We start from the raw sequence: 70,239 nt of genomic DNA, 5'->3' as shown, positions 1-70,239 counted from the left end.
CTGCCCTCATGAATGGATTAATGTCATTATCATAGGAGCGGGTTTGTTATCCTGGGAGTGGGTTCCTTATAAAAGGACAAGTTTGGCCCCCTTTTATGCTCTACCCACCTCCCCATGTGCACATGTCTTCTCTGCTTCCACCATGGGATGACACAGCAAGAAGGCCCTTATTAGATGCTGACACCTTCATCTTGGACTCCCCAGCCTCCAGAACCATGATCCACTAAATACCTTTACATTTTAAGTTACCCAGTCTCAAGAATTCTGTTACAGCAGCACAGAATGAACTAAGACAGGTGCATCCCCTTGTTCTCATTTACAGGTAAGCAACTCAAGGTTTGCAGGATCAGGATATTGCTCCAGGTGAGTTGGCAAGTGGTAAGCCAGGATTCAAACTCAGCCTGTTTTGCCTTACCTTGCTCTTAGCAGGCAGTCCCTGAGCCTGTAATCTTGCTCTAAAGGAAAGTCAAGACCCGGAAAAGATTAGTTTCTGACAGCAGCTCCAGGCTGAACTCTGATCGCATTCATAGACTGAGCCATGACTCTGTCTATGCAGTGGCTCCTGACCCTGGTCACACACTGAGCCCCAAACCTGGGCAAACACTGAGCCCTGACTCTGGTCATAGACCAAGCCCCAACCCTGGTCGTACACTGAGCCCTGACCCTGGCCACACACTGAGCCCCGATGGAAGTCTACATTGAGAATAAAGGCCAGCACCACTATTTGTTGAATAGACCGTTGCTGTTGGACTCCTGAGAGATATGCACAGATCGCAACTTCCTCAGTAAGGATTTGGGAAGTTTATGCCACATGAGATGCTGATGAGGGAACATCTGAAGTTTGTTGGAGGCTCAGGGTCCAGATGTGTCTTTTCCAGTGGTCACTCTCTAAGTCTTGGAAGATAGGCCTTGAGAGACACACCAGGCAGGCATCCAGCAGCTAGGACAGCCAGGGTGAAGCAGCTCTGCCTGGAGTCTGAGGCTTCTGGGAAGGCCATGGCTGGCACTACTTGGGCCTAGGCAGGGACAGCCATGTCTGCCCAACCAGCTCACCAGTCCTGCTACCTGAAGCCTAGGCCACTTGATCAGGGGAGAGGAGCTGTCACAGGGGCCCTTCCTCAGGATCTCTGGGCAAGACTAGCAGGAGAGGTACCCTCCTGCGTGACCCCCACCCCCACCCCGCACTGAGGAAGACACCTATTCCCCTCTAGGCAAAGTCAGGTGCATTTTCCAGGCTTTGTGCTAGCATCCCACAGCAGAATCTAAAGAGGGAAAGCAGCCCATCCGCAGTCCTTCCATACCTGTCTAGGAAGCTTGCTTAGCACCTCCAGTCCTCTTAGAGCTCTCCATCCTCCTCCTACCTTGTATCAAGGGCCCAAGGCTTCTCCTTTTACAAGGTCATATTCTGTTTTCACAACCATGCAGGCCCACATGCTGAAGTAAGTGATGGAATGAATGAATGAATCAATGCATTCGTTAGGGGGTAGCTGACTTGTTGTGTAGATAGAGTCTCTGTCAACATCACAGATCCTCCAGAATGGCATCTCCAGCCCTCCCCAGTAGCTTGGCCTCAATTCCTCTCTCCCTTCACTGCAGAGATCTTGCTCATCCAGCTGTGGTGCATGGGGTTGTTAAATGGCTGGGGGGTCCTGAGCAAGTCACTTCCCTCCCTGTGTAGTTCCCTCATGGCAACTTAGGATAGCAATAGTGCCAACCTTCAAGGTCTGCTGCAAAGGTTACATGTGGTGGTGCATGTAAGGCAGCTTATAAGTGAGTGGCGTCCAGCAAAGCACCTACTACCATGCCTAGCCCCCAGCAGGTGTCAGTGCAGCAGAGTCCTGGTTTCTGCCCTCTGCCTGCCACCTTCTCTACACTCCACTTGGCAAGAGGTGGGTGGGGCTGTCCTTGACTGACCAAGGAATCCCTAACCCCCAACCTCTTATCCCAAATGAGTCTACAGACACGCCCTCCCCTGCCAGCTCATTCTAGCCATTTTTCTGCTCTGCCTGCACCCCCACCCCTTTGCTCTGGTAGCTGTTGTTTTAATGTGCACAATACAATTAAGGCAAAATGGGTTTCCCATCAAACCCCCAACAACTTCTCTCTCCCCTCCCCATCCCAGCGTCACCAGGCCCTATTCCCTCCCTCCCTTGGGGACAGTGGAGTTTAATTTCAGGACATAATTCCCTGAATAACTCTCTTCTACTGGAGCTTCCCACATACCCTCAGAGAACCCTTGGAAGCCAAGATGTGGTTTTGTTGGACTGGAAGCCTCAGGAATCAGGGTCAGAGCCCAGTGAGAATAAGACTCCACAGTCACAAAATTTCCACTGCATAGCTCACTGTCCTGAGGGAGCAGGAGAGCAAGCCAGGAAAGACGGACAGCCAACCTAAGGGAACAGCCTTAAGGGCCCCTCAGTGGAGGGTGGGGCCTCTGTCTCCAGAACTCCCCACCTGGAAGGTGGGAGCCTGGAGCAGCTACACACTGGCTCCCATCCCTGCTGGTTGAGGGCAGTCCTGGAGGTGTTAGCTCCCCTGCACTTCCAGCCTGCCTTGATCCACCGGTCAAGCCGCCTTTCCCAGCGTTAGTGCACTTGAGGGGAACAGGGCCAGCATAGGGTGAGCCCAAGTCCATCCAGAACCATCCATACAGCTATGGTGGAAATGAGAGAAGAGCAGGGGAGATGTGGTTCTGGGCACAGAGAAATCCGGGATACTAAGCAGCACCCTCCTGCTTAGGTTTCAGTGGCTTCCTTTTGTTGGAGACTCTGCAAGAGTGAAGATCACAGCCTCCTTCAGTTGTAGAGTCACTCATTTATTCCGCAAACATTTCCCAAGCCATGCTGTGTGCCAGGTCCCATGCTGGGCACTAGAGTCATGGAGATGAATCAGGCAAGGCCTCTTCCCTCAGGACTTCCCAGCCTAGGGCAGGAGACAGAGCCGCACCTGAATGATGCCACACAGAGGCTGGGGAAGACAGGAGTATGGAGGTAGGTGTTAGCTTGGGAGAGTCAGGGAAGCCTCCACCAGTGAGCTGGGGTTTGAATTGGGCCTTGAAGGAGGAGTAGGTGTTCTCCTCTGTAGGGAGAGATCGTAGGGAAAGATTGTCCAGGTCCAGGGCCTGCCCCCAGCATACCCCATAAGCCATCAGCAGATCACCTTTCCAAATTCCAGGTCAACTCAAGAGCGCCTACCCATCTCCATCTGTTCCTCTACCCCAGCCTGGCCTGGGGGCTGAGAACTCAGACTCAGCACCTGCGGAGACTGTCTGCTGGACCTGAGCCACCAACTAAGTCCTTTTCTGACATGCGGGTCCTGCCTATGCCTGTACTACCTCCAGCCTAGACTGTATGTGCCAAACCCCATGTCCCTCACCTCCCAGGCCCCCCTGATGCCACCTTGTGGCTCATCAGGCCTCCGAAACCACCAGCCCCATGAGTCCAGGGGAGTGCACACACCTGCACTTGGATCCTGGCACCACAGTTGCAAGGTCTGGGGCAAATTGCCACTCTCTTTGAGCTTCGTTTCCATGGGCCGCACAGTGAGGGTTACAGGAGATAACTAAGATGCATGGAGCACCTCCCCAAAGCCTGGCACAGGAGGGCTGCAGTAAACAGCTGCTATTATTGTCAAGCAAATTATTATTTGCATGGGGAGAACTGGAAGGGGCAATTGTCCAGCAAATAGACCCTGAGTTGTAGAATCTACCCAGCCCACCAGGGGACGTGCCAGGACTGCTGGGGCATGGGGCTGGAACTCAGCACTGAGTACTGGGAAGCTACACTGGAAAGGACCCTAGAGGCTCTAGCCCTGTCCCCAGGGCCCCAGGCTTGGGCCGGGTTTCCTACAGTTGGCAATTTCCCCTTCAAGCATCTCCCAAACTCTCTCTGTATTAGCATGAGAATAGGGCGCCGGCTGAGACCGGAGGGTGCAAAGGTATTTGTATTCCAAAGCGCTTCCTCTGTTCCCTCAAAGTCCTTGTTGCCAGAGCTGGGAGGCTGGGCTGGGATCCAGAGGCCACTGTGGGCCAGCGAGGGAGGAGGGACACCCACCAGAGCCCACCCTGTGCTCCTGGCCCTCCACCCTGAAGCCTCTCAGAGGGGGGCTGCCAGTCCTCCCAGCTCCCACCCCTGTAGTGAGCCTCAATTGGGTGTGTGTGGTCGGGGGTTGCGCTGTCTTCTGAAAAAGCATATTCCATATAATAAGTGCTTTGATTTGTTTTTTGCCTCAACCTTTTATTTCTTTGACGTTTTAAATCCTATGCTATTAATGGGAGGAGTATGAAGTTTGTATGCTTATCAATCAAAAGTGAGCCTGGAATTTAAAAGGTGGAGAAACGTTGCCCAGTGGGATTAATAATAATAACTGTAATAACAGCTAACAGCAGGGAGCATTTGCCCCATGCCAGGCATTACGCTGAGCATTTTACATACACTATGTTTTTTTAGTCCTCACTACAACCTTGAGATACTGTTACAATCCCCATTTTACAGATGGGGCAACTAGGTCTTAGAAGAGTAAAGTAACTGGCCCAGGACCCTAAAATCAGTCAATGACAGCATGTACCACAGTGCCCCCCAGCACCTACCTGCCCCTCTGAGGCCTCTTTGGGAAGAACTAGCACTAATGGGGAGTTTGGGGGACCATGACCGGGGCAGGTGCTAGTCCAGACAGAAGTACTTTCCTCAGGCCCCTCTCCACCAGTCCTGCTCTAGAGGTGCCCACACCAGGGAGGACAGACTGGCATTCAAGCTAAGCACCCTGCAAGCCTCGTATGCAGCTGTGGGGCCAGAGCCCTCAGGGTTTCCCTGTTGGGCTGAGCACAGTGGCATTTCCAAGGGATGGCCCAGGAGTTAGGGAACAGGAAGACAAAACACCCTAGTTCGCCCCACAGCACCCCGTGCCCCCCACAAGAAAGAACCCAGGATCCTGGGCCTGCCCTGCAAGAATGATCTTTACTTGTCTGCCCAACTACTGTCCCTCATCCTTTGTCACTGTTGCCCAGACACACTTGACACCTCCTCGTCCCCTCCTCCCGGCCCGCTGAGAGCCAAGAACACACCAAGCCCTTCAGCTGCTCTGCAATGGAGGGGAGAAAGTCTCCAAGCCCAGCCATGTGGTCCCAAGCACAAATTCCCAGCCAAGCCCCATGAGGAGGCAGGCCTATGACCCCTTCCACTGGCTTCCTTCTGTGAAATTTGTCCTTTGCTTCCCATTCCATCACAAATTTCAGGTTTCATACAAACCAGAAGCCTTAACGTCTGGCTTCCTTATCCAAACTGTCCCAGGATTCCAGTGTGGTGTGAAAAATTCTAACCACTATTTCTATATCGGGTAGGAGTGCTTGGTGTGACCCCAGTAGGAAGTGCTAATGAGATTTCAGGCACTGTGGTAGAGAGGATCCAAGGTAATCCCTGTGATCTGTGAATCACACAAGGGCCATGGGTGCTGGGGCCCTCTGCAGACCAGGGTGTAAGGCCGTAACCTGAGGCCAAAGAGGCTGAAGGTGGGGCCAGGGGCAGCCTGGGTGCTAAGAGGTGGGGGACTCTTGAAGGAGCAGCCTCCCCAGGCTTTTCATCTGCTCCTCATTATCCTCTCCCTCTGTCTGAGGGGGTAATTAAGCCTTCCTTCCATCAAAGACTGAGGGCTGGCTTCACCACAAGGCCTAGCTGGCATGGAAGCAAGGTAATGAGAGCTCTCACCAGGCCCAGGGCGGGTCCCCACCCAATCAGGCTCACACATCCAGGAGACCAGGTTTGAAAGACACCATTAGTGCTCTCCAGGGCTGAGGAAGAAAGCCTAGCAACTCAGGCTGTCCTGAGATTCAAAAGTGTGAGCACTGTTGTCCTGGGCCCTGGAGTTCCGGGGTTCAGGACCCAGCCATGGAGGAGTCTGAGGGAAGGGGCGCATGCCCACACATTGCTCCTCTAATTAAACAGAGCACAGGACAGGGACCAAGGGGGCTCTGACAGCTCAGAAGAGGGAACCACAGAGTCCCTCTTATTATCCCCTTATTATTCCACAGAAAGGAGGAGGAAGAGTGGTTGAAGATGGTGATTGTATTAGTCCATTCTTGCACTGCTAATAAAGGCATACCTGAGACTGAGTAATTTATAAAGGAAAGAGGTTTAATTTACTTACAGTTCAGCATGGCTGGGGAGGCTTCAGGAAACTTACAATCATGGCAGAAGGGGAAGCAAACACGACCTTCTTTACATGGCATCAGGAGAGAGAAGAATCAGTGCCCAATGAAGGAGGAAGCCTCTTATAAAACCATCCGATCTTATGAGAACTAACTCACTATCACAAGAACAGGATAGGGGAAACTGCACCCCATGGTTCAATTATCTCCACCTGGTCCCTTCCAAGACACATGAGGATTATGGGACCTACAATTCAAGATGAGATTTGGGTGGGGACATAGCCAAAACACATCAATGATGATGATGAAATCGACCCAACTCCCTTTGTTGGAATCCTCATTGTACAAGAGGCACTGTGATGTGCCCTGGGCATGCAATATTTCATTGGTGACAGCCTCACCGCAACCCTTTGGAGGCAGCATCTTGCTATTCCCTCATTTTTTCCGAGACAGGAAGGCTTCCTGGAGAAATGGCTTTTGAGGGATGGGAGGATGGCAGGAAGGCCATGGTGGAGATGGAGGAGAGGGCAGAAGGCAGGTGGGTGCTGAGAGTGGCAGGCAGTCCAGACAGAGTGAGGCTGGTGATGTGGGGAGAGGGCCAGCAGGGAATGTTGCAGCAGACCCTGGAGGTGATAGGGAGCCACTGAACGTTTCAGAGCACAAACGTAATGGAAACATGCCTTAGGGACAGTGTTGTAGGGTGGGGAGAAGAAGCCGGAATATAGCAGTGCCAGTAGGGTGTTCTGAACCCTGGCTCCAAAAGCCTGTACTCCTGGCTCTGATCCAACAGGAGAGGAGGTTCCTGGAGCCCAGCAGGAAGGATTCTGGCCCAGAGCCACCTTTGGCCATACCACCCAACCTCAGGCAGCAAGCTGCCATGACACTTAACCTGGTACAGTGGGAGTCAGCTACTCCTCTCTGAGCCTCAGTTTCCCCATCTGCTCTGGGTTGCTACTGGTTTCCTCCAGCCATAGGAGGGCCTGGTTGGGCTCCCTGCCTTTTGAAGAGAGTTCTTGAATCCCAGGGACAAGCACATTTAATGGGAGGGTTTCAGGCCAACCTCCAACTTTTAAGCAGCAGCTGCCTCATCCAGAGCAGCTGCTCAATTACCTCTTAATCTTCTTGATGGAGTGGAGCCAGCCGACCACTGCAGGTCCACGCCAAGTCTCCACGCCACATCCACAGATCATACCCTACCCCAGAATTCCCAGATGGCTGGGTGGAGGTGTGGAAAGCTCAGGACAGCTTTTCCCTCCTGCCCAAAACTGCTTCCTCGTGCCACTGGGTCAGACCAGTAGTCTGGAAGAGAAAATGTTTTAGCCACAGAGACCTGGTTTGAAATTCCACCAATAGTACTTGGCGCTAGGCCTGGAAGGCCCTTCCCAACCTATCCATCCACTCTAGGCACCCCTATTAGCCATGAACAGCTGCCTCTAGGAGTGGTTTTATTAAATCCATTTTAACCTCTGGTTTGGAGCAGGTTTGGATGGTGGGATTGCAAGATGGAGGGTGTAGATGGGGCAGGAAAGGAAGCCAAGAAAACCGAGCAGTGATAACTAACTAGGTTGGGGCATTCATCTCAAAAGCCAAAACCGAGGGGCCCTGTCCCAGCTAGAGCTTCGGTTGAAACCATCCCATTGCAGGAGCCTGGCAAGAAGTTCCCCAGGTCCATGACAAAACACACACACAGGTGTATGTGTACACAGATGTGAACGCACATGTGCACAGACACACACACACAAACATATGACCAAGCAGTAATCTAGGAGAGGCTGTGGACTTTTCCCTTCTGAAGATTTTCTTTCCTTTTTTTTTTTTTTTTTTTTTTGATACGGGGTCTCGCTCTTCACTCAGGCTGAAGTGCAGTGCCGTGTTCACAGCTTACTGCAGACTCGACCTCTGGGGCTCAGGCGATCCTCCCAAGTAACTAGGACCACAGGCATGTGCCACCATGCCTAGCTAATTTTTAAATTTTTTGTAGAGACAAGGTCTCATCTCACCATGTTGTTCAGGCTGGTCTTGAACTCCTGGCCTCAAGCACTCCTCCCACCTTGGCCTCCCAAAGCTTACAGGCGTGAAACACCAATGCTTGGCCTCTGGAGATTTTCTGACGTCATGTGATAAGCACGTGTCCATCATGTCGTCGTCTTGGAGCTGATGAAAGTACTAGTGCTGTGCAGGACTGAGTTCTGCAACTGGAGACTGGAGGACTGAGCCGCTACTGCTTCCCTGGGAAATCTTTTCACTGATTCTTCCAGGACGGTGGCTGGAGAGGTGGGATGGGGAGGTGTGTTGGAAGGCTACCCTTCTGTGGTGATGTGACTCAGACCAGGGCATAGTGGCAGGGGAGTAGTGGAAGGGAAAAATACAGGTTTTTATTTTCACCCAAGCACTTTGGTGTTGGGCAGAAGCTGCCACAAGGTGTCAGTAAAGGCTCAGAGAGGTTGGCTGACTTGCCCAAGGTCACACAGGCCTTCTGATGCCCAGCCCTGGGCATTTCCTACTAGACCCAGAGTGATCTGCTCTGAAATTGGTTGGCAGAATCATAGGGCAAGTTCAAGAAGGCCTGAACGACCTTGCTGGGTGGTAACATCAGAAGGTAACTTCTTGGGCTCAGGCCTCCAAGGGGAAGGCTATGTCAGGTTACATCAGTGAAACGGGAGGAGTAGAGGACGGGCCTGGGCTCTGCAATACTGTATGAGGCTGACACTGATGGCACAGCAGTGACCTCTCCCCACTCCCACACCACCCCAATTCTTCCTGAATGATCGTGGCATAACTGCACTACTCACACTCATCTGCACGCCTTCCTTCAACCCCTAGAGGAAACCACTTCATCAGTCAGTCAGATAAAGAGGCCAGGTCCTTTCTGCTGGGGTTTTGAGGCTGGTCCTATTTAATCTTCTTTTCTTCAAAGGCAAGAAAAGGCCTTGGCAGGCTCGGGACCCTCTGATGCTCCCATCCAAGGAGGGACTCTATGCTTTGGTGTTTTGCTCTCCTTTCTGCCTGGCCTTGTGTTGAAAGCTCACTTCCTCCACTGGGCTCCAGGACCCACGTTGCTGGGCACAGTGGGGGCAATGGTTAGCATTTGTTGAATGACTGTTGAAGGGAGGCCTTTCTGGAGTGGCCAGCTTCCCCCCTGCCTCTGCTATAGGGTGACCACTATAGCAGATGCTGCTGGCTGGTTGACCACTATAGCAGATGCTGCTGGCTGGTTGACCCAAGCCTCTCCCCTCACGCCCTTTTTTCCCCAGCCACCTTCCAGTGACTGATCTAGAGACGGCCATGGGACCCACTTCTGGTCAATGAGATAGGAGTGAAGTCATTGGCTAGGGCTTCAGGACATTCTTTCTAAAAGGTACAGAACTGGCATTCCCCTCAGCCTTTCCATCTTCTTTCTGCCTGGAAGTTGGACCTAGGTATGGAGTTGCTGCAGCCATCTTGCAATTATGAGGCAACAAGCATGAAGACAAAAGCTTTCACACTAAGGTTGGTGGAAGGGACAATGAGAGGAGCCTGGAGTCTTGACGGCCTGGTGGCCCCAGACTGCCCATCCCCGAATTTCTTGTACGGAATAAATACTTTCCTCACCCCACCACACCCTAATAAACAGTTAGGATACTGTTTATTAGGTTCTCTCTTACTCACTGCCAAATGCATCCTTAATTGTTTTACCATCCTCCTCCAGATAGAAGTGCGGAGCTCAGGTGGAAAGCGATCTCTTTCCCCGGACCTTGGTGTTGGCAGGAAAGGTCAGAACACTGCCCTTCCATGCACTGTGAGTCCAGGATCCTTCGGAGCAAGAAATGACCTGGAAATGAGGCTGACTTTTGAGTGACCAGTAGCTTCTCTAACAGACCGAGCTCAGGGACCAGGCAGTGTCTTCCCCTTCTGTGGAAGTGCCCTGCTTTTCTTACCCCATGCTCTCTCCCAGCTCCACCAGCCTCCTGACTAGCTCCTAGGTGTCTTTCAAGACTCAGCCTGTGTCCCCTCTTCCAAAAAGCCCCTGCCACCCCATCACCCACCCCCAGGATGGGTTAGACATTTTCCCTTGTACCCCTACAATACCCCATGCCACCTGTAGCACTGCATTTGTCACCAAAGATGTCATGGACCATGTGTCCCTGTGTCTGCCTTGCACCAGATGAAGTGTCTTTTTACCTTTCTAAGCTGGGCACCTACAGCAGGTGTTTCAGTTATTCGGTGAGTCATTGTTCACTTGCTCATTCATTCATTCTAGGTTTACTGAGCTTCTCCTAGAGATCCCAGTGCCAGGTGGAGCAGCTCTGCTGTGCCAAGTTGTCACAGGGCCTAGTGCACCTTGCATAGTGGATCGTCAGGAACAGTTCCAGAAGGCTGGCCTCAGGGATGGGTCCTCCAGCCATAAGCCTTGTTCTTACAGCTTACCAGAGCAGGGAGAGATGCAAGCTTGGAGCCAAGATAGCAAAGTCAGATCTCATTCTTGGCATTTTGCCTTCTCCCCAACCCCACTCTGCCCTGCCATTCAATGAGGAGGAGGGTCAAGGCCAGAAGGAGAGTCATTGTCCACATGGGTACAATAAAGCTGGGGGTACCTTGCAGGGCCTGTGATTATAATCACCTCCTCCAGGACTCAGATTTGGGAGCTGAGGATTAAGGAGGAGGCAGGGGCAGAGGAACAGGATTGCTTCTAGAACTCCTAAAGAAATTGAATTTATAGTCAAACTCTTTTCACAGAGAAAACTCCAGGCCTCGATGATTTTCCTGGTGAATTCTTGCGAATATTTAAGATTAAATAAACAAATCTTATTATACAAACTCCTCCAGATAACAGAAAAAGAGGAAATTCTTTCTAAGTCATTTTACGAGGCCAGGGTGATGTTGATATCTCAATTCCCACATCTGTAAAGCGGGAATAATAATAGGTGGTGCCCACCTCTGAGGTAGGCAGCAAGATTTGGATTAAGGGAGTTGTGTGTATGGCCTTTAGCATGATTCCCGACATCTAATATGTCCTCAGTGTTGGATGCCAAGAACTGACGCGGCCAAGGCCCGATTCACACCAAGGCCTATGTCTCATCTGCACCATGCTGAGTCTAGAATGGCATTCCTTAGACAAAGAAAGGGAAGATAAAAGAGAGTTGGGAAATGATGTTGAAAAGAACCTCTGTCCTGTGATGGTCACTTAGCAAACTTGACCTCGCTGAACCGTCATAAACACTCTTCAAAGGAGGTATATCAATCCCATTTTACAGATAGGAAAACTGAGGTTCAAAGACTCTGTAACTAACTGTATAAAGTCAAAGCCAGGTCTGTCTTCAAGATAAAGCAAGTTACTAAGCAACCAATCCATGGCAATGAAGCTCTCTGACCTTGGGCTGAGGCTATCTAGATTTAAGCGTTCCTCACGTTTTTTCTTTTTCTTTTCCTTTTTTTTTTTTTTCTTTTTTTTCTTTTTTTTTTTTTTGAGACAGAATCTTGCTCTGTTCCCCAGGTTAGAGTGCAGTGGTGAGATCTCGGCTCACTGCAACCTCCACCTCCTGGGTTCACGCGATTCTCTTGCCTCAGCCTCCTGAGCAACTGGTATTACAGGCATGTGCCACCATGCCCAGCTAATTTTTGTATTTTTAGGAGAGGCAGAGTTTCACCATGCTGGCCACACTGGTCTCGAACTCCTGACCTCAAATGATCCACCCACCTCAGCCTCCCAAAATGCTGGGATTACAGGCTCGTGAGCCACCGCGCCTGGCCAAGGGTTCCTCACTATAAAATGACTGAAGGAGTTTCTCTCCAGGCTGTTAAAAGACAAGAAAAGCACGCAGAGAGTTCTGACATAAACCTGCCATTCTGTCTCCAAAGTTCCCATGAGCCTACATTCCCCTGCAGGTCACCACCTGCCCCAGCCCTTACATGGCTCATGTCATAAGGAGATGGGTCACTCCATCTCCTGCCTCATGGGAGAGGGAGGTTGTTATTGCAAAAGTAGTACATAAATACATTCTCATTGTAATAAAATCTTAACCACTTCTGAAATATATTGAACTCCTCTACCCAGGGGGAATACCGTTCAACCCAGGATAGACCTCCCTCCGACCTGCTTCTGTGCATTTATCTCATTATATAGATGCATCATTTCAAGTAGTTCTTTTACATGACTGCAGTAATCCTGTAGGTATTGTTCTGCAACTTGCTTTTTTCACTTCACAATCCCACGTGCTATTTATATCTCCTTTACTTCCCTGATGGATTCAGGAGGTCTACCAGAGTTCCAGAGGGTGGGTGCAGAACCCCAGAAAGAACATGGGGCTGGAGACACGCTGACCTGGATTGAAATCCTGGTCCTGCCATTGCATCTTGGTGACTTTAGGCCAGTCCCTAAACTCTCTGAGCCCCAGTTTCCTCACCTGCAAAATGGAGAGGGCAATAGTGGTTACCTCAGAGGCTCCGTGTGAGATTTCACTACAATATGACAAAGCGGTGTTAATAAATTCAGATCTTCAGCCTCCCTAGGGTTTTGAGTACAAGGATTTAAGGGTCTGAAGGTCCCTGGTGGGCAAGATGGTCCTTAGAACTCAGATCCCAGGGCCTTGAGCAAGTCCTTTCTTACCCAAGACACACAAGACACAGGAAGGGAGAGAGCAGCAGAGCAGCGACACGAGACATCCAGAGCCGCTGTTCCATGGCTGCAGACCTCACTGGGCCTCTCCAGCCACATTGGGAGTGCTGGGTGTCCTGCTCCCCCACATCCCATAGAGGTAGCAGTGGTGACATCTGTCTGGCTTGTGCTTTCCCTAAGCTGGGGAAAAGCAAGCTGCTTTTTTCTTTTTCTTTTTCTTTTTTTAATATTTCTTTTTTTTTTTTAACATACAGGGTCTCGCTCTGTCACCCAGGCTGGAGTGCAGTAGTGCAATCATGGCTCACTGGGCTCACTGCACCCTTGACCTCCCCGGCTCAAGCACCCTCCCACCTCAGCCTCCCAAGTAGCTAGGATTACAGGCACATGCCACCATACCTGGCGTTTTGATTTTTTGATTACTCTTGCCCAGGCTGGTCTCGAACTCCAGGGCTCAAGCGATCCTCCCACCTCGGCCTCCCAAAGTGCTTGGACTACAGGCATGAGTCACTGTGCCCTGTCCCAAGCTGCTCTTAGTAAATATCTGTTGATTCCACCATCCCTTCTGGAGCCTGTTGGAAGATTCTTCTCCCTATTTCAAAACTGGGGAAACTGAGGACAGGGAATGTCAGAGGCTCTAGACATCATCTGGCCCAGCTCCCTCATTTGACAGATGAAGAGACAGAGACCCTGCAGGGAGGAAAGCAAAAGGCATGGGACAGTCCCGGCATAGAATGAATACAATAAATGCTGAATGAGGGCCCAGATGTTTTATTTAATCCTCATCTAGGCCCGTGAGGTAGGTATTGCCATTTCCCATTTTACACGCCAGAGACCTTAGGTGGCTTTCCACAGGGAGCACTGCCAACAGGAGCCAGAGTTAGAACTCCAGTGCATGAGTCTCTCACCCACCGGCTCCCGGCGCTGCCCTCTCTCACCTCCTGCCAGTCCCCATCCCTGCCTCATCTTCCTGGCCTGCCCCATGGGCTACAGCTCCCTAGGAGGCCTCTCTGACCACCCTCCTATGCCCCACTGCTCCCATACAGACATCCGTCCTGACCTTCAGGACCCCTGAGCTCTCTGACTTGAAGAATTTGTCTTCTCTCCCAAGACCGTGGGTCATCTAGGAGAAAGAGTCTAATTCTGAAACATCTCTGGGTCTTCACACCCAGCATAGAGCCTGGTCCAGAAGAAGCAAATGTGAATGTTTGTGGAAGAAAAGGAGGGACAGAGGGAGGGACTCCAAAGCCATGCTCTTTCCTCTATCCCATAGCTTATTTGAGTAAGTTTTTTTGTTTGTTTGTTTTGTTTTGTTTTTTTTGAGACAGAGTTTCGCCCTTGTTACCCAGGCTGGAGTGCAATGGCGCGATCTCGGCTCACCGCAACCTCTGCCTCCCAGGTTCAAGTGATTCTCCTGCCTCAGCCTCCTGAGTAGCTGGGATTACAGGTATGTGCCACCACGCCTGGCTAATTTTTTTTGTATTTTTAGTAGAGACAGGGTTTCTCAATGGTCCAGCTGGTCTTGAACTCCTGACCTCAGGTGATCCGCCCACCGCGGCCTCCCAAAGTGCTGGGATTACAGGCGTGAGTCACGGCGTCCGGCCAAGGCTCCAAGATTTAATCCCACGTTGCACATCCCCTTCCCTCACCTCACTGCCACTGGCCCTCTCCCTACTCCCCAGCCTCCCTCTCTCAAGTGCTAGTGCTCCCCACTGGTGAGGGCAGCAACCCCTCCCCGCCTCCCCTGCCACACTGCCAACAGCCCTCAGGGACTGCCCTGCCAACTTAATCCCACCAGGGCCCAGGGCCTCAGTGAGGGCTCTCTCATCAGGCCGCTTCCCTTAAGCAGGTGACAAGGCCTTGACCACAGACCCACGGAGGAAGGTCTTGGAGGCCTGGCCTTGCCTGGCCCTTCGAAGCAACTGAGAAAGTGGCCACCTCCTCCACAGTGCCGCCCTCCTGCTGGCTGGAGCCTGTGTGGTCCACGCTCCCTCTCCGAGGTGGGTAGGGGGCTGGGGAGACTCCCAGGGTTTGTCAGCAGAGAACCATAGTTGGGGAGGACTGCGTTTCCATGGATACAAGCCATGGAGCTGCTGAGAGATGGGGCCATGGTGTACACAGACACAGATCCACACGGACCTGCAAGAAAAATAGCAACAGATTTGCTGAGTCATTGGCCCCACATATTTATAGTCTCTGGCAAAGGCAGACCTGCCTATCAGAGGCTAATAATACTGCAGCAGTGTGTTAATTGCAAAGACGGAGCCTTCAAGCATCCATTCAGACACCCGAGACCGCTCCTTGAATAAAGAGTGGGGCCCTCACAATGAGAGCCGGGATGCGTGGAGGCAGCGTGTGTGCTTAGGAGTGTATGTGCATGCAGGTATGTAGAACCCGGCTCTGGCACGTTCGGAAAGCCAGACGGAAACCACCCCACAGCAGAGTGTTAGAAAGCGCTCTTCAATCACTTAAGGATATCTAGGATTCAGTCCACTCTACAGATGGGCAGGGTGTGAGGAGGTTGACAAGAGGAGAGCAGGCTGGTTGACTATGTCCCAGGGGTGAGAGGAGGTGGACAGGATGCTGGTCTGCAGCCGTGAGAGACCTTTGTGGGGACAGCCACTGTCCTCTAGCTCTGCACAGTTGGGTATTAGGAGAAAGAGAGAAACAGGGCTCTATCTTCTGGAAGGTCAGCCCCAGTGGGCCACCTGACACACCTGAGATCCCAGAGGGCCCCAACACAGAAGGCAGAGTCAAGGACGTTGGTGCCAGGAGCGTGGGTGACGTGTTGAATAAACGCCCAAAGGCTAAAGTCAACCCTAGAAGACCATCTGTATTCCTTGCCTCAGGGAGCCAGGAGGCCCATCTAGCTCTGAATCAGGCAAGCCAAGTCCTCACCTCCTATGACTTCCACCGGACATGGTGGTCCTGCCCTTGGAGCACTGCCTTACAGTGGCATTAGTTATATCTCACTGCCTCTGCCCCTCTGGGAGCTTCACATGTTCCCAGCACCTGGAAGAGCAGGCCCTCGGTGAGGGCTTGTGGATAAAGAACCAAATCCCTCTGGTTCTTTGAAAGCAGTTCTCGGTCCCCCAACTCTTCTGAACTCTAAGCCAAATCCTCCCATAACTTGGGTTCAAGTCTCATTCCTGGCTCTAGTCCTTTCTGGACGTGCTTCTTCTTACACTGAGTCCTTCACTGGATGCAGAGGACAGAAGATGGGTCTCTGAAGGGATCCCTGCCTTCTTATTTCAGCACACACACTACTGCCTTTGGGACAAGTAGGGCAAGGATTGCTGAGTGCAGCCTTCCCTTTGCTGCAGCTGAAGCAGCCTCCTGGCCTCTAGCCTCCAGCCCAGCCTAGGAGGACAGGGTCATACTCACCCCGAGGGATCTGACAGCAGATGGGTCGTGGCCTCCAGGGACCCCTGAGGAGCAGCAGAGCAAGGCTCTGCAGGGAGGAGGAGTAACCAGGCTCACTGCATGAGCTGGGCCTCCATGTCTCCCACTCCTACCCCCAAAACAGCTCAATCATTCGTGACTGAGTTCACAGCATTCTGAAGTAAGGAGGCAGAAAAGGAGGGAGGAGGGGAGAAAAGAGAGGGACATCCTTTCAGTTCTCACTTCTCTTCAGGAGAAGGTTGACTCAAGAGCTATTATTAATAGTAAATTAAATAGTGCAGTTATTCTGAATAATAAAAAGCTCTTCTGTTCCAAGTTTTCACTGTCCTCTCTCGAGGGAAATACCTGCTGTGGCCTGAGATGTGGCATCTAGTGAATGGCATTAATAGGACAAAGCAGATGCTCCCACTGTGCCCAGTCAAAGCCACCAAGTCCCCTCCAAAATGCCTCCTCCACCCGAGCATCAAGGTGCAGGGAGAAGACAGGCTTCAGGTGCTCCAGACACCCCAGATCACCCTGCGGTGATCACACCGCAGAGCCCAGGCTGTGTCCACCTCAGGGTGGAAACCTTGTCAGTGGCATCCCTGCTGGTGAAGAGTGGCCCTCCCACCTGCTAGCCGTGTGACCTTAAGCAAGCAAGCCCTCGAACTGTTCCATTCCCTCATCTGTAAAATGGGGATACTGATAGTATCTCTCTCACAGGTTTGCTAGAAGGATTAAGGTTAATATGCATAATATTGTTATTATACATATAAAGGGCTTATAACTGTGCCTGGCATTTAGTGCAATGTAAAGGTTTGTTAAATAAGAGGCTGCCAGGTTGTGCAGAAGGCAAGCCCAAGATCCAAGACTCCATGCGTCAGGCTCGTTGTGATTTAAACCATTACAGCAGAGAGCTCCTCAGTACGTGTCAGCCCAGGCCGATGAAGGGGACGCAGCAATGTGATGTCCTGCTCCTTTCTGGGCCTCAGTTTCTCCGCCCATGCATGCCCATGCATGAAGCAACAGCTATGGCCCAGCCTGAGCTGACCTGTAACTTATAAAACAGCTAATGTCCATTGAACTCCTACTACATTCCAGGCACTGTGTTAAGTGCTTCATAGTCAGTCAGTCATTTTGTGTAATCCTCACAACACCTCCATAGGTAGGTACTCTGTTTCACAGACGAAGAAACTGGGGCTCAGAGAGGCTAAGTAACTTGCCCCAAATCACACAGTTAGCAAGAGGTGGAGCTAGAATTTGAACCTGGGTCTGCCAGACTCCACAACCCAACTCCGATGCCCTTGAAGTCATGTCACCTAACCTCTTATTATATTGTAGCCAGGAATGTGTTGTGTAACTCAGGATTGCTTGGATGAAGGAGAGAGCAAAAAAGAAGAGGCAGGTCTGGGCTGCTCTTGTCCCACCCCAGGCTTAGCAGCCAAGCAGGCCTCCATTTGATACAGGTTGAACATCCCTTATCCAAAATGCTTAGGATCATAACTATTTCCGATTGGGGATTTTTTTTTCAGATTTTGGAATATTTACAAATAGTTACTGGTTAAGCATCCCAAATCTGCAAATCTCAAATCTGAAATGCTCTGATGAGCATTTCCTTTGAGCATCATGTCCACGCTCAAAAAGTTTCAAATTTTGGAGTATTGCAGGTTTCAGATTTTCAGACTTGGGATGCTTCATCAGTATCGGCTTATCTGAAGAGGTGAGGACTCTAGCTGGCTGCCTAGTAGTTGGGGGGAACACAGAGAGTTGAAAATGGATCCCATGGAGAGTGAGGTGAGAAGACTCTGGGGGAATCAGGGGATGAACCTGAGGCCCGGTGGAGAGCCAGACACAGAGTTATTGCCAGGCCCAGGCCCAGGCCCAGAGCAGGTGCCAGCATCTGGGATGTGCAGGAAACCCCAAGGGATGCAGCCTATCACAGCCTCTCCGGCTCCCTCCCTCCCATCTATCCCGAGTCATCTGGTCCCTCCTGGGCCCACTTGGCTTCCTCTACTGCGTCTCCAACAGCAGCAGCTTTTGAGGGGGTAACACTCTCCCCTGGGGCCCGGACGCTGTGCTAAGTCATTGTTTCTGAGGAGGAAACAAGGCCGACTGCATTTTCTAAAGAGGCTCCAGGGGGCTGCAGCCACCTGTGAGGCCTGCGCCTGGGGCCTCTCAGAGCCCACCAGTGGGACAGCGAACCCTGTGGGTTACAGGAGGTGGGTCAAGCAGGTGGTCCATGAGTGTGAACAAAATGTTTAACCTAGGGCTGACTGAGAAACATTTGCGGTGGGGCAGACACTGGGCTGGGAGATGAGATGGGGTGGATCAGGCTGTTCCTCAACCTCCTGGGGCTTCTAGAGATAGAGGTGAACATAGAAGCTACCCTCCCCCTGGTAAGTAGCAAAGAGGCAGGTAACTGAGCTTTGCGAGGTCAGAGGAGCAGGGACTGATAAGTCCTGCCTGGGAAGGAAGGTGGAAAGGACATTCCAGGCAGGGGAGCAGCCAAGTGAGAGGGCTGGAGGCATAGGAGACGTTGGGGAGCCGCCTTCCAGGAGTTCTGGTCCTGTATGGTTCTAGGGGAGATATTAGGGGTTAAAAGCGGGGGTGGGGGCCGGGCGCGGTGGCTCAAGCCTGTAATCCCAGCACTTTGGGAGGCCGAGACGGGTGGATCACAAGGTCAGGAGATCGAGACCATCCTGGCTAACCCGGTGAAACCCCGTCTCTACTAAAAAATACAAAAAACTAGCCGGGTGAGGTGGTGGGCGCCTGTAGTCCCAGCTACTCGGGAGGCTGAGGCAGGAGAATGGCGTGAACCCGGGAGGCGGAGCTTGCAGTGAGCTGAGATCCGGCCACTGCACTCCAGCCTGGGTGACAGAGCGAGACCACGTCTCAAAAAAAAAAAAAAGCGGGGGTGGGGTGTGGACAGAGGCCAGTTGTAAGAGGCCTGGAAAATGCACACAGAAGCTCGAGTTTCCTGCTGAAGGCAATGAGGAGCCACTAAAGGGAGTCACGTGATCAGACTGGCCTTTAGAAAGATCACCCTGGGACAAGCTGACACCCCATCCAGCTCTCCAGAGCCCCAGCTCAAGCCCTTAAGCATCACAGTGCTCCGCCCGACAGGCCATCCTGGAGTAGGGGGTGACGAGGGAAAAGTTACGAGTTCACATCCATGGGACTCAGCACACTACAGATACAGCCAACCCAGATTCTCCCCGGCAATGGATCTCTTCCCCAATTCACAGATGTCTACGTTAGAAGTGATGACATTTACATATCAGAAAATCAGTCCCTATGATTAATCATGTCAATTACCAGAAAGGAAATAGTTTTGTGATAATCTTAACTGACATCAAAAACTCATTTGATAGAACTGAATATCCACTCTGCTGAAAACCCTTAGTAAAATAAAAATAAAAGAACATTTCCTTGGCATAATAATAATTAAAAAAACCTATGTGCAACCAACCATCAACATCATTCTTAGCAATAACACACCTAGCCAGGGTCATTCATATTTTAGTGAGGGTGGGATGAGAAAGCCTGCTATTATCACAATTATTTCACATTGTTTTGGAAGTTTTAGCCAAGGCAAGAGTACATTAAAAGACAAAGGGAAACACAACATTTGGAAAGGAGGAGAAATTGCCATCATTATTTGTACATGATATTATTGTTTATCCAGAAAACTCAAGAGAATCAACTGGAAAACTAATAAGAGACTATGAGCGAGGTCAGTAAGATGACAAGTTTTGAAATAAATACACTGGCAAAATCCAATTAGAAACCTTAAGAAGAAGAAAAGTGAGGAATAGAGTGAGGCAGTAGCTCAAAGGTACTCAAGGTCAGAGAATAAGCTCAGGCACCTCAAAGGTCTCCTGTTGGGGCCCAGCCTAGCAGGGAGGGGGAGAGGAAGATGGGGTGCACCAGCTGGAGCTGCAGAGGGCAGGGAAGCTGGGAGGAAAGGGGTATCCTGAAACATCTTTCTGGGCTGGTAACAATTGGGCTTGGACTGGGAGCTGCCCTGTTGGGGGAATATCCAGCCCTGTGGGCCTGATTAACAGCAGCCCTGGCAGACAGCAGCTCAGGGCAATGGGACGCAGGCAGTTCTGAGAGCCAGTACCTGACTGCTGGGGGCTCCAGGATGCAGCAGGTCCAGGGTAGAGAACTGCAGACCATGATGGAGAACTGTCATCCACTGGGGGGCACAGAGTCCAGCAATGAGATTCCAGCTAACTGTCGCTGAACATTTGATGGGCTGATTACAAATTGCTCCTCTGGATTCATTAAAGTAGATTTCCCAAGAGAACCTGTTCACAGCAAAGAGTCACACCCAGCCAACCTTTAAGCTCCATTCTGATGTCAGGGGCTGGCTCCTCAGTTCTCTGCCTCCAGGCTCCTGGCAACTGGGCCCTTTCTTGCTTGGGGTGGCATGATTCACCTGGAGGCATTCGGCAGGGCTGCAGATGCACAGGCACTAGCTGCAGTGCCCCCAGGGCCATTCTCAGAAAGTGAACCTTGATTTTTTCTCCATCCATGGTGTGAGTATGGCATGAAATGCATGCATGGCTCCTCTCACATGATGAACAATCTCTGGGATTTCCAACCAAACTTCTCCTTTCTGTTTTGTCCTCCTCACTCACAGGCCCCATCTGCCTGAGAAGAAAAGAAAAGAAAAGAGAAGAGAGGAGAGGAGAGGAGAGGAGAGGAGAGGAGAGGAGAGGAGAGGAGAGGAGAGGAGAGGAGAGGAGAGGAGAGAAAGAAAAAGAAAAAACAAAAGTCAAACAAGACATCACTCATTGCCCCCCGTCTGCCCTCCCACCCCGCCCCACCCTACCCCACCCCACCCCATTTGCTCCCCATCCACTCAAACAATTGCCCTTGTCCAGGAAACAAGACAATTACTTCCAGACAAGATGTTGCCATTTACAAGGAGGTTTGGTGCAAAGCAATGGTTGGAGCTTCCATGGTAGACTTTTAGGACAATATGTAGGAATATAATATTTTAGACATTGAATTATGTGAGGATCAAATAATTGAAAACTGGAATTTTTTTTTTCTTTTTGAGATGGAGTCCCACACTGTCACCCTGGCTGGAGGGCAGTGGCAGGATCTCCACTCACTGCAACGTCCACCTCCCAAGTTCAAGTGATTCTCATGCCTCAGCCTCCCAAGAAGCTGGGATTACAGGTGCCCACCACCATGTCCAGTTAATTTTTGTATTTTTAGTAGAGACAAGGCTTTATCATGTTGGTCAGGCTGGTCACGAACTCCTGATCTCAGGTGATCCACTCGCCTTGGCCTCCCAAAGTGCTGGAATTACAGGCATGAGCCACCACGCCCGGCCAGAAGCTGGAAATTAATGAGTTCAATGCAGACTCCAAACTTCTTGAGGAGGCTGTGGCTATTGAGTGGTGGGGAGGAAAAGAAGGGAAGGAGAAAGGAAACAAACACATATTGAGCACCTACTCGGTGCTTTCCCTGTGATGTCCCATGTAGGCCACAACCAAAGAACGCAGGCATTATTTACACCTAGTTTCAAACCCTGGTCACTTGGATCCCATGATCTTGTGTTCCCGAGTTCCAGAACCCAGTTGCTCCTGAGAAAGCCAAGCTTCGGAGAGCAGGGCTCTCACTCCCAACCAGACTCTCATGGCTTTCTCCGTTCACTCCCAGGCCTCTACTCTGCTGCTCACCCACCTTAGTCTTCTCATCTGCCTTGGTGCCTAGAATTACCCGATCACTGTTTCCTACCTTGGGGTCAGAATTGCCCTCCCACGGGTGCTCTGTGACCACACAGACATCTCTGTGAGGGCCACACTCAGCACCAAGCCCTCACGGAAAGGAACTTTTCAGGCAGGACGAGGTGGGGCACAGAAAGGAAAGGTGGGGCAGCGGTTTCTGTTGCAGGTCCTGGCCTGGCATGTCCCCAGCCCCCAGCCTTCCCTCTTCAGCAAGCTCACTGATTACCTGGAGTCCTCCTCCTCAAGTTCAGCGTCTGGGAGAAGACTCTTGGAGGTGGGTTTGTTTGGCCTAATTCACCAAGTACCCCTGGCTCCCTTGGTCTTGTCACCATGGAAACCCTGTGAGGTCACCAGCACCATTCAAATAAGAGAAAAAATGTTTCTCCCTCCCACAAAGTGAGCTCCTAGTTGACTCCAGTGGCTTCTATGGAGGAACAGGAGGGCAGGGCTCAGTCCAGGGAAAGACCTGGCCCAGCCCTCAGGGATGGGTTAACCCCTTGATGCCCAGATCATGGCTGCTCAGACACACGCCTTCCGCCTCCCTGAAGTTTCTCAGGCATCTGTGCCCAGGAAGAGTGAATCCTGCAGCTTTGTGTACACACCAAATAGCTTCATGCTGTACCTGGAAAGGTGGGGAAGGGGCTCCAGGCAATGCTACTGAACAAAAACTGCCTACTGGAGATTCAGGGAGCTGTTGGGAGGCAGGAAACTGGGGGAGAGAAGGGAGTTGGAGCTCTGGGTCCCTGCTCCAGACCCTTCTCCCTCTCAAGCAAAGGTGAGAGCAGGAGCTGCCAGGTACAGCCAGTACAAGAGCACAGGGTATTGATTGGGCTCTCCCCATGCCCATGCATTCTAAGGTTGGCTCAGCTACTGAAGGCCCTTCACACACTCTTCCTCCATGCTGCCAGCATGCCTGGGACGCTTGCCCACAATGGAGAGGACCCAGCCCACCTTCTGCCTCCATTTGAGGCCAGCATGAGGGCCAACAGCCAGCTCCTCATCCACTTCTCTTCTCTAGCAGGCCACCCGGCTCTGGCCTATCCCTCCCAGGACCCAGAATGCCTCCCTGTGCTGCCCTCCTGGAGTCCACATTCCTCTCACTACCTCCAGGACTTTTCCCAGCACCCACTCCCACTGCACGTCTCCCCAACCATCCCCTCTGGCCAGCGGGTCTCCTCGCTATTCTAGGTCTAGAACATGCTGCTTCCTTTATTCACATTCCTAAGACAACCTCTCCCTCCCTTTGTATCTATTTTAATCCTGTATTACATTCCTTCACCATCATCTATGCACTTTCACCTTTCTATTTACACAACACCCAGCACTACCATCAGCACCAGGCTTCCCATCAGCACCAACTCCACTCACCACTATGATGAACAACCACCATCCCCCTTCTATCACACTGCTCCTCTCCACAGTCACATCTTCTCACCATTGTCACCACCACCCCACAGTCAATTCCACACCACCATTTCTACCATCACCACCACTGTCATCAACACCATTCTCACCACCTTCATAATCACCATCACAACATGGCTGTCACCACAACCACCATTCCTACCACCCTCCTGTCAGTACCACCACCACCATCTCCCTCATCAGTGCTGAACTCACTTTTACCACCACAGTTACCATCACCATTCTTACCATCATCATAAGTCATCACCACCAACATTGTCACCACTACCACCACCATAACTGCCATCCTATTGTCAACACCAGCACCACCACCATCTCCATCATTGGCACAGCACTCACCATCAGAACCACTGTTAACCTGTTACCACCATTGTCCATACCCTCATCAATATCACACTGTCATGATCACACATTGCTATCATCATGACCATGCACTCATCACCACTACCATCATTTGGAGGGAAATAATGTGTTCCTTCATAAAATCAATCAAGCAATCAATTTCAAATTCTTCAAGACAGGCCATAAAAGAACCTACATAGAGTGGAGCAGCTGGACCTCACAGCCCCCATTCTTGCTCCCTAGGATTCTGCATCCTTTGGATAATCTCACACTAATTGGCTATTGTTGCCACCAAACTGGCCCTAGGAGCTCTTTCTTTAACACCTCAAGACACAGCTGAGATAGAGATAGAGCATTCATAGTAAGTGGGACAATAACATTGAACAACAGATGAGAGTATAAACTGGCACGAACTTCCTGAAGAGTAGCTGGACAATACAAGAAAAATATTTGAAAAGTGCATTCTCGGACATCTTATGTCTAAGAAGTTATCATAAGGCAATAATTAGATAAATTTGCAAAGATGATGTGTGGATGTTATAATAGCAATCATTGGAAGCAGCCTAAATGTATAGCAAAAAAAAAAAAAAAAAAAAAGAGAGAGAGATTGTTTGAAGAAACTATATGGATTAATATGCAGCCATTAAAACAGGAAATATAGATTTACCTATTGACATAAAAATATGCTGACTCTATATTGTTAATGAGCAAAAGCAGGTTTCATATCAGCATTTATAAAATTATCCTCTAGTTCTAAAAGTGTAAATGTCTTCATGAAACAAGGTGAAAATATTTTCACACCTGGCATCAAAATTCTTCTTAGATGGAAAACTGTCTTTGGGGAAAAAAAAAAAAAACTTTGGTCATCTGGATATACGGTGATTGCAAACCACTAAGCACGAGACAAGGAGAGGAATTCCTTTTGCTCCTGAGGAAGATGGAAGAGAAAGGTGAGATGATCAGAGGAGAAGGGAAAGCCAAAGAAGTTAGCATAGAGGAGATGGGGCAGATGCCAAGAAAAATGCCTGGTGAGGCCGAGGAGGGAGGATTGCTTTAGACCAAGAGTTCGAGACCAGCCTGGGAAACATAATGAGACCCCCTACAAAAAATTGTATTTCTACAAAAAATATAAATAAATAATTAAAGTTGTTCATGTCACTACAGTATGAACCATTTCTTCTTCTCCCCCACACCAAAATTTCAGTCCAGTCTACTGGATGCTCAGAGTTTCTGAATGAAGGATTTTTCTGTGAGAATTGGAAAAGGGGCCAAGTTTCAGGTCTGATCCACCCCAAAGTGGTTCTTTCTGGTGGAAAAAAAAAATTAGGGATGACTTATATATTTGTTAGTTTTCTTTGTATCTTCTAATTTTCTAAAAGAAACAGAAAATAAAAATAGTAAATATCAGGGACCACAAATGGGGAATACATCATCAGGTCAGAGGGAAGTGAAGAATTTGGGCTACAAAATGTGGCCTATGTCCTCTCCCACAGACCCCAGGCTGTTTGCACACTGTGGGCACTGTCTTGATACCCAGCACCCAGAAGCATCTATCTAGATGTCTCAGCACTCTGAAGCATGATCCCAAGAGAGGAAAGTTCTGGGGAGACACAGGGAATCCCCGCTCCAATGCCTAAATGTAGCCCCACCTTGTCACTCTGATGAGAAGTTCAGAGGACCCACATCTTCCTGCATGGTGAACGACAGGAGGTGATCCCCCTTTTCAGGGGTGTCCTGCCACTCACAGGGACTTAGGCATGTAAGCCTTCACAAGATAGTGTCTTAAGATGACACCACAGCAATCCTAATAATCATATAAGAGGCACACACATAATCGCAGTGTGGTCGTTGGTTTTGGTACACCACCAGCACCATCATCATCACCATCGCCACCATCGCCATCATAACTGTAAGTGACCGTTTCATTCAAGCAGTGTACATCTGTCCAGTTCTGCCCACCTTCTGGGTCAGCTTGAGGGGGCCTGAAAGGACAAAAAGGAGAGGCCAGTAGAGGGGGAGTGCTCTTTCGTTCCCATCTCCCAACATGTCCCTGATATGCACAAAACCCTGTGAAGTTCATTCACTTGGTATTCAATGGAATAATGTAACTGGTAATGAATTTGTTTTGCATTCAGTTGGATAACACTGTTAGTTATGAATTTATAATTTGCAGAGGGATAAGGCTTTTTTTCTTCAAGGCGTCAGAGAAGCTGTTGCTTACAAACTTGTAATTCGCCGCTGCAAATCCGTCTGTAAATGACACTATTGCAAGCTGAAAATCTCCCAGGCACAAGGAATACAGCCTCAGAATTAAATTGTGTGTTTGACAAGAACCTGCTGTTCTTGTCCAGCCCTGGCCCCCTTGTCCTGCCCTTCCTCCTGAGTTCAGCCTCAGTCTTGCCAGCTTCCTTCCCAGTCAGTTCAGCCGCCACCACCCTCACTCCCCAGCAGTACGGCCTTGAGCCCTCTGTTCCTTTCCTTCCATATCCAGAGGGGTGTAAATAGCCCAGCCAAGGTCACATAGCTCTCTGGGGGAAAGTGCAGACGGGCTCAGCCAGCACCAGCATAACCCATATCTGTGGGATAAACACAGAACTCCATTGTCCATTTCTAACTCTCACTGGGCCTTTGTTTCCCCATCATTGATGGGACCGTGCTATGGTTTACATGTGTCCCCTAGAAAGCATGTCTTGGAAATTTAGTCCCCAATGCAACAGGGTTGGGAAATGGGGCCTAATGGGAGGTGTTTAGGTCATGAGGGCTCTGCCCGCATAAATGGATTCATGCTTATTATATAAGGGCTTGAGGCTTCAAGTTCAATCTCTCTTGGCCTTTCAACCTCTTGCTTTCCCCCATGGGATGATGCAGCAACAAGGCCTCAACAGATACTGGCACCTTGGTATTGGACTTCCCAGCCTCCAGAACTGTGAAAAATAAGTTTCTTTTTAAAATACATTATCTAGTCTGTGGTATTCTGTTATAGCAACACAAAACAGACTAAGACAGACCCCAAGCCTTTTAGAAGTATTTTCCCAGATTTGCCAACTAGGGCATGAATAGGAAGTGAGTTTGCCCAAGGAAGCCTTGCAAAGAGTGAGAAGTATCCCCTAACCAGGACTGAGCCCAGAGAATGGGGTAGGAGCGTTGGGAGTCGGGGGAGGGAGATTGGTTCAAGAACCAAAAGGGCAGAATTGGGTGGGGGGGGAGGGGGACAGTGACTTGTGGACAACTTGGCACAGATTCTTACTTGGCACAGATTCTTTTTTTTTTTTTTTTTAAGATGGAGTCTCGCTCTTGTCACCCAGGCTGGAGTGCAGTGGTGTGGTGCAATCTCGGCTCACTGCAACCTCCCGCTCCCAGGTTCAAGGGTTCTCCTGCCTCAGCCTCCTGAGTAGCTGGGATTACAGGGGCCCACCACCACATTTGGATAATTTTTGTATTTTTAGTAGAGATGAGTTTCACCATCTTGGCCAGGCTGGTCTTAAACTCCTGACCTCAGATGATCCATCCGCCTTGGCCTCCCAGAGTGCTGAGATTACAGGCATGAGCCACTGCACCCAGCCTTGGCACAGATTCTATATGGAGCTGAACTTCGGTGCCTCAGTCTTTTCTAGCATCCTGTATTTTATGCTTTTTGTCTTATTTCCTGTGTGCTTCCCTCCATTATTCACTGATTTGTTCTTTTTTTTAGTAAAAGTTACTTCCAAAGAGTTAACTTTGAATGAAAATTCAAAGAAAACACAATCCATAGCTGGGCTAAGGAATAAGATTGGTGCTTGGTAGGAAGTCAGACCTGGAAACAAATCTTGGGGACTCATCACCAGAGAGTCCATCAACAAGCATTCATAGTTCTCCATCCCCAGCACACTCCAGATGCACAGCTAAAAGTGAGGGACACAAGAATAAACAAGACAGCATGGGCTCTGCTTTAGAAGCTTACGGCTTAGTGGGGAAGACGGGCCATTGAACACACAGCTACAATAAAGTGTGATTACTGTTTTGATAAGAAGAATCTGTGTGTGGTGGTGCCCCATGGCAGAGGCACGAAAACTAGTCTAAAAGGGTTTAAGATGAGACCTGCTGCTAATGAGCTGTGCGACCTCAAGCAAGTTGTTTAACTACCCTGAACTTCATCAGCTGTATTCATTGAGCAACTGTATTGTAGTCACTTCGTATTGGAGTCACTTCAAGGGATATACATTCTAGCAGGGAATGCAAGTGTTATGCCATGACAAATAATGGGTAGGAGGACATCTCCCTGGGGGATGGCTTTCTGGAGGCTTGAAATTTAAGTCAAGTCTTCGAGGGTGAGTGGAAGTTAGCTAGGTGAAGAAGGAGCAAGAGTGCCCCAGGCAGAGGAAACAGCATGTGGAAAAAAAAAAAAAAAAGAGTCAAGAGGTAAAAAATGTGCACATCCAAGGCACTGAAGGCAGGCTGGAGTGACTGAAGGGCAGACAGCAATGAAAGTGAGGAGAGAGGGGCACAGGAGAGAGCCACAGGAGCCAGCCCTCAGGGCCTTGTGAACGTAGTGAGAACTTGGGGCTTGGAAGATGTGAAATCATGAGAGGTTTGGAGCAGGAGAATGGTATGTTAGACTGTCACACTCCTATGAGAAGAATATATGGAAGAGGACCGGAGAGCACATGGTGGGGGCTGGGGGTTTCATTGCCTGGTTGAGATGCAGGTGCCTCAGACAAAGGTGGTGGTAGCAGAGAATTGAGACAGGAGGGATCTTCTGGAGGAGAATTAGCAAATGGAAGTGGATTTGAGGCAGGAGAGAGGGGAGGAAGGTATAAAGGAAGACTCGCAGAGTTCTGGTAAGAGTGACTGAGGTAGGGAACATGGGAAAGAAGAGTGTCTTAGTCCATTTCTGTTGCTACAACAAAATACCTTAGCCTGGGTAATTTATAAACAAAAGAAATTAATTGCTCACAGTTCTGGAGGCTGGAAATTCAAGATCAAGATGCCAGCAGATTCAGTGTCTAGTGAGGGCCTGTTCCCCACAGATGGTACCTTCTGCATCCTCACGTGCTGAAAGGGGCAAGGCAGCTCCCAAGGGCACTAATCCCATTTGTGAGGGTGGAGCCCTCACGATTTAATCACTTCCCAAAGGCCCCATCTCTTAATACTATTACACTGGGGATTAGGTCCCAACACATGAATATTTGAGAGACACCACATTTAGACCATAGCAAAGAGTTTATCCTGAGGTCAGTTTTGAATCTGAGCTTCTCAGAAGACATGAAGACGGATCCATGAGTCTGGAATTGGAGAATCTGAGCTGGAGATGTGGATTTGGGATTCGTGGCCATATTGGTAGTAACTGCAATCAGCAGAGAAGAATATACAACTGAGGAGGCAGAGAGAGACATGAGAAAGCAAAGGACCCAGAACTGAGCCTTGAGCAACTCCAGCATCCAAAGTCGGGCAGTGTGGAAAGTGGGCAGAGGAATCTGAGAGCCAGCCGTGAACATGCAGCCTGCAGAAATCCAGGAAGGCTGGGCATCCCTGAGGCCGAGAGAGGACAGGCGGCTGACTGTCCAAATGCGGTGAGAAGACAAGTCAGATCAGAGCTCAAACGTGTCCTGTGGATTGAGCATCTTAGAGGTCACGGGTGTGTTTAGCATTTAAAGACTTTTCAGGGGAGTGGTGGAGGCGGATGCCAGATTGCAAGGAAGAGGGATGAGTGAGAGCCAGGGAAGGAGAGGCAGGGAATGGGGACAACTCTTGGCGTGAGTTTGGCTGTGGAAAGAGGAAAGACGAGACAGTACTTGGAGAGGGAAGTGGGATCCTACTTGTAAGACGAAAGAATTTAGAGAGCCAGTTTAAATGCTGATGGGAAGGAACCAGGAGAGACACAGAGAGAGAGAGAGAGAGAGAGTACGTGAGAGAGAGATATTTAAGGATAAGAGAATGGGGAGTAGGGTAATGGGCAGCCTAAATTCCCCAGAAGGCAGGCAGAAATGATAACAGCATACTTCTTCCATGCCGTGGCAGGCTAACTGAAGATTCTTTGGAAGTACTCTGCAGAATATTGTCTTCCCATAATGCCCCGACATCCCATTTTCAGAAGAAGAAGCCGAGGCACAGAGAGGGCATATGCTTGGTCTAAGTCACACAGCAGGGCTTTGCATACAGGTCTTCCCTGGAGAAAGTGATGTTGGAGTGTTAAAGGTCTGGGGAAGGCCATTAAGGTTCAGGGTACTTGTTGAGGGGACTTCTGAGCTATGTGCCATGCCCCTTCCTTCCAGTTTTTTCCATCTTAGGGTCATCTTTAAAATAGTGCGTTTAACAACAATGCAAAATAAATAATTATTTGAGAGAGTCATTCAATATTTACAAAACATACCTTGGGAACTGACTTTGACTGGCTCTACTGGATGTCAAGGGCATGGAGGTGCTCTCCAGCAGCATGTGGTCTGTGGAAGAGAGCTGGATTCACCATGGCAAGGAAGTGTGGCAAGCACTGTACTTGTGGTGGACGAGGGCTCTGGGGTGGTGCAGAGGAGGGATCTCACACACTGGAAGAATATTTCAGGAGGGCCTAGGAGCTGGTCTCAAGAAGAGAGAGGAGAGAAGCATTCCAGGCAAAGAGGAGAGCAGGTTAAGGCGGTAGCGAGGAAAAAGCTGAAAGCAGCTCAGCATGGCAGAGGCACAGAGAGCGAGAGGCAATAAAAAGAGATGAGGTTGGAAAGCTAGACAAGGGCAGGTTCCTGGAAAGATGTGGACTCCAAACTAGGGAGACTGGACTTCCTCATAGAGACAGAGAGCTGTGGATGATCCTAAGTGGGTAGATCAGAAGGCTGGTACCAGCAACAGCAACAGCAGACTTTATAGAGTAAGTGTGAATGTTAGCAGATCCATCAGGAGGCTGCCGGCTAATACAGGGGCTCATGGGTGCAATCAAGAGCCTGGCTATCAACAGGGAGACAAAGTGGGTGGAAGCAACAGGACTTAGTAACTGAAGAAATGTGGAAGAGCTCTGGCTCTAGGGTGGCTCTAACTCTGGCTCTGGCTCTAGTGCTATCACAAGTTTGTGGCGTGCATGGAGGGGTGGAGAGCGTTGACATTCTCTGAAATTAGGTAGACAAAAGGGGATACATTTGGAGGAAAGGTAATGGGTTCCAACTTGGTCATGCTGAGTTTGAGGTGCCTGCAAGACAACCTCATGGAAATGTCCAGTAGGCAAGTAGCAATATGATCTGAAGCTTTGGAAAGGTCTCCTCTGGAGACAGTGAATTGGAAGTCAAAAAATTTTGGGAGGTGTGGAAGAGCTCCCTTAGGGAAGGTGTATAGAGTGAGAAGAGAGTCTAGACGAGAATCCTGAGGACTCAGCATTTTTTTGTTTTTTTTAAGACGGAGTCTCACTCTGTTGCCAGGCTGGAGTTCAGTGGTGCAATCTCGGCTCACTGCAACCTCCACCTCCCAGGTTCAAGTGATTCTCCTGCCTCAGTCTCCTGAGTAGCTGGGACTACAGGCATGCACCACCACGCCCAGCTAATTTTTTGTATTTTTAGTAGAGACGGGGTTTCACCACGTTGGCCAGGCTGGTCTCAATCTCTTGACCTCATGATCCACCCCGCTCAGCCTCCCAAAGTGCTGGGATTAAAGCCATGAGCCACCATGCCCAGCCCTGAGGACTCAACTTTTAAGGGGCCAGAGAAAGAAGATAAACGCTTGAAGCCAACTGAGAAGCAGCAGCCAGAGAGGCAGTAAGGCAATCAGGAGAGAAAGGAGACATGAGGCCACACAGGAGAGGGGACCCGGAAGTAAGACAAGCTCAGCAGGGTCAGGTCCCACAAGGTCACTGCCTTGGATAAGGAAAGAAAAGTGTCTGCTTGTCTTAGCAAGGATAATGTCCTGCACAGTGAGGGTTATTCCAGCAATGCAGTGACAGCAGGCACGGGTTACAAGGTTTGAAGAGTGAGTGGGAAGTGAGGAAGTGGAAGGAGTCAGTGTAGAAAACTCTTGAGAAACTTGACTCAGCTGGGGAGATTATTGTGGGCAGCGAGATGACAGAAATGTCCTCAGACATGGCTTTCCCAGTGTGAACCCGACCACTGTCCAGCCACAGAAGGAGATACGTCACCGTGTCATTCTGAAATGGCCTTTCCTTGGCGATTCAGATATGATTCTGTATAACTCCTTTATTTGGGGACTTTCTCATGAAAAGTTTGCCTCTGATGCTATCCACTTATCCCAACCTTTGTGTTTAGAAAATTTCCCTAAGCCCCCAATAGTAATAATAATAGGTAATATTTATCAAACGCCTACTAAGCTCTGTACTGAACATGATACATGGACTGTTTTATTTAGTCCTCAAGACAGCTACCAGGAAGGTATTTACAGAAGGGGAAACAGGTTTGGGAAGATAAAATGAGTCACATGGTTAATGGAAAAGCTGGCATTGAAGCCCTATCATTCCAACTCTACTGCCTACTCTTAGCCTCTCTACTGCCTCTATTATCTGTTTGAAGCCCAAACATGCCCACCGTCACCCTGGCACTGCTTCTCTGGTGCCAGGATCCATTGCTTCTGAGAATCCAGCTTGCAGATTGAATCCTCGTTCTCTCCTGAGCTGCATGCCAATCTCAGTCCTGCGCTATTAGAGAGAGTAGATTGCAGACTAAATAAAAACAGTTACCATTTCTTACCATTCTTCCAACTCCTGCTCCCTCACCCCCACACCCCAGGCACTGGGCTTGGTGCTTTTTGCTCCTTATCTCATTCCATCCTCAAAGCAACCCTAGGCAGTCACTATTTCTTTGCCTATTTTATAGACAAAGGATCTCAAGTTCAGAGAGGGCAAGTAACTTGCCTGAGATCACACAGCTAGCAAATGGCAAAGCTGGGGCCCAAATCCAAGTTAGCCTGATGCAATAATCTCCCAAATGCCTCCACTTCCCCTCCATGGCCACAGGGCAGCAGGTCCCAACCCTTTGGCTTCAGGATGTGGAGACATCTAATCCCATCTGGGAACCCAATTACTCAGTCAATCATTTAGTCAGCTCATTTAGTATTTCCTGAGTGCATCTGTCAGGCTCCGATTGGTTACACAAGACAGAGACCCCACCAAACAAGCTGGAGCAATATGAGGAATTGATTGGCTCTGATAGATGGGTAGGATGTTGTTGCAGCTCACAGGACTGAAGGAACTGCAGGGGTGAAGGCCATGAGAACCAAAATTGGGACTCAGTGCTGCTAGCATGCTCTCTAAATTCCTCTCCTCTCTGCTGCCTTGCTCAGCTTTCTAGATTGAGTGGGAAAGATGGCTTGTCAGCAGGTTTGGGCCAAAGCATACAGTTTTGCACCCCACTAGGAAGAGGGGTTCTTCCTCCCAGCATCCACATATCAATCCCAGGGAAAGAATCTGATTGGTCCTGCTTAGGTTATGTGCCCACCCCTTGGACCAATCACTGTTGCTGGAGGATGGGGTTCCATGGTTGGAACTGGGTCACATGCCTACTTAGTGGCAGAGGGATAGGGATGGGTGGGAGTAGTGGGCACTTTAACTGACAACCCACTAGGATTATGTGATGACAGCAGGGGGTTTCCCCAAGAAAAGGAATGCTAGAACTGGATGGTGGAAAACAGGCAGAGAGGCAAAAATCACTGTCTACTGTCTACTCCAGTGGTCCATGTGAGAGATGGGCAGACACACACAGACGCATCATGAGGAGTTCACAGACTCACAAGGAAATAAGGCTTACAGACATGAAGCCATGAATAAGAGCTGATAGCAGCAGTTACCATTTATGGAGCACCTACCAGGTGCCAGGCACTGGGCCAAGTACTTCCACATGCATTATTTTATTCCATGCTCACAATGACCCTGGAAAATAGATACTATTATTGTCTTGATTTTTCTGAATCAGAGAGACAGTGAAATACATCCCCCCGACTCTTTTTTTGACAAGAGACCCAATTCAAGAAAAAATTAAAATGTTTATGGGCTCCCATCCTTGCTCAGAGAGGTTAAGTGACTTGCTCAAGGTCACACAGCTAGCACAGTAAATGAATGCCCTGGGAAGCATTTGGTTAAGGGCAAAAAAATAAGTGCTTCCATTTCTTTCTGTAGACTAAAGCACTAGAGAAGGCTGCCTAGCGGATGGGGGTTGGGGGTGAATAAGCAGAGATCTAAAGGATGGGACATCTAGGCAGGTGGCCAGGGAGGTTGGGTGGAAGAAAGGATGAATCAATCCCCAAACACTAAGGAAGGCAGGACTGAGCACCACCCAGATACTGTCTATTCCCTCTCGCCTGCGGTAGCTCTTTGGAGATTTACAATCGGAGACCCCTTCTCCTGAGTCTCCTCTTCTCTAACCTGCCCTGACCAGCCCTACCATCCTTCATAGAATATATACACCAGTCGCCTCCCCTTTTCTACCTGGCTGTCCTCCTATGGACACAGCCAATGAATTGAGGTGCTAGGCATGGTTTGATCCACACAAATGACAGAAGAAATGTTACCTCCCTTTTTCAAAGCACCGCGCTTCTATTAATGAGACCCGAGATCAATTATGTATTAAGCAGTCACAGTCCACCCTCTCCAGTCAAGCTCACTGTCTCCTAACCTTGCCAGTTCAAACACGACTGCCTCATCCCAAATGAGGGCAGATGATTCCCTGGACCTAAGACTAGAAACATTTTTTTCAGGCTCAGTCCATTTTTGGTCTCAGCTGTTCCTTAGCATCACTACTTCCACAAAAGTGATTGGTGAGCCTGTGTGATTCCACTTATATGAGGCACCTAGAGTAGTCAGAATCACAGAGACAGAAGGTAGAATGGCGGTTGCCAGGGACTGATGGGGGGAGGGGTGATGGAGAGTCACTGTGAGATGGAATAAGATAATGCATGTGGAAGTACTTGGCCCAGTGCCTGGTGCCTGGTAGGTGCTCCATAGAGAGTGGCTGCTATCAGCTCTTAATCACAGAGTTTCAGTTTGGCATGATCAAAAGGTTCTGGAGATGGGTGGTGGTGATGGTTGCACAACAATGTGAATGTACTTAGTGCCACTGAATTATGTACTTACGAATGGTTAAGATGGTAGATTTTATGTTACGTGTATTTTGCTACAATTTTTTTTAAGTGATTGGTGGGCCCTCTGGATCCACCCCCTCAGGAGAACCTTTCCCCAACCCAGGGCAGCCGGATTCCCACCCTCACAGCTTCTGGTTCTCCAAAGGCAACCCCTGGGCTGAATCTCAAGGAAGTAGGAGTCAGTTTCTCCAGCAGCCCCCTGTGAATACACCTCTGAGATAACTCAGAGACCAAGGAACATCATTAGCACCCACAATACCATCACTGTCTGGAATTCAAGCCCCCCACAGGCCAGCCTCAAACCACCATCTAGCCCCAGCTTCCTTGACCCCTCCTCTGCCTCTAGTTCAAGATCTCTACTTCCCTGTCACTTGAATTTTTGAAAATGTCATCTGTACTCACTCCTGTTCCTTACTGTTGGGCACATAGTCCTCGATGCCCAACAGTTTGGTTCCTGTCACCTTCTACCCGCCAAAACCAATTGCCTCTGCCATGTCACCAGTGGTCTCCTGAGTACCAAGACAAATAGACACTTTCTGTTCCTTCTCTCACAGCCACTCCCTGCTGCCTTCGACACTGATGAGTACTTGCTTCTCCCAAACTCCTCCTACTGGAGCTACATAGCTCTCCACTTTCTGGTCCTTCTCCTATCTTCCTAACCACTCCTTCTCCCTCTCACTCATGGGCTCTTTTCCGAGGTTCCAGCCAGGAACCACTGCTTTTGTTACTTCTACACAGTGTCCCTGTTCATCTCACCCCCTCTAATGATGGTTCAAAAAAACAAACACAAAGTTACTCTCAAGCCCCAGCCTCTCTCATGAGCATAGATTCATAGACTCCACTGTCTTCTGGCCAGCCTTGTAACAGCCTCCTAACTGCTCTGTCTCAGTGGCACCTCCTCAAACCCACCCACAATGCCCCAGAGGGATTTCCTGAGAAGGCAGGCAGGCCCAGGTTCCTCTTCATATCATAGCTCCCTCTGCCCCTGGATAAAATCTAAGCTCCTAACCATGGTCCCTGAGTCTCTCTGTGGTCTGCAGTCAAAATGGTATCTAAAAGGCCACAGTTGACTTAAACTCCCCTCCTCCCATTTCTGCTCCTGAGCCTGTGCTCCCACCCTCCTCCTTGCCTGGAATGCTGATCCTCACCACCCCCCCCCCACACTGACAGCCACTCCTACTCCTCCTTTGAGATTCAGCTCGGGGGTTGCCTACCTGGCAGAATCTGCCAGGCCCTGGCCTGAACTGCACCCCCCCACCCACATTTCCCTACCCCCCGTTAACATTGCTTCCAGAATTTGCCTCTGTTGTGACTCAGGAGTGCCCCCGAGCCAGTGAGCTTCCTGAAATGCTCCGGTGGCCCCGGAGCCTAGCATGGAACCTGATGCACAGAAGGTCTCTAATACATGAGTCAATGGCTGAATAGCTGAAGGAAACGATGGGTGTCCAAGACAGCCCCCAACCCCCAGCCCTGTCGACCCAGAGCTTGGCACAGAGTAGGTGCTCAGGAAAGATTGGCAGTATTCTATTTTCTGAATTAACGTGATTTCAGGCAAGGTCGGGGGTGGGTTATGTGGGGGGTAGAAGGGAGGGTCTGGATGCAGGAAATGTGACCAAAAGGGAAGCTTGGGGACAGCGCAGTAGGGGAGGGGGGCAATAGGGGTGTCTGGAGAGGTGGGAAAGGAACAAAGTACCTAGAACGCTGCCCCTCCGTGCCTCAGGTCAGCCGGCGTGAGGTCCAGTCAGTCCGCCTCCAGCCCCGCCAGCGAGACCCTTCCCCCTCGCCCGGGTAGCAAGACCCCCCAGCCCGGCTCGCGCGCTTGGCCCTCGGGGTTAGGAGGCGTGTGTGTCGCTTTAAAAGCTCCCTCCCGGCGCGGCGGGCCGGCCCCTTCCCTGACAGCGCCGAGGCGAGCGGAGCCGAGCGAGCCGGGCGGCCTTTAAGGGAGCCAGCGCCCGCCCGGGCGGCCAGTCCGGCGGGGGGCGGCGGGGCGGGCCGGGGGCGGCCGGGGCGCGGGCGGCGCGGCGCCGCGGCGCTCGGGGAGCGGGCCCAGGCCCCGGGAGCCTGGCGGGGCAGGGCAGGGCGAGGCTGCGGAGGGAGGCCCAGCCCCGACCCAGCGCCTGTTTGCCCCACCGGCGGCGACCCGGAGCCCGGGGGCTGCAGAGGCGGGGAGCCGAGAGCGAACCGGCGCGGGAGGTAGCGGAGCGGAGCGGAGGCTGCGAGCCCTGAGCGCCCCGGCCCGGCCCGGCCCGACGCGCGCCCCCTCCCCTCACTTCCCCTCGCCGCGCCTCCTCCCCTCGCCTCTTCTCGCCTCCTCTCCTCTCCTCCTACCGGCGCTGCTCCCGCCTGCGCCCGGGCCGCCGAACCCAGCCCGGCCAGGGCCCCCGGCTTCGCGCGCTCTCGGCTGGGCCCGGCGAGGACTGGGTCCCCGCGGCTGACACCGCCCCTCCTCGGGGACCCGGTGGATTCCGGACCTTTCGGAACGTGAACTGAGCCGTTGGAGCGATCTCGCCCAGGGCCAACCGCGGGGCTGGGCTGAGCGGACCTTCGCGGCCGCTCCGGACGCCGCGGGTGCCGGGGCGCGGACGTTCTGGGTCCGGGCTAAGCGCGTCCCGGGCGCCCGGCGGTGCCAGCTCACTCCGGGCTGGGTAGGGCAGGGCAGACCCCGGCGGAGCCCGGATCCGGGCAATCTGGACTGGACAGAGCGAATCCCGGACAGTGCAGAGCCCGGGGAATGCCGGACGTGGGCTGAGGGGATCCCGGCGCCCTCCCAGCCCTCCGACTTTGGCTCACGCGCTGGGACCGGCCCGGCGTCTCCTCGGCCTCCCCGCGCCCCGGTCACCTGTGGCCTCAGAGCCCCGAATCCGCCGAACCCTCGCTCGTTCCCGACCCCGAGCCTGGAGAGGCTTGAGAAAGATTTTTACTGCCCCCTTCCCTGGAGTGCGGAGGCCCCGCCCCCCCTCACCGCCCAGATGTCTCCGGTCACGGCTCGGAGGACCTCCCTGAGGCCAGGGGCCGAAGGGTCCAGAGAGAGAAGCCCGCCCTAGGGAGCCTTGGGGGCCCCCCAACCCCGTCTTGGGGCTTGGCCCCCGACGCTGCTTGGAGGGAAGGCCGGTGCCCCCACCCTCGGTGAGTCCAGGAGTGGGGGTTCTGAGGGAAGGCGGGGCTGGGGGAGGGAGGGTCCACTGGGAACGAGGGCACCCTGAGGGCGCTAGGAGGGAGGATGGGTGACTGGAGAGGCCCTCTGGTGAACCAGCCTGGGCAGGCCTGGCTGGGGGGATGGGGGGGGTGCGGGAGCTACGGCCAGGGTGCCCCGTAGCAGGCTGAGGACTTCTGCTTCTAAAGCAGGGGCTCCCTCCCTTTCCCTCTAGAGGAGGGGCTGTGCTGTAAACCATCTGCCTCCACCACCCCTCCCCACAAAGAAAAAAAAAATCTCCAGCGAGGAAGGGTGCAGGCTGGCGAGAGGAGGGAGGCAGCGGCATTGCCGGCTGGTGCTGCAGCCTAGGAGGGCTGACGCCAGGCTCACTCTCTCCGCAGGGGGCTGCCCTCTTCCAATCCAGCTCCCTCCCCAGAGCTGCCCATATCCGGAGCCCCTTCCACATCTGGAAGACCCTGGCCACCATCCCTCTGCAGGTGTCAGTTGCATCCAGAGACCTCTGCCTTTGCAACTGCCTAGGAGTTGTGAGGGGATCCCTGCTGCCTTCCCCCATCCCAAGGGCATCTCTTACCCTTAGTCCCTGCAGAGTCATCCCCCTGCCTCTGTGTTCAAGCTCAGGCAGAGATCAGCTCTGCATACCCACAGGCACTTCAAGACCTGGAGGCCACTCCTGGGACCCAACGCCCCTCCCCCTGCCCTCCCGTGTCCTCACCTTGACCCCCTCTGCCAGACTCTGTCTTCTTCTGGGTGTCCCACTCCCCACCCAGAGGCAGAGGAGGCGGGGTGGCAGGGGGCAGGGGCTGGTTGAGGGCCGCCCAGGGCCAGGGTGGGCTGGGGGGCCGTTAAGATGTGGAGCTCTGCCCAGCCGAGGGGGGCTCCGTGGAGGCAGACGCAGCGTGTGCCCAGCTGGGGGGAGTATGGGCAGGCCTGCGGCCACGTGGTAAACGATGAACATTCGGGGCGCCCCGGACCTCGGGCAGCCCAGTGACGACCCCAGCAGTGGTGGTGAGCGGGAGCGGATTCGACAGCGCATGAAGATGGTCATCGGGCAGCTTGAGGGCATCCTTCGCGAGCTCAAGGAGGTGGCCAAGGAGCTGAGGGAGGTAAGTGAGGGATGAGCAGCGACCAGACAGACCCTAAAGCTGGCCTTCCTGGGCTTGGCACAAAAACATACTCACAAATATGTTGGAGTGTGCAAAGCTGTGTGCACATGTGTCACTCTACTGGGGACCTTCTTTCTCCTTGCTCTCCTTTCCCCAAATCCGCTTTGCTAAAAGTCTCATACCAAGGCTGGAGGGGCCTTGGTGTTGTAGAGGTTGCTTGAGCAGCATGTCAGTGGGCCTGGAGCTCTGGATTAGCACCAAGGGCTGCCAAGATGGCCAGTAAGGACTGAATCCCCGGCAGCTTCTTAGTGGAAGACACCCTTCTGGGACCCAAGCTGACCCTTGACCCCACCATCTGTCTCCCAGACTCTGACCTGGTCACAAGGGGCCCTGGGAGAGTGTGGATGGCTCTGCTGAGGTGATTCCAACTGCTTGAGGCCCAGCTCAAAGCATATCCCCAGAAATCACACAGATACTGAGAACCCTTGATCTTGGAAAAATTTAAGCCAACTATGTCCTCTTTGTCCTGGGGTAAGAATGGGTCTGGGGGTGCTGTAGTGGATAACAGAGTTCCTTGCATATTGTGGCAGGGGCAGGAATCTTCCCTAAGGGGATGCATGTCTCCATCCCACTGTTCTAAATATTTTTGCCAAGGCTGAAAAACCACTGAGAAATGCTGGGATGTGTGTGTCCCTCTCTGTCTTTCTAAGTGGAGCCGGGTTTAATTACTGCTGCTCACATCGCTGGGGTAATGAGGTACACATGTCCTCAGCCCTGCCCCCTGGGCTGCGTTCGAGTCCAAAATGCATGACCAGCGTTCTGAGCTGCTAGCCTGAATTTGCCCGCTGGGTGCCATTATACCAGCCAGGTGGGCTTTAGGCAAATTTCAACTCCTTGTAACGAGGGCCTCTGCAGAGACGGCAGGGAGAGTGATTGAGCTGGAGTTATGGGCTCAAGCTCTCCATGACTAGCTGTGCAGGAAGGTTAGGGGCTCTAGGAAGGCTGAAGAGGTGGGGTGATGGTAGGTACCAACTCCAGGCTGACAAAGTGGCATTGCAGCCTGGCCTGAGAGCCAAGGAGGAGGGGCTGTTTGACAGGCACTGTGTTCAGAATGGAGTAGGGAGTGGGCATAGAGATGCCAGGACAGGAGCTGTCCAGGGTCAGCCTCATGGAGCCTGTCAGGAAATTCCATCTCAGAAGATGGGAATGACTATTGCTTTGGGCAGACTGAGGTGGTGGTGCTTCTGCCCATGGACTGGGCTGGCCATAGTCTGGGTTGCACATCTTTGGACAGTACAATTTGGAGATCAAATGCCAGATGCCCCTGTGCAACCCTTCCTCCTCTAACCTCTTGGGTCCAAGGCACTACAGTTTCCCCCCTGCCCCCATCTTATTTTAAATCAGGGCCATAGGAACTGTCCAAAGTCTCAATCTTGGCCGGGGACATGAGACCCATGCCCTGGCAGGTACCTACAAAGAGCCAGGATTGACTCTAAACCTGGGAGTCAACTTTGATACAACTCCCAGCCTTTTCCCAGCTGGGCATCTTCCAGGCATCTGTGTTCCCTCTCCCCCCAGCATAGCCACCCAGAGCTCAAAGGGATCTCATGGGACAGCCATTTACTATTGAAGAAACTGAGGCCCAGAGAGCAATAGGGGCTTGTCCAAGGTCACACAGCCTACCAGTGGCAGAAGTAAGCCTAGAACTCGGGTTCCTGATGCCTTTTCTGGGGTTTCAGCAGGTGAGCAACTGGGCGATCTCTTTGCATTTTGACAGGGGCCTTCCAGAGATGATCCCTTATGCTCATCTGTGATGCAATAGCTCTAGAATTTATTTGCAGATCTTTTAGATGCCCTCTCCTTCCCTTTCACACTCACCCACTCCCATGTCTCCAATAGCAGAGCTCCAGGTTCATAGGCTATGCAGCCCAGAGGCCTAAGCCAGGACAGAGAAAAATGAGTCCCCTCCCCCCACACACCCTGTAGGCCATGTGCCTCCACCCAAGACTTTGGCAGGTTGCTACGGCAACCAGAGCCTACCCCGTATGCCACTGCCTGCCCGCTGCCAATGGCACCCAGCTGGGGGAGTGGGTAAGCCTCAGAACTCTCTCATCCCCCAGGCGGGGTCTAGACACAGGGTGACAGGCAGAGGGGAGTGTGGAGGAAGGCAGGTGAAGCTCTGGGAGGCCCAAGCAGAAGAAGAGATGCCATCACTGTATTCCTGTGAGATGGGATTTGCCAGAGATGGGGTTACCAAGGGGGGTGCCACACCCTGGTTTGGAGAAAAGGGTTGGAACCTCCCTGCTCTCTGGAACCTGTGGTCTTGGCTCTTGGTTCTCCAAGGGAGTTGTAAAGCTGCATCTGCCTGGCTCTCCTCAGTCCCTTTGTGTAGCATTTTTTTTATCAGGGGCATGGGTAGGCTCAAGGTTGAGAGGCATTCACTTGTTCCCTTACCTCACCCCATGACCTGGGCAACACCAGCTTAGAACCCACCAGCTGGGTTCTTGTCTCAGGCCAAGCACTCAGAAGTAGAGATGAGAATCACGTACAAGACTGTTGTGGATGGGGGGCTGCACAGATGCTTGGTGAAAGAACAAGGCCAGCGGAGTGGAAGGGCTCAGCTTTATTCCCCTCGGCCATCTTCCTCCTCTGCCTGCTACTCCCCTTCCCCAGCCCCCTGATGCCACTGATTGTGGCAGACCCTCCTCATCCTCTTGAGCATATGGCCTGAAATTCACTGAAAGATGAGCCACACCAAAGCACTTCCTCCCCAGGTCCCTCAGCCTCAGTTTGCTCATCTCTGAAATTGGGATATGGTGATTTGCACTGCACGGTGACCTTACAAGGATTTATTAGGGGCTTGGCATGCAGTGCGGGGGGTCAACACCTTCTCACACTCCTAGAGGAGTTGGAGTTCCCTCTCCCACACCTCCCTTGCCCTCGCAAACCCCTGCTATAGCTCTGCCACTGGCTCCCTGGACGATGAGCAAGTTCTATCCCATTGGTGGGGAAAGTCTTTTAAAGGATCAAGTGAGGTGAGGAACGTAAAAGTGCTTTGAAAGCTAAAATTGTGCTGCAGAGGGACATGATGGTCAATCATTAATTAGCCCTTATCTCTCCCAGGCTCCCCAATACTCCAGGATGCTGGGCCAGTCCCAGCAGGCTCTCTAAGCTCCTCAAAGTTCCGTAGATCTTAAGTTAGAGATGCAGAACCGCTCAGGGGCTACAAGCATGGGCTCTGCAGCTAGATGCCTGTAGTTCACATTTGAATTCCACTCTCTCCCTAGCTGTGTGAACTTGCAAAAGTTACCTTACCTCTCTGTGCTTCTGTTTTCCCATCGGTAAAAATGAGGAGACTACATTTTAGGCTTCCTCCCCTACCCCTGCCCCAGGGTGGTTGTGAGAATTAAATGAGACATACATAAAGCACTTAGCACAATGAGAGGCACAAAGCTCACTCCGTATCTGTTAGATGTTTTTAATGAATTATTCTAGCACTGGCCTGCTCCTCAGCTCCACGTACGGCCTTGTTTTCTGGAATCACATCAGTTTCTTAGCCATGACCAGGGAGGACAGGACCACATCCTGGCCCTTAGTTTCTCCTGCAGTCAGCATTCTCACTCCCTGCCAGTGGGGAAAGCGGATAGAGAGTGACAGGGATGGGGGCAGGAAGGGGGTCTCCAATAAGGTGGCCTTTGAACAGAGACGCCACAGAAGTGAGGATACAAGTCACTGGCTATCTAGGGGAAGAGCATTCCAGGCTGAGGGTGCAGCCAGTGCCAAGGTTTCAGGGAGGAAGTGTGCTTGGCATATTCAGGTTCGGTAAGGAAGCCGGAGCAGCTGGAGGGCAGTGAACAAGGAGAAGAGCAGAGGAAAGGTCAAGGAGGGAGCAGGGAGTCAGATTCCATTGAGCCGTGTACAGCATGGCACGGAATTTGGATTCGTTCTCAGTGAGAATCCCACACACTCTCCAGGAATCTGCTGGTCATGTTTCTGGGTGGGAATCTGCCTCCCCACTGCTTCTCTGTTACCCACCCACCAGAAGCTCCCAAGGGCAGGGTTAAGGGCCCTCGTCCTTAGCCCCCAGGTATTAAGCTTACCTTGAGCAGGTACTTGGCCTCCTCGTCCTTGGTTTTCCCCTCCCCGAGGTGTCACTTAACATGGGGGCCCAATAGTGATCCTTGCATTAATACCACCAGTGTCGCCCACATCATCGGTGACTCTTAGGTGGGATATAACTTAAGGGCATAGTTGCCCACTTTGGCCCAAACACCTTAGGAGGATGGAGAGGTTGGCACAACCTTTCCCCACCCTGGGGTGGCAGTGGAGGATCCCCCCACCGGATTTGCCTAGGAAGCAGGCATCCTGGCATTCTGTTACCTGGCCATTCCATTGTGCAGTCCCATCGGCAAGGGGCTTTGTCTGAAGGTGGCAGGGAAAGCCACAGGCCATGCAAGTGTGAGATAAATGTGGCCCAGCCAGGAAGCAGCTGGAGCAGGAGAGGCTGGGGACCACGGAGCTGTGCCAAAGTGGGTCAGCTCCATCACCCGCAGCTCAGCAAGAATTGCGCGGATTTTTTTCTTATTATTTTTGTTCACGCCTTCCTTTCCTCCCTTTTCTCTTTGCCTTCTCCTCCTCCGGACAGATTTACCGAAGCTCCCTGGCCAATTAGGCCAAATTGCAGGATGAGAGCCATGAATCATGGTCAGCTCCCTGCCCCTCCAATTCCACAGCCCCCCCAGGAAGATAATAACGTAATCACAGAATTAAAAAATAATCAGTGGTCATAAATAATGCAGAATCCCCAGTTATGTAACCAACTGCCTTGGGGAGCTGGGAGAGAGAGAAGGAGGTGGCAGCTTGTCAGGGGAGGTGAGGTAGGGCAGGTTGGAGGGTGTGGTGGGAGATCCAGGGGGTACAGGATGCTGGTTCTTGGACTACAGGTCCTCAGTCCTAGCTCTAGGGCCTTAAGGAACACAGCAAAGCTTCCACTGGAGAGGGGGCTCAGCCAGGGCTGGAGAGAGGGTTGGGGTCTGGCAATATGGAATTGTCTAGGACTATAGACCTCTTCCTCAGAAAAGAAGCCCCCAGCAGTTTTTTGTTTGTTTGTTTGTTTGTTTTGAGATGGAGTCTCGCTCTGTCACCCAGGCTGGAGTGCAGTAGTGGCGCCAACTCGACTCACTGCAAGCCCCGCCTCCCGGGTTCACGCCATTCTCCTGCCTCAGCCTCCCAAGTAGTTTTTATTAAGCCATCTGTCTCAACTCATCACTCATCCAATGGTTGTGTTTGCAAAAAAGTGCCGATCCCTGTGCCAAGCTGGGGATGTAGCGGTGAGCAAAGAGACCTAGTCCTGCTCCTCATGGGGTTTACTGTCTAGTGGGGAGACAGACATCAACCACATTATAACATATAGGTGCAAAATTGTAGCCGTGTTCAATATTGGGTAACATTTTAAGGAGAGGTGCAGGGTGCTTTGAGAGCCTTTCATAGGGAACCTGACCTCAACTGGGGATCAGGGAAGGCCTCCTTCTCGAAATGATGACAGAGCGAGTAGGAAAGGAGGGAGGGCGCATCAGGTGAGGCCCAGAGGCAGAAGTGAGCTCGATGGAGTGTGTAGGGGTGGTGAGGAGGCAGGCCTGGCAGGGTGGAGGCTGCTTGCTGGAGAGGAAAGGGGGTGGGTAGGGAGTTATGTTTGGGAGGCTTAGGAGTTTGGGGAGCACGGAAGGGCTAGAAGCAGAGGGGTAACGTGGTCCTGTTGGCTGATGGGAAAGTTCCCGAGGTGCAGCATGGAGCAACAGCTGGGAGGAAGTTGCTATCAGTGGGAAGACTAGATGGGTGCAGTTTTTCAGTGAGGGGTGCTAAGGCTGTGACCAGGACAGAGGCTGGGGACACCCCTGGCACGAGGCCTGCAGGTTCTGTCATAGCCCTCAGTCCTGCCTTTGCTCTCTCTCTAGGGCTCCCTCTTGGTCTCTTCAGAGCAAGTCATTCCTGGTCTTAAGGTGCAATGCCCAGGAGTCAAGACTCGCCCTCTGGTCCCAGCTCAGTTCCTTCCAGTCTCTGAGCCTCATTGTCCCCCTCAGCAAACACATTGAGACAGGTAGATTCAACAGTGCCTGCAGTCCCTTCTGGCTTGGAGGTTGCCTGATTTTGTGATTTTATGGTTCCATTTCTCTCTCCACTCTCTCTCTCCCCCTCTCTTTCCTTCTGTGTATATAATTATTTCCATGCACTCCAAGACAATCCCAAATTACATGTAGACAAAATGATTATTAAACCTCAGGGAAAAACCACAGATTTCAAGACATCCAAAGCAGAGAGAAAGACTAGGGCCTGCTCCACACCTGCTCTCACCATTGGCCCAGGAAACGAGGCACCAGGGAAGGGCAGTAGGGATTGTGGACTGACCCAGGCCCCCCACAGAGAAGCTGCGTACCCTCGGGTACCTCGCTTCCCTTTCACATCCTCACTATGTCATTCATCAAGTGGTGTGACCTGTCTCACCTAATAGATTGGGCCAGATTTGTCTGTGGACCTCATAGCCAGTTGGCTTTTAGAACCTCTTCTGGTTTTGTTCTTTCTGGAAACAGCCCTACTTTGGGCAAAATAGGTACTGTCCATGTGCTAGGTTTTGAAAGGCCCAATGTGTCCCATTATTCTGCCATAGGCACTGGAACTTCTGCCACAGACACTGGACCCACATCAGAGGGTCATTCCTTTGGTGCAGAACTAATTCCCACTGCTCTTGGGCCTGGTGCCGGGGCATGATCACATGTTAGCCCCCAACGGTGCATTGTGGATGTTGGTAGTCTGCCTTGTTCCATATGCTGTCCAAAGTGCATTAACTCATTAAATCCTCATGACAGCCCTATCAAGTAGGTATTACTAGAATTCTCCTTTGATGATGAGACTTAGGCACAGAGACGTTGAGTAACTTGACCAAGGTCACACAGCTGGTAAGCAGTGAAGCCAGGGTTGGATCCCACGTCTGGCTCCAGAGCCTAGGTTCTTAAGTGTTTAACTATATTGACTCTGTGATGTAAAACACATTCATATCTGTTAAATTTTCTTTTTCTTTTTTTTCTTTTTTCTTTTGAGACAGAGCCCCTCTCTGTCACCAGGCTGAAGTGCAGTGACACAATCTCAGCTCACTGCAATCTCCGCCTCCCGGGTTCAAGCGATTCCCCAGCCTCAGCCTTCTGAGTAGCTGGGACTACAAACGCACACCACCACGCCTGCCTAATTTTTTTTTTTTTTAGCAGAGACGGGGTTTCACCATGTTGGCCAGGATGGTCTCAATCTCCTGACCTCGTGATCTGCCTGCCTCGGCCTCCCAAAGTGCAGGGATTACAGGCATGAGCCACCGCGCCCGGCCCGTATCTTAAATTTTCACCACCCTGGGTGAGGAGGGGAGTGTTACTTCCTTTTACAGGACAGGAAATCAAGCCTCAGAAAGAGATAATCATCTGCCTAAGGTCTCTCAGCCAAGAGGTGGCAGACGTGGGACTCGGGAATGCAGGCCTCCCTCTTTCTCTTTCCTCCATCCCCCCAGGTTGGAACCAGAGAGGGGTGTACTAATAAAGAAGAGGAAGGGCTTCTTGGGTTGGGGGAGTGTTCCAGCCTGAAGGCTTGGGCTCCTGCCACGTGTACCCTGGATCTTCCCTGCTGCTGGGCCTGAGGCCCAGTGGTGCTCATCCTCACTAAGCATCAGGAGACCTAGCTTCTGGGCCCAGCCTGGCCTCAGCTGACCCTGCGAGGTCACAGCCAAGTCATGCAACTCCAATTCCTAATGGGATTCTGCCCCGCCCTCAGGCAGCAAACTCCACAGCTCTGGCTTGATCAGGGGAGTCTCATTTGAGGGCATAGCTGCCCTAGAGGTGATGGGGCCTCTCCTGAGGTCATCAATGCCTTGAGTTGCTGGTCTTCACCCAGCTTAAATCTCCCGGTGCCCTAAGCTAGTGGTTTTCAAAGCATGTCTCTGGACCAGCAGCAGCAGCACCTGGAGGTATGTTAGGTAGGCACCTTCTCCAGCACCACCTCAGACCTGCAGAACCAGAAACTCTGGGAGTGAGCTGAGGGACACTCAAGTCTGAGGACCCTTACCCTAGGCCAGCGCTCCCACCAGCCCTCAAGTGGAGCTTGGGTTGAGCAAGGGCTTCGGGGAGATAGGAGTTTCTCTGAGGTTCCTTTGGTGCAGGAAGGCATCATCCTGGGAGAAGCACAAGAAGAGGTGGCCTGATTGGAGGGTAGGGCCCTATCCCCACCGCCTGCCCAAGCCCAGCAGTCACAGCAGCACTTCACGATCATGTGCACTTTTGCAGGGGGCCACAGAGGGAGATTCTCAGCTTTCCAGGGACTAGCGCCCAAGACTCCTCATCTGTAAACACAGGAGATAATGATCTCATGGGTGGAGGTGAGCACTCGAAAGTGTGGTGCATCATAGGTGCTCAGAGATGGGAGATGGTGTCATTTTCTTCCCCAGTGCTTCTCAGAGCCCTTTTGCTGCCCTTCTCACTGTTATTCATGAAGCTCTCATAAGGTTGGCTGGGATTGTCATGCTCACTTGGTGGTCTGGGATTGTCATACCCACTTGGCAGTGAATGAGGTTGAGGTCCAGAGAGGTTCTGTCACCTGCCCAAAGACACACAGAACAATGTCAAAGCTAAGTCTGGAATCCCGATGTCCAGATTCCTCCAGCTCTTCTGGAGGCCTCATCCCACTCCTGTCCTGGGCAATGGTTGAGGGGGCCATCCCGAGGCATCAGCACTCAAGCAGCTTCTCAGAGTCATTCCTATAAACAGAGTCCTAGAATCTCAGATGTGGAAGGAACCTTGGAAGTAAACTAGTTCACCCACCCTCTCTGCATACAGACTGAGCAACTGAGACCTAGAGAGGGAAAATGGTTGACCAGGTCTCCTTCATCCAGCCCCTGACTCCTGACCAAGTAGTCTTCCCACTGGCCCAAACCACTCTGGCCATCACTTTTGTCCTTGCTTTCCTCTCACTTTGGGGCACTCACTACCCCAACGCCTTGCCAAATACCTAGCACATCCCTGGACAGCATCAGTCCTCAGCAAATGTTTATTGAATTAAGGACTTACTGAGTTAATTAATTAATTGCCTGCTCTGACCCCAGGTGAAGGCACTGGAAAGGCGCTGTGGGCTGGATTCTGATCTGGATAACTCACTGTGGATCTCTTGGTCTCCGTCACTCTGACTCTTGGCATCTCTGCTTTGTTTTCATTGTTTTTCTGTTTTGTTTTTGGTTGGAATCTTCTCTCTCCCTTCTCTTGCTCTGTCCCGTCCCTGTGTCTCTGACTGAATCTCCCTCTTTCTCCCACTGTCTTCCTCCCTGATTTATGTGCTGACAGTGGCCACCCAGGCAAGGGAGTATCCCAAGGCAGAGCCGCCTATATAGAAGCTGAGGGCTTCACTTTATGCGAGGCAGGCCGGGGTGGAGTGATCTCCACAGCTGAGCTGCCCCCTGAGTGCATTGAACAAGCAACTCTGGGCCCAGAATAGATAGCTTCTTTATTGCTTATCAAATAATGCTTGCTTTATTCCTTCTCTCAACAAGCCAGGATTGATCTCCACTTGTCAGTGGGCAGGGAAGGGGAAGGAATGAGGAGGCTCTCGGAGACGGAGATGGGGGTGGGGTGACCCTGCCGGTGCTGTACACCCGGTGTTCTTGCCCTGATGGATGGTGGAGACCCAGGGGCGACAGTCACCGGCCAGCTGCAAGGACTGGTCCAGGATGCTTTAGAAAGCCCACACAGGGTCTTCCTTGTGATCACCCACATCATTTCCTCTCTGAGGGTGTGTGGGCTGCTCAGCTCCTTGTGGAATGCGCTTGCTGGAGGCCCTCAGCCCCTCTGAGATGGCCCCCTCTCAAACTAAGGAAGATTCATCCCTGATCACCAGGGCTGCCCCCAGAGCAGCTGCTGTGTTTGGGAGACAGGGGTGAGTGAATGGATGGTGTGCAGGGCTGGAAAGCAGTTCCCTCTCCCCCAGGACACTGAAAAAGCTCTGTCCAGCCTGATCTGATTTGGGCCCTCCACAGGGCAAACCAGCCTGTGACCTCCAGGCCAGTCACCGTCCTGCAGGCTCTCCCCTGTCCGGTATGCTCACCAGCCAGGGGTTCTACAGGGACGGGACAGAGACACACACACCTGGCTGACGCAGGGACCCACCTGGCCCCTCTCATCTCCTCTCCCCTTTCCTGGTCAGGTGGTGAGCCAGATCGATAAGCTAACTTCGGACTTCGACTTTGAACTGGAGCCGGACGACTGGACCACAGCCACTGTGAGCAGCACCTCTAGCAGTGACAAGGCGGGCGTGGGCGGCCCCTTTGACCTGGGCCACCTGGACTTCATGACAGCCGATATCCTCTCAGACAGCTGGGAGTTCTGCTCCTTCCTGGACGTCTCTACCCCCTCGGACTCCGTGGACGGTCCTGAGTCGACTCGGCCAGGGGCTGGCCCTGACTACCGCCTCATGAATGGTGGCACGCCCATCCCCAATGGGCCACGAGTGGAGACCCCAGACTCCTCCAGCGAGGAGGCCTTCGGTGCTGGCCCCGCAGTGAAGAGCCAGCTGCCCCAGCGGACCCCAGGGACGCGGGAGAGGGTGCGGTTCAGTGACAAAGTGCTCTACCACGCTCTGTGCTGTGACGATGAGGAGGGGGATGGCGAGCAGGAGGCGGAGGAGGAGGAGGTGGGCTTGCCCCCAGAGCCTGCCCATACAGAGGCCCACGCAGGCCTCCACAAGCCCTCCCCAGCCCCCTACAAGTCACGGCGCTCTCCACTGACCAGCCGCCGCTCAGGCTCTACCTTGGCCCCTGAACAGACTCGAAGGGTCACGAGGAACAGCAGCACCCAGACAGTGTCAGACAAGAGCACACAGACGGTGCTGCCTTACACAGCCACTAGACAGAAAGCCAGGGGGAAAAACTAGGGGCTGGGGAGGGGGCCAGGGCGGTGGGCACATAGAGCTATAAATATATATATATATATATATTTAAACAAATGAAGTCATAATAAAATTTAAAAATGCTAAGGATCCGGCCCCACAGGCCCCAAAGCTTTCACAGAGCTCCTCTTAGACATGAAGATGCCCACTGGCCTCCTAGGTCCCAGGAGGTGTGGGCAGGACTGCCCTTCCTCCCTTCTCATTGTGGGGCTCCTGAAGGGGGTGTCTGAAAGTATGTAAATCTTATGGGAGGTCTGATCCTCCTCTTGCTAGCCCCTGAACTCTGTGGTGAAGTCTGGCTGCTGGCCAGGGCCATGTCCTAGAGAGGACTCCCCTGCAGGAGGCGGGCTCTAAAGGGAGTGGTGTCCCTTTAGGCCAGGGTTCACAGTCAGGGTGGTTTGAAGACTGCAGGACTCAGGGCCTGGGGGTGGCATCACTCTGGCCAGGCCCTGCATCACTTGCACCCGCCATCTTTCTACTCCAAGGCAGACTTATTCTGCGATACATAGCCCTGCCTCACCCTCTTCTATCTTAGGGTTGCCTGGGATATAGGGGCATGGCAAGCTGCTCCCATGGCACAGTCCTCCGTGCTGGGATGCTGGGCATCCACAGAGCCTGGAGGATCGCCTGGGCTGGGCAGGGGTTTGATTGGAGGGTCTGGACCATCCTCAATCCTTTCAGCTTTGATTTTCAGCCTGGTCCTGAGACCAAGAGCAAAACCTCAGGGCAAAGCCTCAGCCAGCCCTGGCGTGGCCCTAAGCGGACCTGAGATCTGTGCGAGGAAGTAGGCAGCCACTTCCGTGGGGCTACAAATTAGAGCCATAGACAGGCTCCTGGCCACCTTCACCAGGTGGGCAGCCTCGGAAAGGAGCCCAGTGGCCCCCACTCTGTCCCCACATCTCCACACCCAGCCCCTGAGCCCACCTCAGCAGGTCCTGAACAAAGACGAGGTGACAGCCTAGAGGCACCAGGGCTTCATCTGAAGCATGGTCCGCACAGGGACAGCAGCTGAATATCCTTGGGATAATAATCACAATTATATTGCTCACATTTATTGAGCAGGTCTCTATGCTACTTCTATGCCCAATACTTTTTATAGCATCATCTCATTTAATCACCACAATAACCTGACAAGACAGGAACTATTATTAACCCCATTTTTCTTTTTCTTTCTTTTTTTTTTTTTTTCTTTTTTTATTTGAGATGGAGTCTCGCTCTGTCACCCAGGCTGGAATACAGTGGGGCGATCTTGGCTCACTGCAACCTCCACCTCCCAGGTTCAAGCAATTCTATCACTTCAGCCTCCAGAGTAACTGGGACCACAGGCGTGTGTCACCACGCCTGTCTAATTTTTGTATTTTTAGTAGAGATGGGTTTCACCATGTTGGCCAGGCTGGTCTCGAACTCCTGACCTCAAGTGATCCATCAGCCTCAGCCTCCCGAAGTCCTGGGATTACAGGCGTGAGCCACCATGCCCCTGCCTGTCCCCGTTTTACAAATGAGATGACAGATTCAAAGTAGTTCGGTACCTGCCCCAAAGCCACAAAGCCTGTGCTACTCTGCCCCCAAGACTTAGTGGTTTCCAGGCTGTTCCTGGCTCAGCTAGCTAGCTGTGTGACCTTGGGCAAGTCCATTTGCCTCTCTGAGCCTATCTACCTCCCCTATATAATGGGTCTGGTAGTCTTCACCTACCTCACCAGCTGCTGTGGGGCTCCAACAAGATGGTGACTGTGAAAGCACTTGACAAACTGAAGGCACTGGACATGCCTTGTGGTCAGTGTGGCCTCAACCCAGATGTCCAGTGATTTCCAGGGCACAGGGGCTTTGAGTGGGGCCAAAGAAAACACCCTCATCCAACTGGGAGCCACCCCTGGGTCACAAACACTCCATTGCTTGGTCCCTCGCAGTAGCTCAAGGTCAGAAGATGACTGCCCCTTGCTCGGCGTGGGGAGGTGGGGCTGGCAGCACAGCAAGGACATCATTGTCCTCCCTGTTGCACATTTCAATTGAGGCAGGTTTACAGCCCCTCAGCGTCTATCCGGAGGGGGCCTGAGCAGCAGGCCTGGCAGCGTCCACTGCTCCTGCCTGAGGAGGTGCTATCCAGCCCTGGCCGTGGACATACAGTGAGATTGTACAGGCAAGTCTGGAGCAGTTGCAGGGGATATGATCTGGACAAGACTGAGCAGACCTAGGGAGCTCTACAGTGTAGGGCTTGTTCCTCAAGCTCATGGTGAGATCAGAGCCCTAAAGAGTTAGCCAGGGTGCAGCCACCAGTGTGGAAATCCAGGGATGGCGCAGGCCATGGCCAGCTCTTCCCAACTCAGGTCTGAGAACCAGGGGTCTGAGCCCCTCTATCAGCCCCAGGAAACCCTCAGGCATTTGATGCTGATCAGCGATAGGGCTCTGGTTCAGAGGATGAAGGCCAGGGGCTCCTCTGGGGAGAGGGGCCAGCTGCATTCTGCCCCACCCTGAGAGTGAGGAGGGGGCAGTCTCCAGGAACGGGCCCACCTGGTGCTGAGGATGGACATAACAGTTCTCCCTCTGAGGCTTGCATTTCATCTCTCATGGCAAGATCACTTTCAGGCTTACAGTTTCTCATCTTTGCAACAGTCAGGGAAAAGAAACCTACAAAATAGCTCCCATTTCACAGAGGAAGAAACTGAGAGCCAGAGCTAGGGATCTCTGATATAGCCATGGGATCCCCCACCCCACGCTGGCTCTATATGACTCTGTGGTCGTGGCTAATGTCCATCAGTCGCCCCCTGCTCCCCTCCCTGGCTGTTTGCCCCAAAATGGGGCAGTGGTGGGAGTATGTCCTGGAGGAGGGGGAAGTGGGATACAGGTAGTACTTGGCTGACTTCACAATTTTGCCACACTCAGTCTGGGCCTCCTGACAGTGGCGTGGGATCCCTATGGCTTCCCTGTTTTTTTTTTTTTTTTTAGATGGAGTCTCGCTCTATTACCCAGGCTGGAGTGCAGTGGTGCAATTTCCGCTTACTGTGACTTCTGCCTCCCAAGTGAGTCTCCTGTCTCAGCCTCCTGAGTAGCTTGGACTACAGGCATGCACCACCACTCCCAGCTATTAATTTTTGTATTTTTAGTAGAGACGGGGTTTCACCATGTTGGTTAGGATGGTCTTGATCTCTTGACCTCATGATCTGCCCACCTCAGCCTCCCAAAGTGCTGGGATTACAGGTATGAGCCACCACACCTGGCCAAATTTTTTTTTTTTTTTTTTTTTTGAGATGGAGTCTTGCTCCATCTCCCAGGCTGGAGTGCAATGGTGCGATCTCACCTCACTGCAACCTCCGCCTCCTGGGTTCAAGTGATTCTCCTACCTCAGCCTCCTGAGTAGCTGGGATTACAGGCACCCGCCATTATCCCCAGGTAATTTTTGTATTTTCGTAGAGATGGGGTTTCACCATGTTGGCCAGCCTCGTCTTGAACTCCTGACCTCAGGTCATCGCCTGCCTTGGCCTCCCAAATTGCTGGGATTACAGGCATGAGCCACTGTGCCTGGCCTTGTATTTTTTTAGTAGAGACATAGTTTCATCATGTTTGCCAGGCTGGTCTCAAGCTCCCGTCCTCAGGTGATCCTCCCGACTCAGCCTCCTAAAGTGCTGGGATTACAGGCGTGAGCCACTGCACCCGGCCCCGGTGGCTTCTTCCGACTTGAAACACAAAATGTGGCCAGCTAGGGATAGAGAGAATTCTGACTTTCAACATTGCTGAGCCTGGCATGGGCTGCTTCTGGGTAGTGAGCTCCCTATCCTTAGGGTAGACACAGCCATCCCTTGGGTCCTTCCTCCAGACCTTCCAAGTACAGCCCTTTGCTGCTCTTCCCTGCCTCCAAACCTTTGCCAGTTTCTGGGTTTCTTTATCCAGGATGTTCCATCAGATCTCTCTGCTTCCGGAAAGTCCTGTTCCACTGACCATCTACTGTGTGCACAGGCTGTGCTGAGTGGTGCTTTGGAGGGGTGAGAGGGAGCTGGAACCTGGTGATGGAGAGGATTCATAGCATGATGAATAACTCAAGTCCACTGGGCACGTGCTAGGCACTGGGCATTGTTCTAAGTGTATGTCTTATCTCATTTATTCCTCACAGCACGTATGAGATAAGCAATGTTACTTATGTCTAAGTAGCTTCCAGATGACGAAATCGAGGCTCTGGGAAGTGAAGCAACTTGCCTAAGGAAACACACAGGATGGGCTATGGAACCAGGATTCGACCCCAAACGCAGTGACTTAGCACTCAAACATCTACTGCAGTTAAAATGCCTAGAGTGGGTGGCCTGGTCACTGGAGGTGAGGGTGGGGGCTGGGTAGTCTGAGAGCCAGGCAGGCCTTCGGGGTGAGGGGAGTGTTGGGGTGAGGAAACATGTGAACATGCCTCAGTCTTTGGAGAACTTGGTTACTGTTAACCTGAATGTCACCACCCCTGACTCAAAGACTGGCACCAAATGGATTATGGGTTCAATAAATGTTTGTTGAATGAATAAATGAGCCCCATTTGTAGAGGGGTATCCACTGTGCATTCATTCAATCAGCTTTTATTGCAGACCTCCTGTGTGCCAGGTCTCATGGTGCTTGCACACACAGATACACACAACTCCCCTGTGAGGGTCTGGTCTGGTGTGTCTTGGGGCTGGGGAAAGTCAAAACTGAAGGGTGTGGCGTTTCGGCACTAAGGGAGCCATAGCTCTGCTGGGTCTAGCCCGGGATGCCAGAGAAAGGAACCAGAAGTGGGAGACATGTCAGCTTGGTGAGGCGACCACTCTGGGAGATGTCCTGGGAAGGGTGGGGGTCCCCAAGCTGACACTCCATTAACAGGGTGGGCACATTGCCATGTCCTTGGTGTCTAAGAATGAGGAGGCATCACTGTCTGTATTTTATAGATGAGGGACAGATGATGTCGTCCCCAGAAATGGTCTAATGGGATCAAGGGACAGAAAGGAGGGCAAACTATTCAGAGACCCCAGCACTATCCCCTGTCCTTAATGAGGCCTTGTCAACAAGAAGGGAAAGTAGGGTGTAGCGGGGCTGGGAATTCCAGAGGCAACAGGACCAGCCTTCCACCCACCCTGTCCACTGCTGACTTCCCTTTCTCTGTTCCAGCCCCTCCCACACCCACCCATCTCCCATTCCACAACTGAGACTTGTATAAGAAAACTGATGTTTATTGACAACCTAGTATATGTCAGGTACCATGCTACATCTTTTAACAAACACTGAATGACAGATTTAGTTGTACCTAGAACAGAATATGTTGCTCAATAATTATTTATTGAGTAAATGAAATAACCACAATCTTTATTTTGCAGGTCAGGGGAGGAAACTGATGAACAAATAAGGAATTCGTTCTAAGTTACACAGTCAGAAATTGGCTGATCTGGGGACTGACATTGCCATCATTATTTACACTATATATAAGTGCTACAATTTATAGAATACATACTATGTGATTGTTAGGCACTTTACATAGTGCTCACCAGGGTTTGGGCCCTGACTTCAACTCCGCTTTAGGCCAGACTTTCAGAACCACCCCCTAGTTTCTGGCGGGTCTGGGGCACTGACTGGGTGACTAGCAGAAAAACAGCTCCAAGCCCAAAGCATCCTTCCCCCTTTCCATTTCTCTGACAGAGCCAAGACAAGCCTGCCCTAAGCCCAGTGAATGTCCCGGCCCTTTCTGGTCTAGGCTGACCTGACAATGGGTGGGGCTGGAGTATCTAGAAAAGGCTTCTGGGGGCCCAGCGCGGTGGCTCATGCCTGTAATCCCAGCACTTTGGGAGGCTGAGGCAGGTGGATCACGAGGTTAAGAGATTGAGACCATCCTGGCCAATATGGTGAAACCCTGTCTCTACTAAAAATACAAAAAATTAGCCGGGTGTTGTGGTGGGAGCCTGTAATCCCAGCTACTCGGGAGGCTGAAGCAAGAGAATCATCTGAACTCAGGAGGCGGAGGTTGTAGTGAGCCGAGATTGTGCCACTGCACTCCAGCCTGGCAACAGAGCAAGACTCCGTCTTAAAAAAAAAAAAAAAAGGAAAAGGCTTCTGGAAGGAGGGTGAATTTTGCATGGAACTTCACTTGGAATGGAATAGAGCTGGGTCACCTCGATGTGGGAATGAAGGACACAAGGAGCTGGGGGAACCATATAGGAGACGGTGGAGAGAGCCATCATTGAAGTAGAGGTGCACGTTGGTGCAAAATGGAAAAGATAAGAGCACCTTCTGCAAGGGAGTTTTGAGTCCCCAGAGCCCCACTCAGAGCCACTCCGTCCTCTTAACTGTGGGGGAGGAAGCCAGGGTATCCTGATACTGGGAGAAAAGCCTTATGATAGCTCAGCAACAGTTATTCAGTAGACCATCACGATGGGGACCCACTCTCACGAATAGATAAGAAGAGCACACAATTAGCACATTGGTAAGTATCACAGATATGCTAAGTCCTTGAAGGTAATTGGATCTTGCAAGTGGGTTAAACGTCCCTCCTGCAATGCATTTGCAGTACCCTTTTCTTTCTCCCACAGGGCAGAGGGGTGGGATGCTGGAGCTGCCTCTTCCTGTAACATGTTAAACGGGAGCTAGCTGAAATTCTGATGCAACCTGACTCTTCCATTGGCCTGCCCTGAACCCCTACTACAGGGGCAAGCACAGCTGCCATCACCACCTGCCCACCCCCACCTTACCTGTACCAGTCATGCCAGCCTAGGGGACCAAAGGGTCATGGCGGGTGACCTCAGGCTGATGCTATCCAGGACCCAGGTGCTGTGCTGATCAGACCTGACTCCCTGCCAGGAACACTCAAGCTCACACACCTGCCTGAGGCTCTTGGCTCTCAGTTCCTGCTCAGGCTGCTCTCTTCCTATTATGCTGGGACGTGTAAAGTCAGGCGCTTCCCACTGTGGACAACAAATCTGACGGTGCAGACCCACCCTGGTGTCCTCTCCTCCCCCACTGTCTTAGAAGAGCCACAGAAACCCAGTCTCCAGGCACCACCCGACCTGTCCTCCACCCCCAAAGAAAGCAGGATGGGGTGGGGGTTGCAGGTGTCACCGCAAGGCACAACCTGTGGAGCAGCGGTGGAAAGAGACCAAGGGGCCCTGATCTTTGTGGGGTTCCTGGATGCACCATGGCCAGTGGTGGGGCCTTCCCAGGAGACCCCGGTAAGATGGACAATTTTTCCTTAAATGGCTGAGTGTGAGCAGCTTCCCAAAGGAGGTAGTGATGGCTGAGCCCACCTGGTGAGGTGGGGAAGGAGAAGGAGGTTCACTAAGAGGTAGTGACCCGGGAGTGTGGGGAGGGGACAGAACCCTGATGCCTACCCATAGGCAACAATCTCGGCACCATCTCTCCCTTTTGCCCTCCAGACACGACCATTCCCTTAGGGACAGTACTGGGAGGAGGCTTATTTGCCCCTGAGACCCAGCGGGAGGGTGGAGGGTTAAATACAGAAAACCACCCAGTGAGAGCAGTGATGAGCTCTCCAGGCGTGATGAGCTCTTCCTCCGGCCTGCATGGGGTGAGGATGGTTAGGGTAAACCTGTGATCCCAAAGGCACCAAGGGGAGCACCAGCAGGTCCCTGGGATATGGGCTGGGAGCAGGAGGCAGGAGCCCCACTTGGCAAGGAGATAGCTCTAGGACATGTTCCCAGGGATGCTCAGTCTGACACCACTTTAATGAGTGGCACATGCTACCATGACCTGGGACCTGAGAAAGAGCTGCCAGCCCCTCTCAAGACAGACTTCACTCCAATGCCTAGTGTAGACAAGAAGAGAAACTTTTTCAGGGTGGTGCCCCAGACATGGAGTTCAGTCTTGCCAGTCACATATGGGCCTCCCAAAGGGTTCCAGTCTTTCTTAAGGAAAACCATTTCCTCTGGCTTCCTAAAAAAAATATGGTTCCTTGTGCTTGGGCTGCAGGCTGGGAGAGGTGTCAGGGAAGCTGCAGATGGTCCTCCTGCCCTGGGTGGGTGGGGACGTCCTGAGAACTTCTATAGCCCAGAGAACACCTTTTTTCAGGTTAAGCTAACCCTGCTCACCCTTCAATTCCCTGAGTATTTCTCCTTCTCTCATCCACAGGTTGCAGACTGGTGGCCTGCACACCTGTTTTGCTTCCTACATTTTTTTAAAAAAAGAATTTTACGTAAAATTCCAGATTTCAGATTTCTTGGAAAAAAATCAGTAGCTGTGACAACACTGGGATGGCATTTCCACACAGAACCAGTCAGCAGGAACTGAGCATCAGGGCCCTTCTGGGGTGGAACAGGCACTCACCAGTGTCCCCACACTGGCCCAGGGACTCTCATTTATTCACACTGGCACCTGCGGGCGTATGAGGCTGACTCCTGCCAATTCAGCCTACCCCAAACTCATCTTTCACCATGGCATCTCTTCCTTTCTGCCCTGCCGTGTCTTAAGTGTACCTCTGACCCACCCTCATCACTGCACTAAGGTTTATTTTCCTCCATACAGCTGTCTCCTCCAGTTGATTGCAAGCCCCTTGAGGGCAGGAACAATGCTTCCATAAGATTCTCAGTGAATGTACATTGAATAAACACACCTCTTGCCTTTGCTTAGCCCACCCTTGTTCAGGGGGCTTAACTCCCTCTCCAGATTCAGAGTTGGGGGGTCAAGACTCCCAAAGGCTTCCTGAAAGGGAGGAAGTTTCATTCTGGGTCATGGGGCAGTGAAGGTAGGCGCAGGCCACTTTGCCTGACCCTCTGGTTCTTTGAGGCAGTCAGCCTCTGCTGGACTTTCCAAAGCACCCACCCAGTTTTGTTTGGTGTTTTTGTTTGTTTGTTTGCTTGTTTTTGGTTTTTGTTTTGTTTTGTTGCTTTGTTTGCTTTTTAATTCAGAGCATCATTGCAGGGCTGAGGGATGATTTCATGCTTTTTAATAAAGGAATCTTGAAATCAAATAGCCCTTGTTGCCATTCCATCAATCCACGGTAGTGCCAGTCACAGGGATAACTCCTTCACCAAACAATTGCCATCGTTCAAGTACTGGATGGGACATAGCAAGATGTCAGTAAGTGAATTTTTCTTAATTAATTGTCTTTGTCCCATAGGCTTTTGTATTCTGAAGGCCCGGTGGCGTTCCCGACAAGCAAGGTCTAGCTAAACGCATCAGCATCAGATTCCCCGGTTCCCCTACTACTGCTGGCCTTGGGAGGCTGTCCCAGAAGCCCTCCAATGTACCCCTCAGACAAGCTCTCTTCCCTTTGCCCCTCTGCCCCTGCCCCATCCCTATCAGAACGTCCTTCCCTAGGGAGTATTGAGGGCACCTGCCAGGGCCACTGCACAACTCCAGGGACACCACTCACATTGTCACCTGTGTAAATGGCCCCCTCAGTACAACTATCCTGGAGACACCACAGCAGTGTGCCCTGGAGGTGGGCAGCATGGTGCTTATCACACTTGCACAGGGCCACAAGGACCCATGGCCCTGACACCAAGCTGAGACTGCCGGGACTTCTGGACCATGTTCAGAGCCTCAGACCTCATGCTTCTGAGCTCCAGCTGCCCAGGATACCCTCACCACACACACTGCGGCCCAGCGGGATTCCTACATGGAATAGAGCAGGGAACAGAGTGTGGCTGGTGAAAGGGTCCCTTCCTGGCCTCAGGCTTGCCCCAAGAGGATCCATAATCCCCACCTCACCACCCTCTGCCCCTGGCGGAGACCTTATCCCAAAACTTCAGATGCAGAGGACAGGATCCATGGCAGGCCAGCCTGGCAGCCACCATCCTAGAGTGTTGAGGCTCAAGATGGCTGACCAACCCTTGCCCTAACCGTGGCCAGATTCAGAAGCTGCTTTGTACCCTGGACCAAATGGTGGGCAAGTAATGGAATGTGAGGTCCCAAACCCTAACCCTAAACCCTAACCCTAACCCTGGCTTTAGAGCCAGAAAGCCCTGGTTCCAGACTGGGGCTCCATCTCCTCCTACCTTTGTGACCCCGCACCAGCTATTTCACCTCTTGGAGCTTCATTTTCTTAAGGATGTAAAACCCACCAATGGCTCTGCTGTGAAGGCTCAGTGACAAAATATGTGTGAAGCCCCTTCTCCAGGGACTGCCAGAATATGCACCACCACTGTCTGTTTCCTTCCCTCTCAAGGGCGCTCTGCCTCCCTGTCATATTGGGCCTAGGAAATGTCCCGAGCTCAGGAACAAGGGCCCAGGGCGGCATTCCTGTGGCTGCTCCCAGGGTCAGTTTGCCAGGTCCAGAGAGAGATAGTACCTGCCCCATATGTCATCAAAGAGGCAGGACAGGACGGTGGGGCTGGAGCAGAGCCTCACAGGCAGCTGCGCTTTGCTGGAAGTAGGCCCACCAGAACCAGTCATGTCCTGGGGATTTTAACAAGCTGCCCATTGAGAATGGTTTCTCTCCTCCACCCTGGAGACCACCACACCTGGTAGTGGGTAGAACCCATTCTTGAGCCCTGGAGACTTTAGGGACAGGTCAGAAGGCTACTAGAGTGGTTTAATTCCAGTTTTAATTGGTGGAAATTTGTTTGGCGGTGTAGAGAGGAATAGCCCAAGTGACTTCTAGAGCTGGAAGGGGAAAGTAGGAGGGGTGGGGTGTGGACGGCAATGCAAGGGGCTCCAGCACGAGGAAGAGATTTACCCCATCGGCAACCACCTTGGGGTGACTCAAGTATACTGTGAATACCTTGTCTGCCAGCAGACAAATGGGTTGTTATCTCAGGGCCGAGCCCCAGGGCCACTCTGCCTGCTGTCTCCTGTGACATGCAGGATCTCACTAAGTAAGATCCTGCTGGCCTGTGGCCGTGGGAGAGGCTGAGGTCTGATCTCTCTCCCGGAAGCCCAGCAGGCCCCAGGCCAGAACACAGCTAGTCCCAGGTTGTTGCTACGCCCTCTGCATTCCTATCTGGTTGGCAGGGAGCTCTAGATTTGTAGTGAGAGCCCCCTTCATTACAGAAAGGGAGCTTAATATTCTAAGAACTCGCTTCCCTCTCCTCTTCCACCTTCTCCTACTCCTTGACTCATCAAGCACTAAGTAAGCATGTCCAGTCATCTTGCACGTCACAGAAGCAGATTTCTCTGCTTTTTAAAGATGTGAGTCCTGGGCTATGGACACAGCAATAGCGAAGGGCTGTAGCGAATGAATCACACTTGCGCCTGACTGCTCCGGTGATCAGTGGCCTCCCTAGTGTGGTTGGATGGGATAAGAGCTCAACTGCAAGACAGGCTAGTCTACAACCAGAGGTAGGGCCCAGGGAGACACCAAAAATAGGACTCAGTCCAGAGCAAGGATGGGGCTTAGCCTATAACTAGGATCAGGGTTTATCTGTGACCAGGATCAGGGCTCAGTGTATGACCAGGACTAGGGTTCAGTGTGTGACCAGGATCAGGGCTCAGTCTATGACTAGAGATGGAGCTCAGTGTGTGACCACAGTCAGAGCTCAGTGTGTTCCCGTGGTTGGGGCTCAGTCTGTGACCTTGAGGCTCAGTGCGTGACTGGGGTAAGGGTTCAGTGTATGATTACAATCAGGGTTCAGTGTGTGACCAGATCAGGGCCCAGTGTATGACCAGAATTAGAGCTCAATCTATGACCAGGGTTGGAGCTAAGTGTGTGACCACAGTCAGGGCTCAGTGTGTCTCCAGGGTTGGGGCTCAGTCTATGACCCCGAGCCCATCACAGAGTCAGGGTTTAGTGTGTGACCAGGGTCTGGGCTTTGTCTTTTCTATGTGACTCAGTTCTCTGATCTAGTGTAAACCTCTCTTCACATACAAAATGCAAAACAACTTGTTGCTCTCCTGTCTTAAGACCTTTTATGGAGAAAAGTAAAAAAAAAGCTATTTCCACGGTGCCTGGTGGTCTTTAGGAGTGAAGTGCAGCCATTTGGCAGAGCACTAGAAACCCTTGTGGCCTGGCCCCCGCTGCTCTCTACTCTCCCTGCTGCTCCTGCCCATGCAGCTTTTGTTCAAGGCATAGGAGCTGCTTGCAGTTCCCTGAAGTACCTGGTTACTTCATGCCTCTGTGTTCTTCAAGGCCATTTCCCCTCGTGGCGCTGACCCTACCCCTCCTCAGTACTGTGTAGTGGTTAGAAGCTCAAGCGCTAAAGTAGACCAAAGCTGGATTCAAACCTGCCTCCGTCACTTCCTTACTGTGGGATTTTTGGGCAAATAGCTTAGCTTCATCTTTACACAGAGTCCAGGTATAATACTCATGCATGGGCTGGTGGGAAGTTTTCCTGATGAGCCCGTGGTCAGGTGTTAATGCATATTACTCATTTTCATCATTAATTACTCCCCATTGTGTCTGAGATGTTTGGTGAACACTCAGCATCCCTTTCCTGCCATCTCCTCATGGCCTTGCTAGACTGCAGTGGCTGTGAAGCTAAACATGCAGGACTCCTTTGCAGCTGAGGTTGTGTGTGAATTAAGTTCCAGCAATTAGAGGCCCTTTGGCAAGACCTGGAAGGCAGATTTGGAGGCTATCTATGGCTGCTTTCAGCCAGCAAAACTGCCTGTGGAAATGCAGCAGCATTTCAGTGCTGAGGCCTCGGATTCAGGGGTGTGGAAGGTAGCAGCGATGGGTTTCTTTCTGCTCCCTGGATCAGGCTGTTGACACATGTTCTTGAACCCAGTGGTCCCAACGATTCTTCCCCCATTCCACATATTCTTTTTGCTGTTGTAACTAAATACCACAAACTCAGAGGCTTGTAACCACACACATTTATTCTCTTACAGCTGTGGAGGTCAGAAGTCCAAAATGGGTTTCACAAGTCAAGGTGTCAGCAGCTCTGTGTTCCTTCTGGAGGCTCCAGAGGAGAATCCATTTCCTCGCCCTGTCCAGTTTCTAGAGGCTGCCTGCCTTCCTTGGCTCATGGCCCCTTCTTCCGTCTTCAAGCCAGCTCCTGGTCTGTCATCCGTCTCCTTTATTTTCTCCTGATTCTGCTTTCTTGCCTCCTTCTTATAAGGACCCTTATTATTACATTGGACCCACCTAGATAATCCAGGATCATCTTCCCATCTCAAGATTCTTAACCTAATTACATCTGCGAAGTCCTTTTTGCCAGGTAAGGTAATATTCACAGGCTCCAGGAATTAGGACATGAACATCTTTGGGGACCATTATTCAACCTACTGCATGACAAAGTAGCAGCCCCCTGGTTGGTCAGTTCTGTGATATTCTGTATTCTGGAAGTCATTTCCTGGCCAGGCGTGGTGGCTCACGCCTGTAATCCCAACACTTTGGGAGGCTGAGGCAGGTGGATCACTTGAGGTCAGGAGTTCAAGACCAGCCTGGCCCCATCTCTACTAAAAATACAAAAATTAGCAGGGCGTGGTGGCATGTGCCAGTAGTCCCAGCTACATGGGAGACTCAGGCATGAGAATCGCTTGAACTGGGTGACAGAGGCTGCAGTGAGCCAAGATCACGCCACTGCACTCCAGCCTGGGCAACAGAGTGAGATTCTGTCTCAAAAAAAAAAAAAAAAGAAAAGAAAAGAAAAGAAAAAAAAATTAGCCGGGCATGGTGGCATGCACCTGTAATCCCAGCTACTTGGGAGGCTGAGGCAGGAGAATAGCTTGAACCTGGGAGGTGCAGGTTGCAGTGAGCTGAGATCACACCACTGCACTCCAGCCTGGACCACAGAGCAAGACTTTGTCTCAAAAAAGAAAAGAAAAGAAATCATTTCCTGAGACCCAGCCCCAAGCTGGCGTAAGCACCCAATACCCTGTACTAAATTCCTTTCTGCTTAAAATACAGTTGCTTCTGTTCAATGCACCCAACTATGAATAACATACCAAATGTCCTTCAAGACTCAGCTCTCACATCACTGTGTCTGGGAAATCTGCCCCAATTCCTCCAGGGTTCCTTGATCCCTCCTCTGGACCCCACAGTTCTGCCTAGATCAAATTCACATAAATGCTTATCTCCCCTAGTGGATCATGACTTTCCCATCCAAATACAGCATCAAATCTAACACAAAGGAAAGTTGCATCAAGAAATGAAGTAGGGGCCATTGGCTGAGCACAGGCTCCTGAGCACCGAGCCTGGGATGCAGGTAGAAGCAGGAATGCCCTGGAGAGGAAGGGGACTGGCCAGCAATCCAAGGAAGGAAGCCTGGGACAGAAATGCAATCTCAGCCTCACACACCACAGCAGCAGCTGGACCCACGTGACACAGCACAATCTTCAGCTCCAGGGCTGCATCCTAGCCTGCAGCTTTGTGGCCCTGAATCCAGAATGCGGAAACAATGATGCGTGACAGAAGAGACAGGCCCCAACACACAGGACAGTGCCAGGGGTTAAACCCAGAAAACAACCAATGAGCAGGGGATGAATCTTTCTTAATTGAGGGCAGGAGAGGAAATGGGCAAAATGATGTCCTTAGCCCATGACAGGCTCTAACTCTACTTCACCTGGGAGTGGACAAGTGGTCCAGCCCAGAGGGCACATGCATGCCTGGGTGTAAATGAAGCAAAGAATCTACTCCTCAAAAGGATCAGATGCAGGCCGGGTGCAGTGGCTCACACCATTAATCCCAGAACTTTGGGAGGCCGATGAGGGCAGATCACTGGAGGCCAGGAGTTCTAGACCAGCCTGGCCAAGATGGTGAAACTCCATCTCTACTAAAAATACCAAATTAGCCAAGCATGGTGGTGGGCGCCTGGAATCCCAGCTACTCAGGAGACTGAGGCAGGAGAATCACTTGAACCCAGGAGGTGGAGGTTGCAGTGAGCCGAGATCGCACCACTGTACTCCAGCCTGGCAACACTGGGCAACAGAGCAAGACTCTGACAAAAAAAAAAAAAAAGGATCAGATGGGATCAGATGCAGGCAACAAATTGACAAAACTTTGCATGCCACCTTAGATGATATGGATATAAAGATGGCACACCACAGGTGAGAGAGCCCTGCAGAAGGCCACCTCCGCTGGCAAGCAAGAACTAAAGAACCCCAAAAGGCTCTGCCCTGGCTGTGGCTAATGTATACTTGTGACATCCCCTGGACTTCCTGCCCTCCATGCGCCTTAGTCTCCTCCATCCCATGTAATAGAAACAGTAGACTCTGTGCCAAACGGCTTAGAAAAATAAGAAAGCATGGTGCAAAGTGAGAGGTTAGAAGGTCAGAAGAGTGGGAGGTGCAGACCCTGGGCCATGGCAGGCAAGAGGCTCCATCTGGAGAAGAAAGTCTGGGAGGCCTGAGGTGTCATTAATGAGGTCCCAACAGACAGGGCTGGGCGTGAGCTTGCAGAGCCGGCCCTCCTCCCCCTCATGCTCAGCACACTTCAAATTAATAATTAAAATGCTTCCTGTCAAATTCCAGCCTGACACGTAATTAGAGCAGCTCCAGGCTTTAGGCAATGGTGATGAAAACAGCTCTTGTTAGAAAGAGACTTTTCTGGAGATAAGTGGGGTGAGAATCAAGAATAGAACCTTCCTCCCAAAATTTCTCCATCAGGGCCTCCTCTCTGTCTGCATACGAGATAGATATGGATGGGGTTTTCCTTCTAGCCTAGGGAGAGGCTGAGAGATGGGGAGGAACCTCAGTTTCCCCCTCTGCACCGGGAAGAGATTAGACAAGGTATGATCCTACCTGTCCATGAGAGGGCAGCTCAGGGATTTGTGCAAGAAGGAGGGTAGGCGGTGGCTTCTTGGAGTTTCAAAGGCCAGACAGACAAATCTGGCGGCCAACTGCAGATCCTAACTTACTCCCAACCCACCCCACAACATGTGCACACAAGGCATTGCCATCATGTCCTTTCCATCCAGGGCCGCTGGGGAGCAGCTGAGCTCAGCTACCAACTGTTCAGTGGCCACGGCATCCCAGTCCAGGTTCCTCCCTAGAAACCCATGGCACTCATCACTTCCTTCTGGAGTACAGCCTTTCCCCATTCTTGTCAATAAAGTGGGACAGAGACTGAGGAGTCCTAGCTCCCAGCTTCTGGGCTTCTCAGTGCCCCCGGGGCATAGGTTGGAGGTGCTATCCATGGTTCTAGAGAAACTTCCAGTTTTCAGCTTCTTCCCATGTCAGGAGTTCTTCCAGAGCCCTAACTGGCTTGCCTGATCCCCGAGACCCCTCTGCCAGAGTCCAGTCCCTGAGCCCTATGACACTGTCACACCACACTTGCCGCCAGGCCTGGCCCGCCCTTGGAGGTCCTGAGAGAGGGAAGGGATCCCCATTGCTCAGCTCATTCATGGAGAGCCTTGAATGCCCACCCTGGGGTGTCACCCTGATGGGCCTGCCCTTAGGAGTTTGGGAAATGGAGCCCGTGCTCAAGTTACCTATTAGAAGAAAATCATTTTAAAGCAATGGTGTGTTACTTCATTGAAGCTGCTTCATAAATATTTTAAAGATGTTTATCAGGAAAACCACAAGAGGAGACAGGAGGTTGCTGAGGTTGGGAGGAGTGGTGCCCCACAAGGGCTCAGTTGCCACTGCCACCACTGCTGCCAATGAAACATGTGCTTCCTTGGAGGGGCTGGTTCTGTGGGGGCTGCAAAATGGAAAAGCCCACTGTGTTGGGTTGCCTCACCACATGCAGGAAGTGGCTGCTCAGATACCCACGCTCTTGTCCTCAGATTGAACCCCACAGAGGTGTATCACAGAGTCCTGTGGACACAGAACTGAGCTGGGGGCAGAGCCTCCTGGGTCCTAGTCTGAGCTTTGCTCCCACCTGCTCCCAATTCCTCCCCTTCTAGAGCTCAGCAATATTGTGGAAAAGGGGCTTTAGGGTCCCTTCCTCAGCAGGCTCATGTTTCCAAGTTTGTGGATACTGACCTTTGCTTTCCTGTCTTCACTCTTATCTACCCTCTCACCCCGCCAAAGGCACACATCCATCCAGGGCCACACACATGGGACCAGGAGCAGCCTCAGCAGCAGGTGCACAGGGCCTGACAACTGCCCACAGGAGCCCCTCAGCCCAGGCATGTTGGCCTGCCTCGCCCCACACCACCAGGCAGGCAGATGCCGGGCTAGGGCCAAGGGAGAGGCTAAGAATGGTGTCCTGACTGCTGACCCAGCATCTCTCACAGGGCTGGGCAGGGGTGGGCTGTGCGGCAGGGATGGAGGCACCACAGCCACCTCTGACACGGCTCCTCTCCTTGAGAAAGAGCTTGTTTTTCCTCCCCAAGCCGAAGCCAACAAGCCCATCAAACTGAGAAAGCAGAATCGATCTGCAGGCCAGGGATCTGCAGTGCTGGTGCTCAGGGGGCCATGGCTGCTTCTCTTTTTGCCTGGGGCTACTTCAGCTACCATCTTGGGCTGAGCAATGAGAGATTGCCTCTGCTTCCACCCCCATCCTCCCCACACACATCCTGTCTGACCATCCAACCCCTTCCTATTGGTCTCAGGTCAAAGCTCTCTTTTGTCCTGGCTGAGTCCAGGGCCATCTGCCCAGATCTGTCCATTCATACTGTGTAAGTGCAGGTGAGGTGGCCCCGTGAAGGCTCTGTCCTTTGGGCAATCTCTGTCCATTTTGGTCAACGAGGGAGGGGAAGGTACTACTCCTGACCCTATTTTACAGATGGGGTCTACAAGGACACCGAGCATTTAGTACCCAGCTCCCCTAACGGTTAGCAGAGCATGGGAGTGGGTGAACAGAGGTTGCGGAGTCCTCTCTAGTAAACAAATTTTTAAAATGGCTTGCAATTACCATATCAATTGTTTCTGGGTAACTAAGAGCTTCTAAAAGATTTTTAAAATACATTATTCCTTTAAATAGGTGAAGCACCCTTCGGCAGCCTCATTTACATTGTTCATTTGCTGGGAAATCCTTTATTCATGGATAGTGTAGAAGTAAACTTCAGCCTTAGTTACTTCCATTCAGAGACCTGAATTAATGTGGTTTGGGTACCTCCTGCTTGCAGCAGACCAGAGGACAGGAGCTGCTCTGTGCCCGGCTCTGGGTGTGGGGGCAAGCCAGAACTGCTCTGGGGAGATGAGTTCCCAGAAAGCAATGAGTGAGCAAGTGCTTCATCGTAGCTATGAAACATGGAGTTGCAGAGATCTGGGGGGATACATAGGAGGGAGTGTGTAGGATCTGCATAGGCAGAGGAGAGAGAGGGCATATCCAGGGATGGGGGGAGCTGGAGCAAATGCTTATAAACACGATTGAATATGAAACATGCAACTTCTGTCACTCGCCAGTCATCTCTGTCCCCTTCTCCCTTATACTTCCCCCTGACTCCCTCATCACCCATCCTGCAGACAGAACAGAATGCACTCTCTTCTCTTAGCACTGCCGAGCCCATTCCAAAAATGTCCTAGGTCCAGAACCCCTGGCTGCCAGCACATTCTCCTGTTGGGCTGACCCAGATCCTCCTGGCTGCAGTGGACAGGAGGACAGTGAGAAAAGCAGCACAGATAGAGACACCAAGAAAATCAGCACCCTGGCCATGCCTCACAGGTCACCAAGGCCCTCAGCATGGTCACCCAAGGAGGCTGAGCCCTCTACAACCTGGCCAGCTTCAGTTCCCGGAACGTTTGCTGAAACTGCTGTCAGCGAGCACATGGACTTCAATGCAATTACAAAAGCTCTAAGAACAAGAAGTGCATTCATTCATTAGTAGCAAATTACACTAAATTATCTTAGCAAATAAGGCAAAATGTCAGTTCAGCGGCTGGCAGGCTCTGCAGATACATCAGTCCCTCTTCCCCACCTCCAACAATGGGGCCACACTCCACAGGGACTTTTTAGGAGAGGATATTGAAATATGAGGAGCAGGAATGAAACAGAATAGGGTATAGACCAGCACCCAGGGAGCATTCTGGCCTGTAAATTATGGTAGATAGGTAGGCAGGTGGACTTCAGATGGGTGAGTTTTGAGACTGAGGAAGAACTAGAGGCCAGAGAGCTTCAAGAAGGAGGGTGGGGGTGGTAGAGGAGAGCTGCTGTGCTTCAGTCATTCTGGATACTGCAGGGCTGCAATGTGGTAGAGACCCCAGGATGCCCTGATTCTGAAGCACGTGTGAGATGGGAGGTGGGGGAGAGCAGGAAAAACATGAAGGCTATTATTTCCCTGAGCCTGGCACACAAATGTAGACTGACGGCTACAGGGAGCAGGACAGATGGTCCTTCCCTCCGCGGAGGACATGGTGCTGGAGGGCAGAGGGAGTCCAAAGCAGCCATGTGGCTATCCACATCTGGAGGCCTGGGGGCGACAGGTGAGAGACACAGAGGCAAAAGGGAGGCTGTGAGAGGAGGAGGGGGAGGGGACGCTCAGGAGTAGGCAGGGCTCCCCATTTCCTAGAGCTAAAAAGGACTGAACCATCACCAGTGGCACCGCATCCTTCATCATCATTCTCCCAGAGCCTACGTGTCTGGTCTGAGTGAGTGCAGGAACTCAGGATGCCTGTTCTCCCCCGCCCCACAACACAGGGAACAGGGCCCCCTTCTTTCTGAATTAAACATTATCACTTCCCTCAACCTTCCTTGCTCCTGTATTTTCTGTGCTTCCCTTAGTTAAAAAAAAAAAAAACGCACGGAGTCCAATATGGTGATCACTGAGAATAGCTAGCTTACCTAAGAGGTGGCGTCTCAAAGGTCTCTGCTCAGGGCTGTCTTCCGAATCCTGTTTCACATCAATTTATAAGCCAGACTAGGGCCAGTGGCATATGCACATCAAATATTTAGCAATAAACTCAATCAATTCCATCAGAACTTCTGGGGATGGAGCCCAGGCACCATTTACAACTCCCAAAGTGATTCTAATGGACACTCCAGGTTGAGAACCACTGGACTAATGGGATCAGGAGCTGTATCACTAGGAACATAGTGCCCAGGACGCGGGAGGTGAGAGCTGATCTATTATGAGCTGAAGCATCGTGATCCATGCCAGAGCCTCAATCTGCAAGGGACGCTGATGAAACACATCCAGAGGAGGGCGTTTGGGTGCAGAAATCATATTAGCTAAGGAAGGCTGAGGGGCAGGGGATATTTTGCTGCTCAAATGCTGGAGAAAGGCTGAGGGCAAAGGTCACAGACCCTTGTCTGAGGGCCGGGTTATGGCTCCTCTATGAGACTCAGGTGTTTCTCTGTTCTAACAAAGCTCTGCCTCATTAGTAATGAAGTAGTGTCACCATAATTACCTGGAGCTGGCAGTGCCAAAGGTTATGAATACTCTCTGACACAATTGCAAGAGATTTAACCTAACCTGAGCCACCTGCATCCAACAGGATGCTGGCCAGGCACAGTGGCTCTCGCCTGTAATCCCAGCACTTTGGAAGGCTGAGGCAGGAGGATTGATTGAACCCAGGAGTTTGAGACCAGCCCAGGCAACATAGCAAGACCCTGTCTCTGAAAAAAAAAAAAAAAAAAAAATTTAAGTTAGTCAGGTGTAGTGGCAGGCACCTGCAGTCCCAGCTACTCAGGAGAC

The 70,239-nt window shown here is 51.7% G+C and overlaps 1 protein-coding gene and 2 long non-coding RNA genes across 6 annotated transcripts; 2 read left to right on the top strand and 1 right to left on the bottom strand.

Annotated features, from left to right (window-relative positions):
- Positions 1-12,944: 12,944 nt before the first annotated feature.
- On the bottom strand, positions 12,945-37,620 carry LOC144329980 (uncharacterized). Its single transcript, XR_013395755.1, has 3 exons — positions 37,506-37,620; positions 18,992-20,771; positions 12,945-14,084 (listed from the first exon to the last, which is right to left on the bottom strand). It is a non-coding gene; the product is annotated as an uncharacterized LOC144329980 (long non-coding RNA).
- Positions 37,621-37,653: 33 nt separating this feature from the next.
- On the top strand, positions 37,654-49,975 carry INSYN1 (inhibitory synaptic factor 1). 4 transcript variants are annotated; one of them, XM_015142611.3, is made up of 3 exons: positions 37,654-37,792; positions 38,201-38,923; positions 49,148-49,975. In XM_015142611.3, exons 2-3 carry the CDS (start codon positions 38,768-38,770, stop codon positions 49,871-49,873), a joined length of 882 nt encoding a protein of 293 aa, XP_014998097.1. In that variant the 5' UTR covers positions 37,654-37,792; positions 38,201-38,767; the 3' UTR covers positions 49,874-49,975. The 4 variants fall into 4 exon arrangements, with proteins under 4 accessions (XP_014998097.1, NP_001180929.1, XP_014998098.1 ...); XM_015142612.3 differs by lacking the exon at positions 37,654-37,792 and adding an exon at positions 47,242-47,333 and having other exon boundaries at positions 38,841-38,923; XM_077937841.1 differs by lacking the exon at positions 37,654-37,792 and having other exon boundaries at positions 38,870-38,923; positions 49,148-49,222; positions 49,314-49,975.
- Positions 49,976-51,248: 1,273 nt separating this feature from the next.
- LOC144329984 (uncharacterized) lies at positions 51,249-54,388 on the top strand. Its single transcript, XR_013395760.1, has 2 exons — positions 51,249-53,083; positions 53,389-54,388. It is a non-coding gene; the product is annotated as an uncharacterized LOC144329984 (long non-coding RNA).
- Positions 54,389-70,239: the final 15,851 nt, after the last annotated feature.

Source organism: Macaca mulatta, chromosome 7 (assembly GCF_049350105.2).
Source record: "Macaca mulatta isolate MMU2019108-1 chromosome 7, T2T-MMU8v2.0, whole genome shotgun sequence".
NCBI classification, from domain to species: Eukaryota; Metazoa; Chordata; class Mammalia; order Primates; family Cercopithecidae; genus Macaca; species Macaca mulatta.
The sequence above is the reverse complement of the archived record's forward strand: the minus strand, read 5'-3'. Positions and strand labels throughout refer to the sequence as shown.

What these genes read in the sequence shown, in the direction of transcription:
- INSYN1 (XM_015142611.3), top strand. Translation starts at nt 38,768, where the DNA reads ATGAACATTCGGGGCGCCCCGGACCTCGGGCAGCCCAGTGACGACCCC. An exon ending in TGGCCAAGGAGCTGAGGGAG is followed by an intron (nt 38,924 to 49,147) that starts GTAAGTGAGGGA and finishes TTTCCTGGTCAG; the next exon opens with GTGGTGAGCCAGATCGATAA.